Here is a 71,144-nt window from a genome sequence, read left to right on the forward strand (position 1 = left end):
TTCTTGTGTCAAAACCATACACGCTGGAAGGAATTCAACATGTGGAGATGAGTCCTCTGCGTTCTACTGAAATAGTGGGACACCTCCCACAGAGACTCCTACACTGGATTGTATGGATGGAAGTTTCTGTGATGCGTCCTGCATAACCCACCACCCCAAACTGCAGGGACATAGGCAGGCTAAAGCAGGTTTGTAATACTCGTGCTGCATGACTGACCTCGGGGGCCCGCTTAGTGGACATTAGCTGGCCTCCTAGTCAGAACTGGCGCTCTGGTCTGCACACCCAGGACTGTAGATCTTGTCTCGCATCCCCTCCTGCTCCAGGCTGGGTTGGCCCCCCAGAATGGAATGCAGGAGGGGAGGCAAGCACACATGGCCTGGGCTCCTTGAAGATGTGAAGACATGAAAATGTGGAAATGCAGCTCATTCCATACTGCAGGAACACATACATGTTTAACCTCAGACCCCATCACTGGCCCCATAATACAGCCCTGGTGGGGATGGTTGAGGGAGAGGTCTCACCTGAGGGGAGGATGTTATGCCTGGGTGTGTGTCCAGGGGGCTTCCCCAGCTGATGAGGTTGGACTCTGTAAGCACTTAATGCAACTATGTCATATTCTCCTTTACTGCTCACTACTGCCCTCATCTAGGTGCAGATCTCCCTTCTATTCTTTGTTTCTCTTCTGTTAGATTTTTATAAGATCAAGGAAGTGGTTTCTCATCTTTGCAAGTGTTTGGCTGCTTGAATCTCTTCTTCAGAAGATACATGGATGATAAACTCCAACATGAAGACCCAGAGTTTGGTTTTTCTGCTCATTTCTTCAGAAAGTTTTTGTATCCTAGTTAAAGCCACATGTCACTTGGCAGCAGTGGTTTGTGATTAGGGGACTGGCCTTCACTTGAAATCAGACAGTGAAAACACTTGTAGTTCCTGCTGAGCAAAGGATCTCCGGGTGAAGATGGGCAGAGACACTTGTTTTTCCTGTTCCTGATCTTCCCAGGGTCCCACTCCTGATTTGTCACCACTTCACCAAGAGCCCCTGTTCTTGGGAGACACATCTGTGTTCCGTCTTGTCCTCTCCTACTGCCTGCAAACCCTGCTCCCATATATTGGGCCAGGCAAGAAAGCCAGCGGAAGCCAGCAGGACGCAGCCACTGGTACCCCTGCAGGGACACTGTGATCTGAATGCCCTAGGGTCAGCCCTTCTCTTCCCTCCCCTATGTCCAAAGATGACAGACCACACTGCAGACTCCTCAGCAAGGGCAACTTATCTGTCATGGTTTTAATCATAATGATCACAAGTATCTCACTCTTCTAAAACATCACAGTGAACTATCAGAAATTAGGAAGAATTCATTACTGGCCCTGGAAATCATGAAGGACGGCCACCTAAGTAAACGGCTCCTCGTGACCCACTCCTGAGCAGACAGGTTTGTTACAACACCTCACCCTTCAACCCTGGCTGCGAAGGCATAAAGGGAGCAAGTCCTTAGTGGGAAACTGTTAGTTCACAGCCCACAACGTTAAAGTATCACCTTAAAAAAAAAAAAAATCTAGGGCAGCCCGGGTGGCTCAGCGGTTTAGCACCACCTTCGGCCCAGGGTGTGATCCTCGAGTCCCAGGATCGAATCCCGCGTCGGGCTCCTTGCATGGAGCCTGCTTCTCCCTCTGCCTCTGTCTCTGTCTCTCTGTGTTTCTCATGAATAAATAAATAAAATATTAAAAAATAAATAAAAATTTTAAAAAATTAATCTATTATTAGACAAACCGGTTAAACAAAATTGTGACTGTTAATCCCAAAATAAAAAATAAAGGTCACTATCCTTAACAAATGCACATTGAAACAGTGCAAAATGATGAACTTCCAAAGATCTTCTACAATAAGGAGCAGAAAGCTTCATAATCTAAGCACGACACAATAAACACAGAAGATTATGAGAACAAACTATGACGACTCTGATAGCTGCCCTTCGGTCACCGCCCTCCTGCTCCGCTGCGCTCCGGCCTCCCTCCGGGGTCTGCGTCCTTCACAGTCGGAGCGTGCTCCCCCGCCCCCACCTCCTCCCCACGTGCACACGGCCCGTCACCCCCTCCTTGCCCCTCCCCCACGTGCACACGGCCCGTCACCCCCTCTTCGCCCCTCCCCACGTGCACACGGCCCGTCACCCCCTCCTCGCCCCTCCCCACGTGCACACGGTCCGTCACCCCCTCCTCGCCCCTCCCCCACGTGCACACGGCCCGTCACCCCCTCTTCGCACGCACACACCCGACCCTTCCCCGCCCCGCGGCCACCTCCAGGTTCCCACGGACGGAATCCAGATGGTCCCGGAGGAAGTTGCCGGCGGGACCGTAAGCACACCCCGGCAGGGACAGCCAGCCGCATGGCATCCGGGACGCAGGGCAGGAGGCGTCCGGGGAAGCGCTGGTCGTCCCCTCCCAGCGCCGGGCTCAGGGGGAGGACCGGGACGCACCCCCACCGCGAGCGCCGTCCTGCGCTACGAGACCGAAGCCCGCGCTCACAGGCGGGAAGGGCGCCCCCGGAGAGCGCTTCCGGGTCACAGGTCGCGGGGAGGCGGGACCTGAGGAGGGCGGGGCCAGTGCGAGCGGACGCAGCACGTCCTTCCGCCAGGCCGCGACGCTTCCGGTCTGTCCTAGTCCTCGAAGAGTCCGCGCAGGTGCGCCGGGCGGCGTGCGTTCTGCGGGTCCTTCGGCGCCTTGCAGGTTACCGCCGAGAGGAATAAGCGTCGTCAGCGCCGAGATGTTTCCTTCCCAGCCTTGGAAGGGCTTCTTCTGTCACAAAAAGCTTTTTCAGGGGCGCCTGGGAAGTCAGGGTGAAGGGCTGCCTTCCGCTCAGGTCAGGATCCCGGGGCCCTGGGGTCCTGGGGTGGAGTCAGGTCAGGATCCCCGGGTCCTGAGGTCCTGGGATCCTGGGGTCGAGTCAGGTCAGGATCCTGGGATCCTGGGATCCTGGGGTCGAGCCCCACATGGGTGGGGGGGTCCCTTGTTGGCGGGGAGCCTGCTTCTCTCTCTGCCGCCTCCCCCTACACCCCGCCTGGTGGTCACTCTCGCTGGCTCATGCTCTCTCTTAAAAAAATAAGTTAAAACATTTCTTTAAAAACCTTTTTCTCGGTTTCGGCTTAAGTGGCCGACGACCGCGAGGCCGGGGAGGGCGGTGGGCGCACCAGGGTCAGGGAGCCGGGGGAGCAGGTGGGCTGCAGAGGCCGGGGACCAGGGCCTGGCAGTCGCCACACTAGGCCAGGGCGGGGACTCCGCAGAGCCTGACTGGTTTCTGGCCCGCGACTACGCAGGGGTTAGAGACGCCGTCCCGGGCTCTGCACCTATAGTCCTCTTTCCATTTAGTTCATTCTGTTCAGAAGGTGCAGAGATGATTAATAAATTCTGATGTCTTTGGGTTAAATGAGGGTGGCATTCCATAATTAGTTTTTCAATATTTCCAGGCATATTTGTTATGGATGTCTGTTATTTTACATGAATATTTGAAAAATAATAAAACTCCATTTTCGACTTTCAGAGGCCTCAGTAATACCTTTAGCAGGTTTTTTTTTTTTTAAGATTTTATTAATTAGGGCAGCCTGGGTGGCTCAGCGGTTTAGCCCCTCCTTCAGCCAAGGGCCTGATCCTGGAGACTTGGGATCGAGTCCCACATCAGGCTCTCTGCATGGAGCCTGCTTCTCCCTCTACTTGTGTCTCTGTCTCTGTCTCTGTGTCCCCCATGAATAAATAAATAAAATCTTTAAAAAAATATATTTTATTAATTATTTGACAGAGCTCTAGCAGCACAGTGAGAGGAGCAAAAAGAGAGGGAGAAGCAGGCTCTCCACTGAGCGGGGAGCCCATCCCAGGACCCCAGGAGCTCACAAAGACAGATGCTTCACCGGTTGAGCCACCAGGTACTCCCCTATTTACTTTAAAAATTCTTAAGTTTTTGCTGCCTGGATTTTGGCAAGATCAAATCCCAGTCATTCATGCTGCTTTTTTTTTTTTTTTTTAAGATTTACTTATTTACTTACTTGAGAGAGTGCAGTTGTGCAGGGGTGGGGGTCCAGAGGGAAGAGGAGGACTGAGAATCCCCACTGAGCACTAGAGCCCCACCTCAACCAAGAGTTGAATGCTTCACTAACTGTTCCACTCAGGTGCCCATCATGCTTCAATTTCATAGAGTGTCTCTAAATCTGAGCAGTATTCTGACATTTCCATAAGTAATACCAGTTTCTCCCAACTTTTGAGTATTTTTTATATTTTTAAATATATTGGGTTTAAATTGTAGAAAATAACTCTCTCTTAAGCAAAGGAACAGAAACTAGTAGGACTGAAAAAGTGGAGGAGAAATCATCTCCACTGCTGCTCCAGGACTGAGTTCCCTTCTGCTCAGACTAGCAGTAAAGTAGGTGCAGATAAAGGAGTGAGGTCTGCGCATTACTTGATGGTCAAGGAATCTAGGTTTCCAAAACCTCCAATTTAAGTTTCCTTCCCTCTTTTCATTGGAGTCCAGCGATAAGACTTCTGTCGGTGTAAACTTTCCAGCCTCCAGCCACCTCCCTCACATCTCCTGTGTTTGTATTTATACATAGTGTGTGTCTGAGGTAGAAGGGACGTCCCCTCGGCTCTGAGTGTCTGTTTACCTCACTGGAGTTAGAGCCAATAGAAATAGGCCAGTAAAAGGAAATGACAGGGCACTGAAGCATAACTTATTTGCTTTTCTTTGCTGCTATTACAATTAAAAAAGGATTTCCAGGCATTCGTTTGAAGAGCCCCCTGATAAATAAGTATTCCTATTTTCAGGAAAAATTCAGCCCTACCTAAGCACAGTAATGCTCAGATGGCCTCGATGAAGAGGTGGCCTCTCTAAAATGCAATGCAGACACAAAAATGAAAAACAATGCAGTACACAGAAGGGACCCTATGTCCACTTCATTCCGTGAGGGATAAGAATTCCTCCTTGTTAGGACTCTGGTGTCCTCTCATCTTAGGGAACCTCTCATCTCCAGCTTGAGAGGAGAAATCTGTTGAGAACTTGCTGCACGTCAGTTCATAGGTTTGGTTAGGATGGTACAGAAAGGAAGCCCCCATTCCCCGTTGTGAGGACAGGAGCACATGGCGTAGAAGGCCCTGGGGTAGCACCCATGTTACTTTTCAGTATTAAACTCATCTCTCCAAGCTGTGTCTTGAGCACGTGCACAGGTCCTCCAAAATCACTGCATGGGAAGTGAAGAAAACACAGCAATCCTTGGTGAATATGTGAGCAAAATCCATTGGCCAATGGCCCTCACATCCTGACGTAGATACACCCTTAGAGGCCCTGGCCTCACGGGAGACCTCAGTCCTATCTACGGGCAGACCTCCATGCCCCAGGCAGCACAGAGTCACCCCTGAACCCAGACGCTGTGGCTGTGCACGGGGTCCACCAGGCTGCAGCACAGACAGCCAGGGTGTGCGGGGGTCCACAGCACAGCACCTGGCACACAGCACATCCTGGCAAACCTGAGAGCACACAGTACATGCCCAAACAAGCTTGCTCCAATGAATGCACATGTGTTTCTCAAATACTGCCTTGCTCAGACACTATTGACCTATCCGTTTAATAAGAGCCAGCGAAAGAGGTAACCACAGGGGGAGTCAAAGGGGATACCAGTTGTACTGAGAACTGATGGCTGTGAGGCACTAGTGTGTGCTGTGCTCACCCCCATAGGGCATGTGAGGGGCATCTGGGGGCGCCCATGTGAGCACCACCAGTGACTTTTTTTTTTTAATTTTTATTTATTTATGATAGTCACACACACACACACACACACACACAAAGGCAGAGGGAGAAGCAGGCTCCATGCACCGGGAGCCCGACGTGGGATTCGATCCCGGGTCTCTAGGATCGCGCCCTGGGCCAAAGGCGGGCGCTAAACCGCTGCGCCACCCAGGGATCCCACCACCAGTGACTTTGAATGTGAACATTCATGGTTCCATCCCAAACAGCTTGAAACAAAATCTCGTGTCAAGCCCTGGATCTCCAAAACATCTGTAAGCAGGGAAGGGTTTAAGAGCAGTATTTAGCTAAATGGTTCTCAATACTGATTTCCTACTGGGGTCACCTGGAGCTTTGTAAGAAACACAGTCATCCTGGACATCATTTCAAGTGTTTGGAGTGGAGCTGTGCATCATACTGTTCTAACAATGCCTTCCTGCCTCCTAACCCTCTGATCCCTGTTTGCATTTCAAACATGTAGCTTGCTGCTCGCTTTCCACCCCAGAACTCAAATTGCTATTTATGTATGACCCTAAGAGTCTTTAACTCCTTTGGTTGTTGAAAGATTCCAGAAAGGAGAGCAATTTTCTGTGCTTCTCCAGACTGTTTCAATATTCCCAGAAATGAAGAGCTATGCTAGAATAATGAGGCAAGATGCAGAGCAGGAGCCCAGGCCTTGTCCTACACAAAACCAGCCTGTGACCCAAGTGACACAGAGACCAGATCATTTCATGGGCTGTGGAGGATCGGAGGACTGGTCCAACCTTGGGTTCCTTTCCTTTCCCGGTGTTTTTCATGGACCTTTTCTTGCTCTACAGGAGATGCCCTGCACTTAGGGACAAAATCCTGTCGAAAGAAAGAAGCACCAATGAGGTGAGTACTCGACAGGGAGGAAGGAGACCTTATTTGCTCTTCAGAAGGAAATCCTTCCCTTATGGAGCCATACAACTTTTGTGGATGCTAGTGACAGTTTTTCCAAAGTTAGAAAATGTGGACCGCATGAGCATGCTGTGATCTCTTCACCAACAACTCCGAGGTTCTCAAGTTCTGCTGCCCATTACCACCACCTGGACACGGTGTGGCTCAAGGCACAGGCCTCAAAACAAAGAACAGCAGGTAATTGGTATCTTTAAGGTAGGGCCTAGATAATAAAAATTGTGTAAATCTCAACAACTGATTCCAATGTGAGAAAAACAGAGGATCAGTCTGTTTGCAGTACTTTCCACAATTTAATATACATAAGATCCACTTAGGAACAGCATCTATGGGCAGCCCCAGTGGCCCAGCAGCTTAGCGCCGCCTTTGGCCCAGGGTGTGCTCCTGGAGACCCCGGGTCGGGTCCCATGTCAGGCTCCCGGCATGAAGCAGGCTCTCTCCCTCTGCCTATGTCTTTGCCTCTCTCTCTCTCTCTGTATCTGTCACGAATGAATAAATAAAATCTTAAAAGAAAAAAAAAGGAACAGCGTTTATATGCATATCTTGATGCGCTGGGGCTGAGTTGTGCCTAAGATTTGTGTTGTTTCTGTTTTTTTTTTTTTTTTTTAAAGATTTTGTTTATTCATGAGAAACCCACAGAGAGGCAGAGACACAGGCAGAGGGAGAAGCAGGCTCCATGCAGGGAGCCTGATGTGGGATCAATCCCGGGTCTCCAGGATCACGTCCTGGGCCAAAGGTGGCTCTAAACCGCTGAGCCACCCGGGCTGCCCAAGATTCGGGTTTTTAATAAGATACAGGTCCTGGGACCCCTGGCTGGCTCAGCGGTTGAGCATCTGCCTTTGGCTCAGGGCATGATCCTGGAGTCCTGGGATCAAGTCCCTTATCAGGCTTCCCTGGAGGGAGCCTGCTTCTCCCTCTGCCTGTATCTCTGCCTCTCTCTGTGTGTCTCTCATGAATAAATAAATAAAATCTTTTTAAAAAAATTAAATAAATAAGGTACAGATCATACCAACCTCCTTTTTATTCCCAGATAAACTTTGATGAATAAAAATAATTTACAAAATGTCTTCAATGCTTAAAAGTTAAGATACCTGCATAATATGTCAAATTTGGAAGAATTTTATTAATAATGAAATAATTTTTTAAAAAGACATACTTACAACAGCATCTGGCTGGCTCAGTTGGCGAAGCATCTGCCTTCAGCTCAGGTCATGATCCCTGGGTCCTGGGATCAAGCCCCATGTGGGGCTCCCGGCTCATTGAAGAGTCTGCTTCTCTCTCTGCCTCTCCTCCCTGCTCAAGCTCTCTCTCTCTCTCTCTCAAATAAATAAATAAATAAAATCTTAAGAAAAAAAAAAGCCAAAATATACAGGACGATAGACTATTCCCCATGATGATTTTCACTGAAACACTTCAACAGAGCCAAAAACTCTTATCTCTGGAGAGGACACTTTAAAAACTACACACCAGGGATGCCTGGATGGCTCAGTGGTTGAGCGTCCACCTTTGGCTCAGGGTGTGATCCCAGAGCCCCCAGGATCGAGTCCCACATCGGGCTTCCTGCGTGGAACCTGCTTCTTCCTCTGCCTGTGTCCCTGCCTCTCTATCTCTCTGTCTCTCATGAATAAATAAATTAATAAAATCTTTTTTTAAATAAATTAATTAAATAAATTAAAAATAAAAATAAATAAAAACTACACACCACATAGGTGGGTCCTTTCACGGATTTTATCAAAATGTAATCATTTGCAGACCAAATGCAGATTAATAGTATTCTATTTAGATTATAGTTTAAAACCTACTCACACAACTTGACTCATTTTTTAACAAAACTAATTAAAAATAGTTCATATTCCAGTTTAATAAGTTCCTTTCTTTTTTTTAAGATTTTATTTATTTAGGGATCCCTGGGTGGCTCAGCGGTTTGGCGCCTGCCTTTGGCCCAGGGCGCGATCCTGGAGACCCGGGATCGAATCCCACATCGGGCTCCCGGTGCATGGAGCCTGCTTCTCCCTCTGCCTGTGTCTCTGCCTCTCTCTCTCTCTCTGTGACTCTCATAAATAAATAAAAATTAAAAAAAATAAAAATAAAGAAGTGCTCATCATTTTAAAAAAAAAAAAAAGATTTTATTTATTTATTCATGAGAGACATAGGCAGAGGAAGAAGCAGGGTCCTCCCAGGAAGCCTGATGCGGGATGTGATCCCCGGACCAGGATTACACTGAGCCGAAGGCAGATGCTCAACTACCGAGCCACACAAGTGTCCCAATAAGTTCCATTTTAAATACAATTTCAGGGGCAGCCCGGATGGCTCAGCGGTTTAGCGCCGCCTTTAGCCCAGGGCCTGATCCTGGAGCCGCGGGATCGAGTCCCACATGGGGCTCCCTGCATGGAGCCTGCTTCTCTCTCTGCCTGTGTCTCTGCCTCTCTCTCTCTGTGTCTCTCATGAATAAATAAATAAAATTTAAAAAAAAAAAAACTTTAATTATAAATACAATTTCAGGAGCACCCGGGTGGCTTGGTGGTTGAGTGTCTGCCTTCAGCTCAGGTTGTGATCTGGAGACCTGTGATCCAGTTCCAGATGGACTCCCTGCAGGGAGCCTGCTTCTCCATCTGCCTATGTCTCTGCCTCTCTCTCTCTCTCTCTCTGTGTCATTCATGAATAAATAAATAAAATCTTTTTAAAAATACAATTTCAGGGTCAGCCCCAGTGGCTCAGCGGTTTAGCACCGCCTTCAGCCCAGGGTGTGATCCTGGAGACCCAGGGTCAAGTCCCACATCAGGCTCCCTGCATGGAGCCTGCTTCTCCCTCTGCCTGTGTCTCTGCTTCTCTCTCTCCTCTCTGTGTATTCTCATGAATAAATAAATAAAATCTTTAAAAAAAAATACAATTTCAGTTTATATAACTAAATATGTGGTGTCTGCATGTGTCCCCGAAGTGCTGTCTGGGATTCCAGCATCTGCACACATGCCAAGCTGGAGAAGCACTGCAGAACCAGAAACAGCTGCCTCTTACATCTTTGTCCTTGTCGATGCAGCAATAACCTCCAAGTCACATGAGACAAGGATGCATTCACATCCTGCAAGGGGTCTCCCTCCCAGTCATTCTTCTCAGGGGGACACCAGAGGTCTTCACAGAGGACACTAAAGGGGACATAGGGACAGCATCTGGAAAAACTGAGGCGTCTGAAATTGAGGTGTATGCTTCTCAGGTGGATGGAATGAGAGCTGCTATGAATCTGGAGCTTCATCAATCGCCGTCTACTGTGCTGAAGACCATTCTGAAGGATTGGCCTAGAACATGGCTGGATGGTGAAGAATGAGGACCAGTGCAGGTGGAGACGGCATTCAGATGAAGTCTGTGCTCAGAACCTCAGCTGCCATCTTCCTGGTCATGTGGGGTTTTCCTTTGGTCCAAGTCCAGTTGTAATGGATAGAAAGTGGAGAGTTTGAACAGTGTCCAAATCAGGTCTCTGAGGCTCTCCTGGGTGATCTAGAAGGGAAGGAGTCTCAGTTTATTTGGGGGCTTATGGGGAGTCCAGATGGACATCTGGTCAGATCTTTTGCCTGATACCTTGAGGCTGAGCTTAGAATCCTGGCCCAGTGTCCACGCAGCAGGCCATGAGTTCAGGTTTGAGTTTACATCATGACACTAGATTTGTGCCTGATGGATTAGGACATGGCCCAGTCCACATGTTTTAGAGGCAGCCCAGGGAACATCATGGGAACAGACTTCAGGCCCGTTGTCTGCCAAAGTGATAATGAGGGCAGGGTCTGGGCCACAGTGCCTGGACAGTGTCATTGTGTCAGTGACAGCTATTTCCTATCTTCTCTCCAGTCCATGAAGTGAGGTAAAGCTCACTTCAGGTCTTTCAATGGGAGACCCTATAGAGCAGATGGTTCTCATAGGTTTCTTTCCCAGCAGCTGACTTGTGAGAATAGGGTTCAGGGTAGATGTCTTCTTGGTTCTGTAGATAAGCATAGGTCTGTCTGAATGCTGTGGGAGGCCACACCACACACACACACACACACACACACACACACACACACACACACCATACACACGTATGTATATACACATATAGCTGACCCTTGAACAACACAACTTTAAATTGTGTGTGCCCACTTCTGCATGCCTTTTTTTCAATACAGTAGGATACAGTAAAATTTTAAGATTTTATTTATTTATTCATGGGAGATAGAGAGAAAGAGGCAGAGACACAAGCAAAGGGAGAAGGAGGCTCCCTGCAGGGAGCCCTATGCAGGACTTAATCCCAGGACCATGGGATCAGGACCTGAGGCGAAGGCATATGCTCAACCACTGAGCTATACCAGGCAGTTCCTCCCCCTTATGTTTTCTTAATATCAACTCTTTTCTCTAGCTTATTTCATTGTAAAAATACAGTACAAAAATGTGATATTGATTATGTTATCAGTAAGGTATCCAAACAACACAAGGCCATTAGTAGTTCAGTTTTGGGGGGAGTCAAAAGTTATACTTGGATTTCCAGCTGGTGATATAAGTGTTAATTAACTTGACTGAGAATTCTCCACAATGTATATGTACATATATGTACATCAAATCATCATGTATGGGGATGCCTGGGTGGCTAGTGGTTGAGCGTCTGCCTTCAGCTCAGGGTGTGATCCTGGTCCAGGGATCAAGTCCCGAAAACAGGCTCCTTGGGAGGAGCCTTCTTCTCCCTCCACCTACGTCTCTCCCTCTCTCTGTGTGTTTCTCATGAATAAATAAATAGAATCTTAAAAAAAAAAATCATTTTGTATAATTTAAATATATTCCACTGCAATTTTTTTTTAAAGCAAGACCCATCTATTTGCTGTCTACAAGAGACTCATTTTATTTTTTTTAAAGATTTTATTTATTTATTCATGATAGACACAGAGAGAGAGAGGCAGAGACACAGGCAGAGGGAGAAGCAGGCTCCATGCACCGGGAGCCCGACGTGGGATTCGATCCCGGGTCTCCAGGATCGCGCCCTGGGTCAAAGGCAGGCGCCAAACCGCTGTGCCACCCAGGGATCCCTCCACTGCAATTTATTAATTATAACACAACAAAGCTGAAAAAAAGTAAAAAGTTTATTTAAAGTGTTAAAATCTATATGAATATTATGTATACATAAATACATTAATATACATATATACCCACAGACCTACAAGCAACATTAAGACAATGCAGAGATCATCTTAGGAGTGAAAGGCTAAATCAGTACTTCTTTTCTGAATCAATACTTTTTAAGTGAATATAATTCACCATATTATCACAACAGTGAAAACTCAAGAGATGCAGGGAAACAACAAATTTCAATATCCAGTCATCTTGCACACTCCAAAGATACCAGTAAGGGAAGGGAATTCCTTTAATCTGGTAAAATGCATCTACAAAACAAACAAAACAAAACAAACAAGCAAACAAAAACCCTAGAGCTAACAGGATACTTAGTGGTGAAAAGGAAAAAAAAAAAAAAAATGCTTTCCATCCAAGATCTGGAACTTGTCAAGGATGTACCTTCTCACCACACATTTCAGGGCACCCTGGGCTCGGGCCTGGGAAGAATCAGCAGGCTATGAGTGGGGGCCATGAGCCCATGAGCTTGGGGCCATGAGCAGAGGCTGTGAGCAGGCGGGGGGGCTGGTTATGGGCCGACTGTGTCCCTCACGGTTCCAAAGCCCTGGCAGCATCCGATCAGTGTCTGCAGGCTCACAGAGCATCTCCAACGTCACTGCTTTGGTCTGCTCTCCATTTCTGTTCCTCAGCTTGTTCATTGCTGGTATTACTATCAACTTTTACCCTTCTTTATTTTTATATTGTTTTTTTTCTAAGTCATTCTCTTATACTCTTGTCTTTGCTATTTCCTTACTTCTATATGCTTCCTGAAGGAAACAAAGGTGACGGATTTCATCTTTCTTCTACTCTAATGTGTCCACAGAAGTCTATAATTTTACACAAGACATTGATTTAGATGGGTCCCATGGTTCTCTCTTGTCTTCTCAAACCCTGTGCCCCCCAACCATGTCTGTCTCCAGCATCACCATGCCATGTTTTCCTCTGTATATTTCCAATGCCTGTGCCCACAACCCATGTCTGTTGTCATGTGTTTCCAATCACTCTGCCAGTTCTCACCAGGTCTCAGAAATCTACGTTCTTTCTGCCTACATCCTATGCCAGCACAGGGCTCTTCATCCCTTCCGACAAACACATCATGGACCTCATTTCGCCATCTCCCCATGTGCACACCCCATGCAGTTTCTGCTGCCAGGAGCTCACTGGCCTTGTGGAGAGAGACTCAGGTGCCAGGTGTCAGAGCAGCAGACAAAGCATCAAATCACAAATGAAAGCTTTGATCCTATAATCACTCATATGATGGCACAAGCAAGAGCCTTTGCCACAGAAGTCCTGGCTCCCCCTGTTCGACTCCCCATCCCAGGCAGTGTCGTACAGATCACAGATCAGGTGAACACAAGCATGGCATTGGTCTCACTGTTTAGGAAACCCCAAACAAAGGTTATGGCTTCATTTATTTATTCATAGGAGATAGAAAGTGGCAGAGACACAGGCAAAGGGAGAAGCATTTTCAGAGATCCCTGGGCTGGAGAGAGACTGAGAAGCACTAGGGGCACAGTACTCAGTACCATGTCAGAGTTGGAAAAGTGTCTTCCAGGTTTTCCCTTCTCTTCCTATAAGGGGGTCTCAGCAGAAGCATCTGCGGAGGACCTCATCTCAAGATTCAGATGAAGATAAGCGTGTGTTTCAGGAAATGTTGTCCTTCCCTGAGGTTTCTTATGCTGAAATCCAATTGGCTGCTAAGCCTCCAATTCCTGAGTGGCACCATCATTTTATTATGAATGGAGAAATGGGATTCCACAGGAATGTTAGGAGCATTTGTCAACAGTTCAAAATGAAAAAAAAAAAAAAAAACAGTTCAGAATGGGCACAAGAACATAATGTCAAATATTGGCATCAGAAATAGAGACCAAAAAAAAAAGAGAAATAGAGACAGATCTTTGCAATTCAGTGTTACTTAATATATAAATGTAGAATATATATGTGTCTGTGTGTATCCATAGTAGGGATAAATATCTATACTTGATACAGGTATACATATAGCTTATCACTTACCTCCACAGAGATGAGATTCTAAATTGAACAATGTAAGAGAAACAAGTAAAAGAGAGGCTCGACAGCCAAGTCTTTCAGAGTCTACCTTAATTGGAGTGATCCACGTGGAAACCATCAGCCATGGAACAAGAAAGCACAGCATCACTTCATCACTTCTACATTATTACTGACTTTTAAAAAATGCGGAAATAGGGCAGCCTGGATGGCTCAGAGGATTAGCGCCACCTTCAGTCCGGGGCCTGATCCTGGAGACCCGGGATCGAGTCCCATGTTGGGCTCCCTGCATGGAGCCTGCGTCTCTGCCTCTGCCTCTGTGTGTGTGTGTGTGTGTGTCTCATGAATAAATAAATAAAATCTTTTTTAAAAAATAAACACTGGACAAATTTATAATGCAGAACAATCTAGAAAGTGACTGGCCCGCAATCTTCACAACTGCTGAGGTTGTAAAAGTCAAGAAAAGGCTGTGGACCTATTTCAAGTTAAAGATGTCGGAGGAGACTTGACCCTTAGGGTCAGATTCGGTGACCGTGCAGAACAAGACTGGGACGGCTGACCACACCTGAAGAGGGCCTGAGGAGTAGAAGGTGCTAACCCAGCACCGGGAATGCGCTGAGTTTGATGCTTATACCCATTTACACAGAAGAACATCCTAGTTTTTACTAATGATACATCCTAATTCCTTGAAGCTGAGTATGTTACCTGACTTGACTGAAGAGATTACAGATGTGATTGAGTTAATATTTTGAGATGGGAGACTGTAGGGAATTTTATTCAGGTAGATCCTTACACAGGAAACAGGGAAGCAGGAGAGTCACAGGCACAGATGTGATGATGGAGGCAGAGGTTGGAGTGGTGTGACTCCTGGAAGGGATATGTGAGCCAGAGATGTAGGCAACCTCCAGAAGCCAGGAAAGAAAACAGATCGTCTCCTGGAGCCTTCAGAAAGAACGCAGCCCCACTGAGAGTGTGATTTTAGTCCATTAACATTCATGTTGGTTTTACCGTTCTTATTCCAGAACAGAAAGAGAATGAATCTGTGTTCTTGTAAGCCAAATATATGTAAAGGGGGCGGAGGAATTAACAAAAGGAAACACACACACAAAAGCTAGGTTCATACAGTCCAAGAGAGAAGCTCCATTAATGAATTATTTCATAGTATTGCTTTAGTCGATCTTTCCCAGTGGTTTTATAAACACTGAATATAAGGCTGATAATAGATCTTCCCATAGATTGGCCCATATAATACCTGTCAGACAAATTGGACATATGCAAAGAAATGTTAAAGTATTGCACAAAATATAAGTAAATATTCATCAACTTAAGAAATATCATACCATGATCAAGTGACCTTTATGTCAGGATGCAAGTGTGATTCAGATTGAGGATATCCATTAAGACAATCATATCAATAGAAATGTGAAAATTATGTGTTCATGTTCATAGATGCAAAAACTATATTGGAAGAATTCTACAGAAACTTGGGGACTAAAAAAAAAAGAAAAGAAAAAAGAAACTTGGGGGCTGTAAAAAACATTTTAATTATTTAATTGACAGCACACAAGTAAAGCAGCAGGCATAGGGAAAGGGAGAAGCAGACTCCCCGCTAAGCAGGAAACCCGATGCGGGACTCCATCCCAGGACCCTGGGATCATGGCCTGAGCCAAAGGCAGATGTTTATTTTTTTTTCCCAAAGGCAGATGTTTAACTGACTGAGTCACCCTGGTTCCCCAGAAACTTGTTCTAGTCAAAGAAATAAGTAAACTCCACGGAACAGAAACTATGTCTGTACCCAATCTGCATGCTCATTCAGCTAAACACCACCTTGCTGTGTGCACAAGAAAATTTAATGTAGGGTAACTGCTAAAACAGGAAATAAGTGAAAAAAGAAATCACCAGGAAGATAAAAATCTATGAAAATAAGAGAATTCATAATGGAGAAGCTATTTTATGGAAAATCATCAGAAATTCTTAATAGATCAAGTAAGGTCTGCTGGTATGTCAATTGTCCTCCTTTAAAAGGACATGTAGTATTGCTACCAAAATTTCAAAAGTAGTAAGGGACACCTGGGTGGCTGTCAGTGAAGCATCTGCTTTCAGCTCAGACCATGATCTCAGGGTCCTGGGATTGAGCCCCACATCTGGCTCCCTGCTCAGTAGGGGATCTGCTTCTCCTCTCCTGCTGCTCTCCACTTGTGCACGCTCGCTCTCTCGCTCTCTCCAATAAATAAAATCCTTTAAAAAGTTCGTTCTCAGGTTTCAGCACCCCCCCAAAAAAAAATCTTAAAAAAAAAAAAAAAAAAAAAGTCAGTGCAGATGTCTTCCTGCAGTTGGAAGTAATCCTCCCAAACCATGGGACTGTATTATAATAGCTTTCTTGCCTGTAAAAAAAAAAGCAGCCAAGTTTGGGAATTCTGTCGGCCAACACCCCATCAACCTGTTTTCACTCCCTAGTGATGTCTCTCCCCAAGATCATCAGTGTCCACACTAAACAGGTGCTTCAGGTGTGGAAATGCCTGGGGACCTCACCGTTCACAGTAAGGGCTTTTACCCATGTGGAATCCTAGTGCTTATATTCTCTTCTGGTCCCGCAATCCCCTAAACTTTCACAAATACACCTTTGAAGTGAATATTTATTTCCTACTATTATCTCACCTCTACTCACCATGACTTACCAGGAAGCAAAGCCCCAATATTTTGCTTGCACAAAGTTCCATCTTATTTCTCCTAAGCCCAGAAAGGCTTCACTTTTCTTCTGGGTCTCAATCTCCCTCCCTACTAATGTTCAATTGCCCCAGGAGAAAATCTAGTGTGGATGAGGCAATCATCTTCCTGTGGACTCCCCTAGACCCATCCATTGTGCCTTAAAAATTCCTGTTTAAACAGCCTACAGGGGATCCCTGGGTGGCGCAGCGGTTTGGCGCCTGCCTTTGGCCCAGGGCGCGATCCTGGAGATCCGGGATCGAATCCCACATCGGCCTCCTGGTGCATGGAGCCTGCTTCTCCCTCTGCCTGTGTCTCTGCCTCTCTCTCTCTCTCTCTCTCTCTCTCTCTCTCTCTGTGACTATCATAAATAAATAAAAATTTAAAAAAAAATTTAAAAAAAATAAAAAATAAAAAATAAACAGCCTACAGGGGCGCCTGAGTGCTCAGTAATTGAGCATCTGCCTTCAGCTCAGGGTGTGATCCTGAGCTCCTAGGATCAAATCCACCCCCCCCACTCCCCCCACCCCCCGCATTGAGCTCCCCGCAGGGAGCCTGCTTCTCCCTCTGCCTATGTCTCTGCCGCTGGTTCTGCTCTTTGCTGGTTCTGCTCTTTGGGTTGCTCATGAATAAATAAAATCTTTTTTTTTTTAAATATATATATATATTTTAAAAAATAGCCTACATACTGATGTCTTCAAAGACATCTTTTACTTCAAAGATTTGTGTACTTAACCAGGTTTTGCTGTTGCTTTTTATGGGTTGGATCAACAAAATCTACTCACTCATGGCAGGAACTTCAATTCTTTTACTTCACATATCTTCAAGCAAAGAATACTTTAATATTTTTTATGTATGAAACATTTATATCCAAGTTTTAAGAGAAACAGGACTGCTCTGACAACAAATCCTCCTGACAATTTGGAGTCATACTGAATCCTTAGTGCATTCTCAGGGGACCCTGGTTACATTTTCTGGATTTTTTCTATGAATCTTTTTGCTGATATGCTTGTATCAAACACCTAGTGTGCAGATCCTTAGCTCCCTGTATCCTACACCATCTGCCAAGAATAAGCACTGCCAAGCACTGATGGGAGGTCCACACACATCCTATCCCTGTGCCACAAGCCTCTCCCCTCTATGCATGGAGTTTTCATGTTGATGTCAAACTGGGAAATGCCTCATGATCCAAACACACATGCACAGCCAGAGTCCCTCCATACAAGGACCACATGTCTGCATCACCAATTCTATGCGGCTGCAGAGTATACAGTCATATGATCTGCATAGTTGTTTCCCTGTTTTTTCTGGGTTCTTTTGTATAATTTTTTTTTATTGGAGTTTGATTTGCCAACATATAGTCTAACACCCAGTGCTCATCCCATCAAGTGCCCCCCTCAGTGCCCATCACCCAGTCACCCTTCCTTGGTTTTTCTGACTTTGAGGGTGTTGGCCATTATATAGTCAGGGCAGAAGGTCAACGTGTGATCATTAGAACTCGTATGTCACCCGAGAGAATGCATGGTCAGTGTGCCGTGTTTGCTGTGGATGAGTGTGTGTGATGACATGTTTCAGAGGGTGCAGCAGGTGAAAAGCAAGTTATCCCTGGCACCACTGCAGTCAAGGTCCACAGAGCACTCCCGCTGGGGAGCCTAGGAAAAGTGAAGCCAACATGGTGGAGTCAGCCATTTGAGACTTGCAGGGACTCTGGAGAAGGGAAGGCCAGATCCTGACCAGCGAGAAACTACGATCCAGGGTCTAAACAGCCCAGAGAGGTGGGAGCTGTGGGCATCAGAGTTTGGAGAGAACACTGGGGGGCTGAGATACTGAAATATGCAGTGGAAATCCTGTAAGTTTGGGGGTTATGTCTTGAAGGTCTTCTAAGGTAAATGATCATGGGGACAGCAGTTTGAATATCTCTAAGGGATCAGCAATGGGTGTCCCTCAAGGTCAGTCACCAAACAGGTAAGGGATAAAAACAAACATCCTTACATGGTTTGGTTTCAGGAGCACCGTTTACCCCAGTGAACACCACATTCCTCTGATGGGAGAGTGCCGTGCACTCAACAGTCACTGCTCATAGAGAGCACCAGGCAAAATCCCTGCAGGAATCAAAATTTGCTATAGGAGTGTGTGGGTGCCACTATCAGTTAAATGTCTGGTTCTTGGTTTTGGTTCAGGTCATCATCTCAGGGTCGTGGGACTCAGCCCCTGCATCGGACTCTGCACTCAGTGGGAAGTCCGCCTGTGCCTCTCCCTGCCCCTCCACCTGCTCACATGATCTCTCTCTAAAATCAGTAAAATCTTAAAAAGAAAAAAAAAGGTAATAATCTCCCAAAATTTAAAAGACCCGTCATCACTGCCAGCCTAAGAGACCTGACCAACAACTAAGGACATGAATTTTAGAAAATCGTCATTTAGGAAATACATGTGAAAACGTTCCATTTACATCATAGATCCTATTGAAAAACAATTTTCCAGGCAGCCCCGGTGGCACAGCGGTTTAGCGCCGCCTGTAGCCCAGGGTGTGATCCTGGAGGCCTGGGATCGAGTCCCACGTCAGGCTCCATGCAGGGAGCCTGCTTCTCCCTCTGCCCGTGTCTCTGCCTCCCTTGCTCTTTCTCTGTCTCTCATGAATAAATAAAATCTTAAAAAACAAAAACAGCTTTCCAAGTTTGATCAGGGCCAGAACAAGTGTCTACTCTCCCTAGGACCCTTCTTGCCATTTGGAATGGTCTGCTCTATGTCTACTAACATATAGTGGAGTAGCTACACTCTGCAAGGACTCTAAAAAAGTTTAGAAAAATTGGGAAATATGACGGTTTGTAAATGAAGTGACTATGTATGCAGAAAGCCCAACTATATTTACACAAATATAGAGGGATGCTTAGAGGGATGTCTGGGTGGCTCAGGTTGTGATCCCGGGGTCCTGGGATCGAGTCCCACATCAGGCTCCCTGCAAGGAACCTGCTTCTCTCTGCTTAGGTCTCTGCCTCTCTCATGAATAAAATCTTTAAAAAATAAACAGAAAAAAAAGCTGATAAATAGCTATTAAATGTATCGCATTCAGAGAATTCAAGGTCATGTAACTCAATTATACTTGTTAGCAATTAGTCAATGTAATTAAAATATAAGCATTTACAAAAGCATAAAGGTATAAAATCTGAAGATGACTGTAATTAAGTTGTTTGAGCTTCTATGGACTTGGGCCACTTTCTCCTCTACTGGGCGCTAGCACCTCAGAAATGTGAGATCATGGGTCTTCTTGCTGCTCAATTTTACTATAATGGACCCCAAAGTCCTTGTTGCCTCTTCACAAAGCAACAGCCTCTGGCCTAAACTCTCACCTAGGGAAGTCCTCTCCTTTCTGCTCACATCACTCTTCCCCAACCTGGCACCCAAGGAGGTAGATCTGGTGACTTTTCTGCCTCTCAGAATCCTACTGTTGAGGTTTCCTGGGAGTGTGCTCTTCCTGGTTTACTTGCCTCACCCTGCCTTGGCCCTTTTCTCTTGGCCTCTTTATTTCCATGCTCTCACCTTCATTTCCTCAACTGGTCCTGCTGGTAACAAACATCAGCCTTCCTTCACCCATCCCCACCCCTCCACCCTCCCCTAAACTCAACACCAGCACCTGTTCTCCGCAGGGCAGCAGTTCCTGATATCCTTCCTCCCCCCAACCATCAGGTCCCAGTACCCATGAGGTCTGCACTTGGTCCCTAGAGCCCCCTTTCAGCTGTTATTGTCCGGGGATCCTCTCCTTCCCCGCCTCAAATCCCTGACCATCATTTTGTCCCTCTGTGGCCTTGACCCCATGGGCAAGGGAAGAGGGGTGGTGGTGGTCAGAGCCAAGAATCTAGAAGGGTACAGAGATGATCTCCACAAGTTTCGTGGGTGGTATGTTGATGGGCCTTCTGTGGCATGCACAGCATGAGCAGACTCTCTGGAGCTACAAACAAGTCCCTGAAACTGCTGGAGATTCCAGCACCCAGGTCAGCTCCTCCAGAACTCACACTGTAGTGCCTGGCCAAGAGAGGAAGGCAAATATTCTTGTCCACTCTGCCACCCTGAAAACAAGCACTGCAATGAGAGGCAGACAGATGCGCATTTATTTGGGATTAATGATTACAGTTTGGGGAGCACAGACTCAAGCAATAACCAGAAGTGTCCCACCTAAAGAGTGAAAACCATGGGTTTTTATGAGAAATAGGGCAGCTACGTGGCTTGGTTAAGAGAGAAAGCAACTTTCCAATGGTCCTGACAGGTCCTAACATATGCTCAATCCTGGAGAATGTCTCATGTGCACCTGACAAAAGGATGCATTCCGCTGCTGTTGGAGTCTTGAGGATCCATCTGTGAAGTCCATCTGATCTAATGTGTCACTGAAGTCTGTTTTCTTACAGATTTTCTGCCTAAATGATTTATCCATTGATGAAAACGTGTATTAAAGTCCCCCTTCTAAAAAAATAAATAATAAATTCCCCGTTCTATCACTGTATTGCTGTTTCTCTCTTTAGCTATTTATATATTTCATATATATAGGTGTTCCTTTTTTATATATTTAAAAGATTTTGAGAAAAAGCGAGAGCAAGAGTGCAGGAGGGTCAGAGAGAGAGGGAGGAGGCTCCCCACTGAGCAGAAAGCCTAATACAGGGCTCCATCCCAGGACCCCAAGACCATGACCAAAGCCAAAGCCAGGCGCTTAACTCACTAAGTCACCCAGGTGCTACTATATATTGGTGTTCCTATGTTGGATGCAAATATTTACAGATGTTATGTCCTGCTGTTGAACTGGCCCTCCTTATTGTTCTGTTATACCCTTCATCCCAATAATAGCGTTTTAAAATGAAAATTTAAGCGAAAATCAGTCACAAACTATCCATGTATCAATATTTAATTCATCAAGATCTACATACAGGGTTAACAATATGTTGTAATGACACATCATTCTGTGTTGTTTTACAGTTAATATTCAAAGTTATTTCTAGTTGAACCCAATCATAATTATTGCTGTATGGAAAATAGGACCTGACCAACGTAATGGATTTTCTAGCAACAACTTTGCTTCATATGCATTTCTAAGTACTAGTTTAAAAAAAAAAAAAAAAAAAAACCATTATTGTCACAAAATCCTGCATTTAGAATTCCCAGATGTAATAATCCCACGTTTCTTACACTTTTATAATAAGCCATTAGGCAAAACTATAACGTCTAAACTGTTGTTTATGTTGTTCATTCTTGATATGTTTTTCCTAGTTGGGAATTTCTGATGCAAACTCTAACCTTTCATCTGATTTTAGCAATGGCATATATACAGTGTGAGAAAATTGCATGTTGACTAAAGAATTAAAAATCACTGAAGACTTCCATTCATTCTCTATTCTACAGAGTGTGAAACTTCACATGCCTACAAGTTTTTCTACTAATAAAGATTTTTTCCATGCATATTACAATGAATAAGCTCTCCAGCATTAATTTTTGCTATTCTACTAGAGTGACCTCCATCTGTAATTGTGTAATTTCCCATTTTAGGGAGGTTAGATTATTCATAGTGAATTTTCTTCTGCATCCTACATCCGGAGATCATCTAATGTCTCTTCCTCCTTTATTATAAATATAAGGTTCCTCCAAATGGAGTTCACTCATGTTCTGTAATGATAAATTAGAAATGAAAGCACTTCCATAATGAATATGGCCATAGAATTTCCCCCATTTAGGAGTTCTGGGATTGGTTTGAGCTGTGGCTGAAGGCTCTTCTGTGTTCATTTACTGCATTTAGAGTTGAGTTCTTTCGTGTCTTCAAAGGCAAGAGCTTGTAACAAAGGCTTTTCCACATAGAGGACATTTATATGGGTTCTCCCCAGCATGAGTTCTCTCAAGTTCTCTAAGATTAGGGCTCTCAACAAAGGCTTTTCCACATAGAGGACATTTATATGGGTTCTCTCCAGTATGAGTTCTCTCATGTTCTCTAAGGTTAGAACTTGTAACAAAGGCTTTCCCACATAGAGGACATTTATATGGTTTCTCTCCAGTGTGGGTTCTCTCATGTTTTCTAAGACAAGAGCTTGTAACAAAGCCTTTTCCACATAAAGGACATTTATATGGTTTCTCTCCAGTGTGAGTTCTCTCATGTTCTCGAAGACAAGAGCTTGTAACAAAGGCTTTTCCACATAGATGACATTTATATGGTTTCTCTCCAGTGTGAGTTCTCTCATGTTCTCGAAGATTAGAACTTGTAACAAAAGCTTTTTCACATAGAGGACATTTATATGGTTTCTCTCCAGTGTGGGTTCTCTCATGTTCTCTAAGATTGGAGCTTGTAACAAAGGCTTTTCCACATAGGAGACATTTATATGGTTTCTCTCCAGTGTGGGTTCTCTCGTGTTTTTTAAGACAAGAGCTTGTAATAAAGGCTTTCCCACACAGATGACATTTATATGGTTTCTCTCCAGTGTGGGTTCTCTCATGTTGTCTAAAACAAGAGCTTTGAACAAAAGCTTTCCCACATAGATGACATTTATATGGTTTCTCTCCCGTATGGGTTCTCTCATGTTCTCTAAGATTGGAGCTTGTAACAAAGGCTTTTCCACATAGGAGACATTTATATGGTTTCTCTCCAGTATGAGTTCTCTCGTGTTGTTTAAGATAAGAGCTTTGAACAAAGGCTTTTCCACACAGATGACATTCATAAGGCTTCTCTCCAGAATGAATATGCTTATGTCTAGTTAAAGATGAAAAATACCTGAAATGACTCCCACACTGATTACAGACAAATGGATTCTCTCCCGTGTGAGTTATTTTATGGGAACGAAGGTGGGAGTTTCGACTGAAATGTTTTCCACATTCATCACATTTATAGGGTTTCTCTCCCGTGTGAATTCTCTGGTGTATGCAAAGCTTTCTTCTATTATGGAAATATTTCTCACATTCGTTACATTTATAAAGTTTGCCTTCCATATAAGGTTTCTGGTGTCTATATAGGTCATTTCTATGACTGAAAGGTTTTCCACATTCACTCCATTTATAGGGTCTCTGTCCAGTGTGAGTTAAAACATGCTGAGTCAATGTGTAGGGGTGAGTGAAAACTCCATCATACCCAATATGTGCAAAGGGGTCTTCTCCTGAGTGACATTTCTGCTGTTGGGAAAGAGATGACAGACTGTTATAGGACTTCTCCCAAACATTCATCCATTCAACACTCTACATATGAATTTCAAGCTGACCATTCAGTCATCATCTCTAATTAAAACCTTCACCAGGTTACATATATGCACATGGGATATTCACCTCCTGCATTCACAAACATTTTTGCCTTTGTGTATTTTATGGATGGAGGTTTCTGTGATGTGTTCTGCATAACCCACCAGCCCCACCTGCATGGATACAGGCAGGCTAAAGCAGGTTGTGAGACTTGTGCTACATGACTGACCTCGGGAGCCTGCTTAGTGGACATCAGCTGGCTTCCCGGTTAAAATTGGCCCTTCTGGTCTGGACACCCAGGACTATAAGTCTGTCTTGCATTCCCTCCTGCTCCACGCTGGGCTGGCCCCCCAGAATGGAATCTGGGAAGGGAGGCAAGCACACATGATCCAGGTTCCTTAAAGATGTGAAGACATGACAACATGGAAATGCAGCTCATTCCATACTGCAGGAACACATGTTTAACCTCAGACCCCATCACTGGCCCCATAAATACGGCCCTCGTGGGGATGGTCAGGGGGTAAAGTTACACCTGAAAAGAGGACATTCCACCCAGGCCTCTCCAGCTCATAGATGCTTTGTGGACGGTAACTGGGAAACATGATGTCATTCCTAGCACACTGGGGATGCTGTTTAACAGTCTACAGGAGAATAATACTAAAACCCTGTGCTCAGTGCAGGAGGAAAAACTACAGTTAGAAAAGAAAATATCTGATTTATAATCTAGGATGGCCATCCTTCAATGTCAGACTTATGTTCATCCTGACCAAGTTCACACCCACCAGTACATGGCACAAAAAGCAACCACAGAGGTGGCCAAGTCTAAGTAAAAGAGGAGAGGGAAGATGGAACACTACACAAGTGCACGCAGCTACTGCTTCTGCTGGGCCTAAAGTGGGACACTGACACGTGGATGGCAACATCTAGGATGATGATGAGACCAGTACAGACTGGAGCAATGATGGCAAAGAAGCTTGCCCCAGAGAGCCTCAGCCTCTCTGATGGTGGCACCTACAGCATCACCAGGCAGAATATAAGAGTTTTTCTGAGAACTTTGAGAAAAGAATTCCTCATGAAGAAATGTCAAATACAAGATATTGTGCTAAATGAAGTTTAAGAAAAAGGTGGAATACATTGGAATACATCTAAATCCATTGCTATACTCTGTGGCAGTTTCTTTTTTTTTTTTTTCTTTTCTTAAGATTTTATTTATTTACTCATGAGAGACACACAGAGAGAGAAGCAGAGACACAGGCAGAGGGAGAAGCAGGCTCCATCAGGAAGCCTGATTCAGAACTCGATCCCAGATCCCAGGATCACGCTTGAGCCAAAGGCAGATGCTCAACTGCTGAGCCACCCAGGTGTCCCTCTCTGGCAATTTCAAAAGAGATTTTACCCAAAGCTCACAAAACATTACAGACCTTAAGATTGGTAGAAATAATGAAAATGATTCTGTATGTAGAAAAGTAGGGGATAGGGGATCCCTGGGTGGCGCAGCGGTTTAGCGCCTGCCTTTGGCCCAGGGCGCGATCCTGGAGACCTGGGATCGAATCCCACATTGGGCTCCCGGTGCATGGAGCCTGCTTTTCCCTCTGCCTATGTCTCTGCCTCTCTCTCTCTGTGTGACTACCATAATAAATTAAAAAAAAAAAAAAAAAAAAAAAGAGAAAGAGAAAGAGAAGAAAGAAGAAGAAAGAAGAAAGAAGAAAGAAGAAAGAAGAAAGAAGAAAGAAGAAGAAGAAGAAGAAGAAGAAGAAGAAAAGTAGGGGATATATAAAATAGACATAAGGAATGGGAATGTATTTTTGTTGAAGGTAAAAGATGGTAATTTTGTCCTGGATGAGACTAGTTGCTTGGGGAGAAATGGCTTGGGACAAACTCTGAAAGCTAAGTAAATTTGTAGATGGTTTGTGAAGGGAAATCCTTGGAAATGAATTTATGTGTGGTAGGACAGATTAAGATAGAAATGAGTGGATTTTAAAAGTATAAAATTAAAATTCTGTTTTTCCCTCTGTTCAAAAACAAAGTTTCTTGAATTATTGGTCTGTACTTTATAAACAGATGTCTTCTCTGTCTGCTCAGAAAAACCAGTTTCTATGTTTTGGCTTTATCAGGTCTTTAAAGATCTATAATCCAACTTAGACATGTACTTTTAAAACTTTGTAGGGTTTTAAGAAACTTTCCAAGATTTCAATTGTAAATGAAATCTTTTTAACCAAGGAGGCCTTTTATTTTGTATGTTACTTGAAAAACACGGTCAAACAAAAAATAAGCCTCAGGTCATGCTGTCTGGGTAAATGCTCTAACTATTCTAGAGATCTTTTGTAATAAAGTTTTAACAAAGGACAAATAAGCCCATGTTATCTCTGTTGCAATTTGTTGGCAAAAAGATGACTTAAAATAATGGTTAATTTTCTGTCCCAAAGTTTTCATGGATAATTGTTAAGATAGCTTTCAAAGTCTCTGATAACCTGAAACTTCCAGGTTTTGCTTGGATGATAAAATGGGATTGAATTCGTTGGAAATCTAGGTCTTTTCCAAACAGGATAAAGTGCTAAAGTATTGATTACTGAACATAAAGGTTGCACTTTTAACTTCTTGTTGCAGAGAAACTAAGAATATTTGACTCTTTTTTTAAATATGCTTTGTGCTTAATTGACTCATAAATTTGCCATCCAAAGAATTCTGGTATAAGAGTCCACAATTTAGTTACTAGTTTTTACTGAAGACTCCTATGGGAAGATACCTGGCAATGGACCCCAAATACTAAAATTACTGTTTTCAAAATAAATAAATAAATAAAATTACTGTTTTCCACGTAGATCCTCAGTGTGCTCACCTCCACAGAGCAGATCTCCAACAAAGTAGCTGACCCACTAGCCCAAATCACAGCAAATAGAATTGAACCTGTGACTGACACCAGACTGGCACAATGGACGCAGGAGAAAAGCAGACACTTAGGTAAAGCAGGCTATACAGGTGGGCCCAGGACTCTGGCATACTCATCACTCGGGATGCCATAAAAGAAACCACAGTAAAACATCCAACTTGTCAGATTTGGCCAAGCAAGAAATTCCACAACGGTGGGATGGATGCCTGGGTGGCTCAGCAGTTGAGCATCTGCCTTTGGCTCAGGGCGTGACCCCAGGGTCCTGGGATCAAGTCCCACATCGGGCTTCCTGCATGGAGCCTGCTTCTCCCTCTGCCTATGTCTCTGCCTCTCTCTGTGTCTCATGAAATAAAATCTTTAAGAAAAAAAAAAAAAATTTCCACAACAGTAAAAAGGACAGATACAGAAAGGAAGACTCCCTGTCCAAATTTGGCAAATAGATCATATGGGGCCAGTACCCCCTTCCGAGGTTGTCAATATATTTGTATGGCAGTGAACACTTTTTCGGGTATTTAATAGCTTGCCCATTTGTCCCACATCCCCCCAAAAAATACTATCAAAATCTTAGAGACTATTATATTATGACGTCCATATTCAGATCCAGAATGATAATAGCTCCCACTTGATAGGTAGTTTAAAAGCTTTTGCTGCCTCTTCTAATACTGAATGGACTTATCATATTCCCTATTGACCCCAGGTGGCTGACTTGATGAAACAGATAAATGGACTGCTTATATAACAACTTAAAAAATTAGAAGAGGTCTCTTCATCAAAATGGAAGTTATTTAACTGAGGCTAAAATGTTACACAAGAGACATATTGGTCAAAATGAAACTCCATTAGGGTAGATGAAGACCCTTAATTTCCAAGTAAGCAATATGCAAAACCCTTCCAGCACCATTAATATGATAGAATATTCATTCAGGTGCTTGACGACCTTACAAAGCCACATAACTACATCCCCTCTCCCGCTAAGGTAACTGTTCAAGGAGGAGATGCTACAATAACAGTATTGTATTCCTTTAATAGGTTTCCCTCTGTGACTCTGGATGTAAATTTGGATCCCATGCTTTCCCATTGCCTGGACACGCTATCCCTTGGACCCTGAAGACTCAAGCCGAGGCTTCTCTACTGAAGCAGGACAACCACTGATCCTGTCCTGTTGGACCAACTGTTCTTTACATGTAGTACCAATATGCTGGTATCACGATGAAGATGAGATTTACTTCCAAAACATGTATCAGACATTTTCATAACCACAATGACCAAATTTGTCGAGGTAACTGTAATTTCACTGTAGGATTAATGGCCATCACCTTGAATGATGACAGTGAACATATGTGTGTAAAACTGAGAAAACAAACTCCCACTGATGTCAGTTTTAAACAAGAATTTCTGCTTGCGGGCAGCCCAGGTGGCTCAGCAGTTTAACGCCGCCTTCAGCCCAGGGCATGATCCTGGAGACCCAGGATCGAGTCCCAGGTCAGGCTCCCTGCACGGAGCCCGTTTCTCCCTCTGCCTGTGTCTCTGCCTCTCTTGGTGTCTCTCATGAGTAAATAAATTAAATCTTAAAAAAAAAAAAAAAAGCTTAAAAAAAAAAAGGAATCTCTGCTTGTGACAATGCCAATTTTCACTACCAACTGTGAATTAATCAAATCAATACTTCCTATAGTTTATTTGACTAGTTACCCCATTAGGGAGGGATCTAAAGGATGCTTTACTTATAATGAACTTCATCGTACTTATAATACATTGTTGGATTTGCAGATGTGTAAACAGTGCCTTGTGGGTACATTTGGTGTCTTATTATGCATGACAACTCAAAGAACAAATAGATCATATCAACGGAGGTTTCTGTGATGTGTCCTGCATAACCCACCATCCCGACCTCCATGGACACAGGCAGGCTAAAGCGTGTTATGTGTGAGACTCATGCTACATAAGTGACCTCGGGGACCTGCTTAGTGGCCATCAGCTGGCCACCCGGTCAGAACTGGTCCTTCTGGTCTGGATGCCCAGAATAGAATCCAGGAGGGGAGGCAATGGGCTTCTTGAAGATGTGAAGACATGACAACACAAATGCAGCTCACTAAGCACTGCAGGAACACTTGTTTAACCTCAGACCCCATCACTGGCCCCATAAATATGGCCACAGTGAGGATGGTCAGGGGTAAAGTCTCACCTGAGGAGGAGGATGCTCCACCCAGGTCTCTCCATGGAGACTCCAGCCCAGGTGTGTGCAGGGGGCTTCCCCAGCTCATGGGGTTGGATGCTGTAAGCACCCCATCTGACCAAACTCTGTCCTATTCTCCTTTACTGCTCACTACTACCCTTGTCTATGCACAGATTTCCCCTCTCTTCTTTCTGTTTCTATCAGATTTTTATAGTATCAAGGAAGTGTTTTTTCCCTTTGAAACAGGCTGCCATGAATCTTTTGTTTAGAACACCTTGGCAGCATCTTTAACAGAGAGCTAAGTATTTTAAAGATATCATGAATGCAAATATACCAAAGTTATACAATTATTCTTTTAGCAGAGCCACTTGAAGTTCAAATCCAAGCTAATTTTGTCCCCAGATTTAAATTTGAAACCACATTCTGTGACAATATGTAACTATTCTGAATTGTTAACTTATCTCACCCCCAAGCCTTTAACATATAGATAGGAGGCGTGTCCTTGTGAAACTTACTATTATTGTCTTGTAGTTAGATGCATCCTCCCTGCAGATGTCTTCCATAGATATTATTTCTTGCTTTTGATAGCTGTTTTCCAAGCCTGAAATAACTGAAGATAATAAATAAAACTAAGAAATATCTTAAATAGATTAGGGGAATTAATGTGTTGAAAAGCACACAAGACCCATATAAATGTGTTCCAAACACTGACCACTGCATGACCAAATAATGTCAAATTGAGGAATATACTGGTGAATAGACATACATTTTAGAATAATATCAATTAGAGAAAAAAAGTCAATGTTTAATTTAAAGAAAAAAAAATAATGATGGGCTATTGTAGAGAATATGAATATAAAGCATTAGAAAAAGAGAGACCAGAACTCATGACAAAGACCACAATGTGAAATTTTACTTCCATTAAGGACAGGATCATTGCTTCCCTGAAGTCAAATGTAAGTGTAGATACATGAAGAGAAACTGACATGTGACACATAATGACACAATCTGAGGAATGCAGTCCCACTGGCCGCTCGGTTTTCTGAAGCTACCACTCACTCAGGGACCCGTGCACTGACATCCGTGAGATCCCACTCACACATTCACGAGCCATCTTGCACTGAGCATGAGTGTCCAAAGCTCACCTGGACCCCAGCCTTGGGCCAGTCCTCTCTCTTCCTTCCACAGCTCCCCTCCTTGCTCCCACTGGGCAATCATATCTGACTGGAAGAACTGACAGCCTGTATCAGTGGGAGAACAATACGTGAGTTTGTACTTCTGCGTGGAGAACGGTGCATAGCATTCGACAGTACAAGCTACTGTGGACAAACACCAGGAGCACGTAGAAGTGCTGTGGAAGCATCAGGTCACATCAGCAAAGACCTCTGGCGGCTCATACTCCCACCTAAGCCAGAAGGCAGCAGAAGGCTCGGAGTGTGCATCCAGAAGGAAACGTCCTCATAAGGGGGTTAACAGTATTTTCAAAGGAATACAATAAACATAAGCTCCACGAGAATATTCTGTAGTTTTACATGGAAGGTGATACAAGATGTTAGATTTTCTCCTGTGCTCAGGCTTCACCATAATTCCCAGAGCGGAAAATATTTCAGATATTTATTTATTCATTCAAAAAATATTCATTGTATTCCCAAGACTGTTCTGGGTCTTGGATAAAGTACAGTAGAAAGATACACAATTATAGCCAAGAAGCCTAAATTCATATTATTAACATACTTGATGAATTAAAAAAAAACATACTGGATGAAAATGAAGAAAATGACATATTCCATCTAGTCAGAAGTGCTACAGAAGAACAAGTTAGAGTAGAGAGCCATTAGAATGCAGGAAAGCTGTCCTGGACACAGGGTTGATAAACTAAGAAACAGACACGGTGACAGACTCACCTACGGAGACCAGATGAGTGATATTCTCCAGCATTACATCAATGTACAGCTTTCTCTGGGACCTATCCATCAGGGTCCACTCTTCCTGGGTTAAGTCTACAGCTACATCTTTGAAGGTCACAGAGTCCTAAAATATCACAGATACTGGGTTTCAACAGGGCCATATTTAGTAATCCCTGGGGGAGAACTGTCACCATGATAGTCATTATGGCAAAGGGGGAGCTATGTATAGAAAGTTCAAACTCGGGATCCCTGGGTGGCGCAGCGGTTTGGCGCCTGCCTTTGGCCCAGGGCGCGATCCTGGAGACCCGGGATAGAATCCCACATCGGGCTCCCGGTGCGTGGAGCCTGCTTCTCCCTCTGCCTGTGTCTCTGCCTCTCTCTCTCTCTCTCTGTGTGACTATCATGAATAAATTAAAAAAAAAAAATTAAAAAAAAAAAAGAAGGGGATCCCTGGGTGGCGCAGCGGTTTTGCGCCTTCCTTTGGCCCAGGGCGCGATCCTGGAGACCTGGGATCGAGTCCCACGTCGGACTCCCGGTGCATGGAGCCTGCTTCTCCCTCTGCCTGTGTCTCTGCCTCTCTCTCTCTCTGTGTGTGACTATCATAAATAAATAAAAATTAAAAAATAAAAAATAAAAAAAAAAGAAGAAAAGAAAGGTCAAACTCCATTTGTGGTTCAAACTCCCATGCTGGTCTGCCCTGTGTCTTTCAGACACATTCAAACAGAAATACACAGTAAGCACACAATTACTTCATTATACAGTAATCTCAATGTGAAAGAACCTGGCAATTTCCCAATAAACTGGAAATTTTGAATTCCTAGTTAGTGGTTAGTGATTATAACCTAGATTAAACAGTAGCAATGGGCACCTAGCTGGCTCAGTTGGAAGAGCATGTGACTCCTGATCTCAGCGTCAGGAGTTTGAGCCCCACATTTGTAGAAGTTAATGGGGAAAAAAACAACTTAAAAAAATTTATCAATAGTGATGTTGAGATTTTCAAAGAACTAATGTGCAGACACTTTTTTTACAGCAAACACTGAACACATACTCGTGATAGGTCCGTTCATATTAACAGGTAGAGAATCATGAAGCAATGCCCAGCACTCTCCAGGATGACAACAATGACAAAGAACCTACGGTCAGCAGGGTGAGGATCTGTCATCTTACAGAACTCACTTGTTCTTTAGAGTCTATGAAGGCAGACAGGTCCTGCAGGAGAGCGTGGGACTCCTGAGATGGCTCTTCTGAAGGACAGCCCCAGAGTGATCCCTCTGGCAGCGAGCTCTCCATTCTTAACACCAATTCTCGTGGTAGCAGTTCTCTGGATGTTAATCCTGTTTTTCTATTCAAAGGCAATAAAATCCTCTTGGTTAGTTCTGACCTCTCTTGGTCCTTCAAAAATCGTTTCAGGATCTAAATTTTACCACAATTTCTACACACATTCTGCCAAACGCGCAGTTAATTTTTAAAAATTAGGGACGCCTGGGTGGCTCAGCGGCGGAGCGTCTGCCTTCAGCTCAGGGCATGGTCCCGCGGTCCCAGGATCGAGTCCCACATCGGGCTCCCTGACATAGAGCCTGCTTCCCCCTCTGCTTATGTTTCTGCCTGCCTCTCTCAGTGTCTCTCATGAATAAATAAATAAAATTTAAAAAAAAAATTACTCCCTGGGCACTGTTCTTGGGTTTCTAATTTTAACAAAGTTTAATCACAAAGAGGGAACATAGGTAAGAGGGATAAGGTAGTAGAGAAGATTATAGTCATCTCCGTTAGTTTCCAAACTAATTCAAGTATGTATTATTAAAACTTTAGTAAGTATTGAGAGGAAATAATGATTTCTTCTATCTTCTCTTCCGCAGATGTTTCTCAAGTTCTCTGGGCCACGGCACAGCTCCCCTGCAGGTACAGCTGTCCCCTCATGGGCGGACCGTAAACCCCTGCCCCTGCTCATCTGTCACCCCACCACCACATGCCTATGTGCGACGATGATGAATGAGTAAACTATTTCTCAACTAAGTCTATACAATGGAGAGAAAAACTATGCAAATTTCTTTTCTGCAAGGACACTCTTAATAGAGAATGAGATATACTAGTGTCACTGTTGGAAGGGAAAGGATTTCCTGATCAATCCCGGACTACACAGAAGTATCCCTGAGTCCTGAGAATTAAGTAGAGCCTAGATCCTAACATTGCCTGGATACACGGAGAAGTCTCAGGCCAAGAGAAGCCTTCCCGTCCACTGGCAACAGAGGTATTATATCCACAGAAAGATCACATCTCTACTCACCTGCAGTTGCATTCTCAGGAATTCAGCCACCACCTCGCCTCCTCTGGATCTCCCCACTCACGGACAGTCCAAGAAGTTAGGAGGAAAAGCTGGGCAAGGAGAGAGAAGCCAAGAGACTCCAGTCTTACCAGAGACCCTGACCACAAAATCCCGATGCACCTGCATGCAACCTCCCAACCCCCTTTCAGGAACACGCCATGGCCCTCAGACAAGTGGGAGAACTCTCACATCTGCATGGATCTCAAGTGAGAAGGCTTTGACTACCAATGCTAGTAAATAAAATACGAACATTCCTTTCTATTTTCACACAAGGAAATGAAAATCATTGAATTTATAAGTTACCCAGAAACTTTTTTGTAGGGTTATTTAATTCCTTCCCTGAACTGCAAACCTAAAAGTCCCTGCTTAGAAAATGTAGAATGCAGGGGACTCACAGGGAAATATATTTGTTCAATCTAACATTTAGTAAAGTTATAACTAGAATACCATCCTACACTAATCATCAGCACAAACAACACCCCAGCATTTCATAAATCTGTATTTTAAAGTTCTGGTAAACTTTATGGGGGTGCCTTGGTGGCTCAGTCCGTAAAGTTTCTGATTTTGGCTCAGGTCATGATCTCCTGAGTCCAGCCCTGCGTGGGGTTCAGCAGAGTCTGTTTCTCTCTTTTCCTCTTCCTCACCCACCTCCATCTGCACTCTCTTCCAAAAAAATATAATCTTTAAAATAAATAAATAAGGATGCCTGTGTGGCTCAGCAGTTAAGCGTCTGCCTTTGGCTCAGGGCATGATCCTGGGGTCCTGGGATAAAATAGTCCCTTTATTAATTTCACTGCAAGTCACCCACTTGGAAGGCCATCTGTTTGCTAATGAAGCCCTGGCCCATCGGCACCCTCAGGAGGCAGACACGCTTGGGTTCTTCACAGACGGTCACTGTCATTTACTACAGGGGGACCCTGGACAAGTGATTTAGTCTCTTTAAAACAGTTTCTTGGGGGGCACCTGGTGGTTCAGTGGTTGAGCATCTGCCTTTGGCTCAGGTTGTGATCCAGCGGGGGTCCTAAGACCGAGTCCTGCATGGGGCTCCCCACGGGGAGCCTGCTTCTCCCTCTACCTATGTCTCTGCCTCTCTCTGTCTCTCATGAATAAATAAGTAAAACTTTTTAAAAAATAAAAAGGGCAGCCCTGGTGGCGCAGCGGTTTGGCGCCACCTGCAGCCTGGGGTGTGATCCTGGAGACCCCGAATCGAGTCCCACATTGGGCTCCTTGCATGGAGCCTGCTTCTCCCTCTGCCTGTGTCTCTGCCTCTCTCTCTGTGTGTCTATGAATAAGTGGGTAAAATCTTAAATAAAATAAAATAAAATAAAATAAAATAAAATAAAATAAAATAAAATAAAATAAAATAAAAGTTTGGCAAACTTGAATTCTTACCAAATTTGCTAGTACTTAATTGTATAAAAACGGGAAAATGACATTATATCACAAACAAAAGTAGATTTAACTCCCCTCTTTATACCTAGAGTCCAGGAAATTAGTAAGACAAAATTAAAGTTTAAGAAATAGGACTCTCTGCTTGAAAATTTAAGCACATTCACTTACTTAATACTTAGACCCTGCTCATTTTGGTATATTTACTGTTATGGACTAAACCCCCTTGTCCCCTCCAGCCCCAAGCAAATCCATCTGTCAAAACCCTAATTCTCGGGATGATGGTAGGTGGAGAGGTGAGGCCTTTGGGAGCTAATTTGGTTTAGATGAGGTCATGGAGCAGGGCTCCTATGAAGAAACTGGTGTCACTATCAGGGCAACAGAGCACAGCTCTCTCTCTGCCACACTGGCACTGAGGGCCAGGCTTCTGCAAGCCTAGAAATGGCCCATCCCCAAGTCCTCCATCTGCTGACACCTAGGTCTGGGGACTTTCCAGGATTCAGAACTGTGAAAATTTAATGTGTTGTCTAAGCCACCAAGTAAGTCTGTGGTATTTTGTTACAGAAGCCTAAGATAACTAAAACATTTACTTATTTAACAAATGGCATTAAATGCAGTTTCAGAAAGCTTCAGTAATATGATGAAATTACATGGCTAAAGAATGATACAGCTAGTGCTTGATTTTTGGTCTGCTTCCCAAGCTCCGATCTGTAAACATGGTCCTCTTCAGGGGTATAAATGACTCCTAGGTAGAATAGGAGTGCCCCTGTCACATCAAGACACATAGACCATCTAGCAATACCTGCTTTCCCTCCTCTCAGCCTGAGTTCAGAGTCACTCCTCCCACCAGAGTCACTCCTCCCACAGCTGAGTCCACCTGCAGTCTTCCACCCCCATGCCATCCATCACTGTTACTGTCCATTCCAATCCCCATTTACTCCTTTTCCCATGTATCTAGGACAAGAAAATGCAATTGTGTCCCAACTGTCCTAATGCCTGGTTATATGGCTTATACTCAAAGATATCTGAGGTCGGGGTGCCTGAGTGGCTACATCAGTGAAGTGTCTGCCTCTGTTTCAGGTCATGACCCTGGGGTCCTGGAATCAAGCCACACATCAGACTCCTTGCTCAGCAAGAAGCCTGCTTCTCCCTCTCCCCCCCACCTCTGCACTCATGTTCTCTTTCTCTCTCAAATAAATAAATAAATAAATAAATAAATAAAATCTTTAAAAAAAATCAGGTAACAAAGATCCTATTTTGTTTTGCCTTATCTCCCTAATACATCCATTTCTTCCACCCATTTAATGATCAATACCCTGTAACACACAGCAGTCACAGTTCTCAAAATCCAAAATTCGAATAAGTAGTCCTTTTTCTTTCACACCAGTAACGAATTCTCTGACAGCAACTGGGTGTCCTAGGGTTGCGTCCAACTCTGATAGTGTCTTCCTGGAGTCAGCATCAGATCCCACAAGCTTTCCTCTATTTCAGGGTGATGAAATAGCCACAAACCAGCCACAAAGGTAATGCCCCAGCTACCCACACTTCTGCTGAGCACACTGCAAGTCCAGGGCTTCCCATAACCCCTCACATTAGGTTTGGTAATTTTCTAGAATGGCTCACAGAATTTAGGAAAAGCTTTCCTTAGGTTTACTAGCTCAGTATAAAGGACAAAAATGGGGACGCCTGGGTGGCTCAGTAGTTAAGCGTCTGCCTTTGGGTCAGAGTGTGATCCTGGGGACATAGGACCGAGCCCTGCATCGGGCTTCCTGCGTTGAGCCTGCTTTTCCCTCTGCCTACGTCTCTGCCTCTTTCTCTCTCTGTGTCTCTCATGAATAAATAAATAAAATCTTTAAAAAAAAAAAAAAAAAAAGGACAAAAATGAACAGTCAGATGAAGAGATACATGGGGTAAGGGTCCCCTTGGAAGTGGGGTGCATGACCCTCTAAACCTGGTTGTTGAAGAGTTTACAGAGCTCTACCTGCAGCGACCTCTCCCATCCCCAGTGGGACTGGGTGGGACTGATTTCACTTACAAACACAAATTGATTCCAACACTCTCCAGGTCTAATTTCTTCCATGCTTTCTCAGTGACCTTGAAGTAGGACCTTGAGACCTGCCACAATCTTCAGGCCCCGAAATCCTCTAGATGCTGCCCTAGCTCGTCCATGTGGCTTACCGGACTGTGCTCTGCTCCCAGCTCCTGGGCCACAGAAGGTTTTGCTGGTCTCAGCAATTTACACAAGTTGTTACCAGGGTGGGGGAAACAAAATCTCCAAACTTATTCATACCTTCATGGGTATGTATTCTTTTTTTTTTTTGGGGGGGGGGGGTTATTTATGTATTCATGAGAAACACAGAGAGAGAGAGAGAGGGAGAAGCAGGCTCCATACAGGGAGCCTGATGTGGGACTCCATCCCAGGGCTCCAGGATCACACCCTGGGCTTAAGGGAGGCACTCAACCGCTGAGCCACCCAGGCATCCCTCCATGAGTATATATTAAGACTTTGCTCAAATAAATTTTCAAAAAATTAACTAAAATATCTGTATTTTACACAAGAGTTCTCTTAAAGAATAGGATGGATATCCTTTAGGATTATATACACAGGTTTTTCTTTTTAATTTCTTTAAATTGTATCTGCTAAATTAGCCTTTAAACAACACGGAGCTTGACAATTTATCCTTTTTTTCCTCTAGCATAACTAGGTGTCTGGCACAAGCCTTGTTCAGAGTCTCCCACAGCACACACGCCTCTCTGACGAAGAGAGGTCACTGTTGCCTCAAGAACACTGCAGAGTGAGCAGGCTGGTCAAGACAGGAGGATATGAGAGAACCATGGAAACTGAGTAGTCCTCCATTACCTTAAATACTTGCTATAAAAGCAATACTCACAGTTATTATAGGCTTGCTTTTATATTCGATACAAATACACTGAGAAAAAAAAAAAAAAAAGACAAACTTCTTTCTGGAATCAACTGCTTCTGCCTATAATGAAAACATATTGCCTGATCATTTTCTTCAGAAGTAATTTGTTCTTTTATTGAGATAGGTCCTGAGACTTATAAACATTTTTGTATTATTAAAAGATAGTTGAAACACTCTATTTATGGGAAAAATAACACTAACAGTATAATTTACACTTCGAACGTGTAGTATTTTGATGCATGTCAAGTATTAGTCATTAGGATTTCAATCAATCTGACCTAAAGACATCTGTGTTGGATGGGCTTTCTCTTTGCCCAGGGCTAATGGAAGAAGAGAAGAGTCTGCATATAAGTTTCATCTGCCTGGAGATGAGCAGGAGGGCATACTGAGGGCAATGTCCTGGGCCTGGAAGGACAGAGAACTCCTTCCCCTCCAGGTCCTAACTACAGGCACACCTCAACTTAGTGCACTTTGGACACAGTTATCTTTACGTAGGTGTGTGGCAGTGCCATGTTGACAGCTGCCATTTTCCAATACCATTAACTCACTTTGTCATCTATATGTCACATGCTGGTAATTCTCACAATATTTCGAATGTTTTTGTTATTATTACATTTGTTATCATGATCCTTGATGTTACTACTGCCACTGTTTTGGGGTGCCATGAGCTGTGCCCATATAAGATGGCTAACTTGACCAATAAATGTGTTCTGACCACTCCACTACCTGCTGCTCTCCCGTCTCTTGCCCTCTCCTTGGGCCTCTATTCCAGGAGACACAACAATATTGACATCAGGCTAATTAATAACCCTACACTGGCCTCTTAAGTGTTCAAGTGAAGAGTCCTATGTGTCTCTTTATTTTTTTTTTAAGATTTTATTTATTTATTCATAGAGACACACACAAAGAGAGAGGCAGAGACAGGCAGAGGGAGAAACAGGCACCATGCAGGGAGCCTGATGTGGGACCTGATCCCGGGACTCCAGGATCACACCCTGGGCTGCAGGCGGCGCTAAACCGCTGCGCCACCTGGGCTGCCCTATGTGTGTCACTTTAAAGCAAAAGCTAGAAATGATTAAATTTAGTGGAGAAGGGCAGCCCCGGTGACGCAGTAGTTTAGCGCCGCCTGCAGCCCAGGGTGTGATCCTGCAGACCAGGGATCGAGTCCCAGACTGGGCTCCCTGCATGGAGACTGCTTCTCCCTCTGCCTGTGTCTCTGCCTCTCTCTCTCTCTGAATAAGTAAATAAAATCTTTTTAAAAAAAATAGTGAAGGGATCCCTGGGTGGCGCAACGGTTTAGAGCCTGCCTTTGGCCCAGGGTGTGATCCTGGAGACTGAGGATCAAATCCCACATCGGGCTCCCGGTGCATGGAGCCTGCTTCTCCCTCTGCCTATGTCTCTGCCTTTCTCTCTCTCTCTCTCTCTCTATCATAAATAAAAAAAAATAAAAAAAATAAAAAAAATAAAAAAAAAAATAGTGAAGATATATCAAAAAGCAGGCTAAAAGCTAGGCCTCTTGTGCCAAACAGCTGGCCAGGCTATGAATTCAAAGGAAGAGTTTTTAAAGGAAATTAGAAGCGCTAGTCCAGTGAACAGGTGGATGCTAAGAAAGGGAAACAGATTTATTGTTGATATGGAGAAAGTCTGAAGAGTCTGGATGGAACACAACATTCCCCAAGTCAAAACCTCACCCAGAGCAAAGCCCCATCTGAATTCAGTTCTGTGAAGGCTGACAGAGGTGAGGAGGCTATAGAAGAAAAGTCTGAAGCCAGCAGAGGGTGACTGGTGAGGACTGAGGAAAGAAGCCACCTCCATCACATGAAAGCACAAGGTAGGGCAGCCCTGGTATCACAGTGGTTTAGCACTGCCTTCAGCCCAGGACCTGAACCTGAAGACCCAGGATCGAGTCCCATGTCAGGCTCCCTGCATGGAGCCTGCTTCTCCCTCTGCCTATGTCTCTGCCTCACTCTCTCTTTCATGAATAAATAAATAAAATCTTAAAAAAAAAAAAAAAAATGAAAGCACAAGGTGAATGAAGCAGCAGATGCTGATGGAGAAGCTGCAGCAGGTCCTCCAGAAGATCTAGCTCAGAGAATTCAGGAAGGTAGCTACACTCAACTAACAGATCATTAGTGTAGACCAAACAAAGAAGATGCCATCTAGGACTTTCAGATACGTCAACACCTACCTTCAAAGCTTCAAAGGACAGGCTGACTCTCCTGTTAGGAGCTAATGCAGCTGGTGACTCTTAAGTGGAAGCCAATGCCCACCTACCATTCTGAAAATCCTAGAGCCCTTCAGAAGAATGCTATATCTACTCTGCCTGCGCCCTATATATAAATGGAACAATACAGCCTGGGTGACAGTACATCTGCCTACGACATGGTTTACTGAATATTTTAAGTTCAGTGTTGAGACATTTTGCTCAAAAGAAGATTCATTTCAAAATATTACTACTCCTTGACAATGTGCCTGGTCACCCAAGAGCTCTGACGGAGATGGGACAATGAGATGAATGTTGTTTTCATGCCTGCTAATATGGCATCCACTCTGTAGAATGGCAGGGGCAATAGGCCACAGACATATGGATTCAAGACCCAGAACTTGGGAGACCTGGGTGGCTTATCAGTTGAGCATCTGCCTCTGGCTCAGGGTGTGGATCCTGGAGTTCTGGGATTGAGTCCAGCATCGGGCTCCCTGCATGGAGCCTGCTTCTCCCTCTGCTTGTGTCTCTGCCTCCCTCTTTGTGTCTCTCATGAATAAATAAATAGAATCTTAAATGAATAAATGAATAAAATAAGTAATAAATGAATAAATAAGTAAAATCTTTAAAAATACAGATTTAAAAAATAAGTTGTAGGCACAAAGAGCTAAATAAATTGTAAATACAAAGAGCTGAATAAATATTTGTTGTTAGGGAAGAAAAAGTGTTTTAAAAATGTGTTCCGAGGGATGGCTGGGTGCTCAGCGGTTGAGAGTCCGCCTTTGGCTCAGAGCGTGATCCTAGAGTACCACATCCCACCTGGGGCTCCCCACAGGGAGCCTGCTCCTCTGTCTGCCTATGTCTCTATCCCTTTCTCTCTTCTTATGAATGGATAAATAAAAATCTTTAAATATAAAATAAATAAATAATAAAAATTTCTTTAAAAAGTGTTCAGAGAAAAAAAAAAAAAAGTGTTCAGAGAATGCAGGGCTGATAAAGCAACATTTGTGTAGTCTGAAAAGTGCTGCTGGCAGTTATTCATGAAGAGGCCTGGGGAGACCAGTGCAAATGCCCTGGGGTGAGGCAAGCCTGTCAGGAATTAGCAGGTGGTCTGTGTACTGCAGCAGTGAGAGTCCCAGTTAACATCCCTCTGGTGACAATTAACCACCCAGGTTTTAATATTTATTAAATCTCATTTTTGTTCATTGTTCAGCTCTGGCAAACAAGTATTAAAATCCGTTTGTGTATTTTTTTTGGCAAACAAAAGACCATAGGGAAGTTTCTTTGTGAAAGGAAAATGGATGGAAGTGTTAAGATAAAACTGCTGAGACTGGGCTCCTTATATTTACCCCTCTCAGTTATTAAAAGATAAAAATTAAAGATATTTAAATTGAGTGTGAGACAGTTGGCTTCCTACTGCTGGTTCCTTCTGTCCTTAAAGTTAGCAGTCCAGGGAAACTGGGTGTTTATCTGATAGAACATAAGCAGTGTTCATTTCAGAAAACAGTAAGAGAATAACAAGTCCCTACACTGTCCCCTGTTGACACCCACGAGAAAGCCCATGCATAAGGCAAAATTCCCATGATTATATGAAGTAATTTATAACCTCAAAGAGTAATTTCCACATAACAAACACTGCTTATGTAGGGATGGATTTTCTCTTGAAAAAGGGATCCAAGGAAACAGACTCAGAGACACGGTACACAGAGTGTGCTTTACTCAGACACCCACCTTATGGGCTCAAGTTTGTCACAGGGAGATAGGCACCCAATACAGACCCAAGAGGTCTCACTCCATGTGATGGAGACTCCCCTGTACATATTCTTTTTTTTTTTTAAGTTTTTTTTTAAAGATTGTATTTATTTATTCACGAGAGACACAAAGAGAGAGCAAGAGAGGCAGAGACACAGGCAGAGGGAGAAGCAGGCTCCATGCAGGGAGCCTGACGTGGGACTCGATCCCGGGACTCCAGGATCATGCCCAGGCCGAATGCAGGTGCTAAACCGCTGAGCCACTCAGGGATCCCTCCCCTGTCCATATTCTATATAAAACTCAAAGTGGAGGGGCAGCCTGGGTGGCTCAGAGGTCAGAGGCCTCTCTCTCTCTCTCTATCATAAATAAGTAAAAATTAAAAAAAAAAATCAAAGCTTTATTTAAAAAAAACTCAAAGTGGAGGAAGTGGCTGGATGGGTTACACAGGCTACGATCACGTCACTGCTGTGTAAGCAGAGACAGGATGAAGAAAAAGTAAAACGGAGACTGCAAACGTCAGGGCCACCTGACCACCAACGGTGTGAGTCCGGGCTCCTCCTGGGGAGTCCCCGTTCCCGCAGGTCTGAGAGCGAGGAAGATCTGGACACTGGGAGGTGCCCCCGCTCCCTTGTGCACAGGCACTCGAGTGCTGACCGTTCCACTGCCTAAAGTATCTTCCAAATTCTCAATTGATCTCAGTTCAAACATTAACATTAAATTAACTTAGAAATTTTGAGGGCAGCCCGGGTGGCTCAGCGGTTTAGCGCCTGCCTTTGGGCGGGGCGTGATCCTAGAGACCCGCGATCGCGATCGAGTCCCACGTCGGGCTCCCGGCATGGGGCCTGCTTCTCCCTCTGCCTGTGTCTCTCATGAATAAATAAATAAATAAAATCTTAAATAAAAATAACTTAAAAATTCTGAGAAAGCCAGAAGGGTATCTCCTTGGCATCAACAGTTGCAGTTCTGGTATTGACAAATTCCAACCGGCATAAACGTCACACTTTCCAAAGGAAACAGAAAATATGAACTTACGTCTCCATGCAAAAAACTTTATTAAGGGCATAGACGAAGCTCCTAAAATTTGAATACCCAATCTCTGGTTATTGTTTCTCACGCTCAGGCTGCGAACAGGTCCCAGCCAGGCCCCCACGTGGGCGGGACCCCGGCCGCGCGGCCGGAGCAGGCTCCCCTTCCCCCGCCCCGGGCCCCGGCAGGGAGCAGGCGGCCCGCGCCCCCGGGGCACCGCAGGTCCCTCTCCCAACCACCCCCACCCCCACCCCCACCCCCGCTCGGGACCGCAGCTCCGCCAATGAGGCGCCGGCACACTTCAAACGCCCCGTTTCCTCCAATGGACTGGAAGTTCACAGAACCCTTCCCAACTTACCCCTTTTCTCCTTAAAAAACACGCCTGTCCTTTGTTCCCCTCCTCGCCCGCCGTCCCTCCGCAGCCCGTTCGTCCCGGGCCGCACTCGTCTCCGTCCACATAACCCAGTTACCTCGTCCGCTGCACTGGTCTTACTCTTAAGGTCAACAATGGGAAACAATAAGCACCCGTATCGCGTGTCCCCGGAGACTGAAAAATTAATTTTTCATTAACTAAAACCGAAATCCACACGTTTCCCAAGCAGGAGCCGCTCTGCAAGCCTCATCGCCCTAACTCGACAAGAAACACTAAGAAACAAAACAAAACCACTGATCGGAACACGGCGCACTTCTCCGACGGCCCCGGCCGCGGCCGCCCACGCGCCAACTTGCAGCAACCGGAGACTTCGCGACCCGACCCGACCGGCGCGGTGCCCAAGCCCCGGCCGGCCCGGCTGCCCCCGCCGGCCCGACGCGGCCGGATCCCCGGCGGGTGGACCTCGGCGCGCGCGCGGGAGGCCTCGGGGCTCCACGTCTCACCTGGAACCGCCCGGCGCAGCCCCCCGCTGGCAGGCGGCAGCGGCCGGCTCCCCTGGACGCCCAGTCCCGGCGGACCGACGCGAGCCGCCAGCCTGCCGACGCGGGACACACCGAGGGGCCGACCCGGAAAGTCTGCGGCCGCCTCTTCCTGCCTCCGTCCGCACTCTGCCCACGCCCCGCCCCGCGCCGGCCGCGCCCCGGCCCCGGCCCCGCCCCTCGCCGACCGCGCCCCGGCCCCGCCCTGCCCCTGCGCCGACGTCCCGGCGCGGCTGCGCGCGCACTCGCCCCGGCCCCGCCCCGCCCCGCCCCGCCCCTCCGCCGGCGTCCCGGCCCGGCTCAAGCTCGCCCTCCCCAGGCCCCGCCCCCCGCCGACCGCGCCCCAGACCCGCCCCCCCGCCCCCCGCTGACATCCCAGTCCCCGCTCCGAGGTCGCCTCCCCGGGCCCCGCCCCTCCGCCGACGTCCCGTCAGGGCTCCGAGTTCCCTCCTCACGCCCCGCCCCTCTGCTGACGGCCTATCTCCGGCTTCTGCTCACTCCCCCCCCCCGCCCAGACCGCGCCCCACGCTGGCTGCACTGGCCCCGCCCCGGCCGGACCGCGCCCGCGCACTGGCCCAACTCCACCCCACGCCGAGCGCGCTCCCGCACTGGCCCCGCCCCACGCCGACCGCGCCGCGCTCTGGCCCCGCCCCACGCCGACCTCGCCGGCGCTCTGGCCCCGCCCACCCCGACTGCGCCGCGCTCTGGCCCCGCCCCACGCCGACCGCGGCGGCGCACTGGCCCCGCCCACCTCGACGGCTCCGCGCTCTGGCCCCGCCCCACGCCGACCGCGCCGCGCACTGGCCCCGCCCACGCCGACTGCGCCGCGCTCTGGCCCCGCCCCCGACTGCGCCGCGCACTGGCCCCGCCCACCCCGACCGCGGCGGCGCACTGGCCCCGCCCACCCCGATTGCGCCGCGCTCTGGCCCCGCCCCACGCCGACCGCGCCGGCGCACTGGCCCCGCCCCACGCCGCGCTCTGGCCCCGCCCCACGCCGACCGCGCCGCGCTCTGGCCCCGCCCCACGCCGACCGCGGCGGCTCCGGCGCGGCCCCACTCCGCGGCCCGGGCTTCTGCAGGCCCCGCCCCCGGCGGCTCCGCCCCCACGCGCAATTTCCTGGCGCCAGAACTTCTGTTGGCGCGAAGGTCCCCCTGCGGTGGCGGGTGGGCGTTGGTGTTTGTGGTTCCAGGCCGCCCTCCGCAGCCCGGTCCCCGCCCGTCCCGCCCGCGTGGGGCTCCGCGTCGCCCTTACACGCCCGAGGCCGCGCGCTGGGCCCGAACCGGCGTCCGCCCGCTCGGGGCGGCTCCGAGGCCTGCACGCTCGGCCGCCCGCGTTCCGCCCTCCCCGTGTCCTCATTCGGGACGGAGGTCCTGGCCCCGCACGCACAGCCCCTCGGCGCCCCCTCCCCGGCGCCCCCCGCCCCCCCGGGCCTCTGCCGGCCCGGGTCGTCGCCGGCTCCCCGCTGCCCCGGCCCGGCCTCCCGCCCCCCCGCAGCGGCTCCCGGGCCTCCCCGCCGCCGCCGCCGCCCCCGCGGGTCCCGGACACGTCGTGCTCCCCTGTCCGCGCCCCGGCGCCCCCGGCCGTACCTGCGGTGGCGGGGAGGCTCCGCGGGCTCTGGGCAGCTCTGCAGGCAGCCGGCATCTGCGCTGGTCTGCGAGCGGAGTGGGCGGGGAGAGGGGAGCGGAGCCCGGGAGGGAGTGAGAGGAGCAGCTCGGAGGATGCGAAGTGGGAGGTCCTACGGAGTGGGCTCGGCGGCGGCGGGGTCAGCGAGCGCCCGGGCTGGGCCGGACCGCGGGAGGCGGCGGGGGGCAGCTCCCCAGGCACTGCCCCCCGTGAGCGCTGTCCCGAGGCCCCCCGTGCCGGAAGCCCTGTGCTACTCGGCAGCCGCGTGCTGGTGGACCGGGCACCCCGAGGCCTTGTCCGCGCCCCTGCTTCGCCCCCGTGACCTGCAGGCGTGGGGTGGGCCGCACTGTTCAGCCGTCGGGTTTCCTGCCTGGTCTCCCTCCCGAGGACTTAGGACAGGAGTGGTTTGTCGGTGTGTACCTCACGCAGATGGGCATCCCACCCAGGCCGGCCCAGAAACCTTCCCAGAAGATTCCCGTTGGGGCAGGGGGGACGGAGTGGCACAGACCCCTCCAGCCTGCCCCGGAGGACGCTCTGGCCCTGGGGCCCTCCGAGTGTGAGTGTCCGAGCTCGGATGGAGTTCACTGGTGGTCCCTGGTGGTCCGTGGTAACGAAAGTGCTTCCTGCTCGATTTAAACTTTTTTTTTTTTTTTTCCTGGCTCCGATGGGCCAAAATGCCCGGCTGTCGTTTTCACACGTTTCCCATTTCCCACTAGGAAAAGGAGCTAAAATAGAGGATGCAGGTGCTCTAATGGACCTGGAAAGACAAAGTGAGAGTGAAGGGCAATGAGCAAGTGTCCTATTTTGGTATTCAGCCTTTACCATAGTACCTACAGCACAATATCCGTGTTTCCTCTCCAAATATTCCTTCACAGAGTGCAACTTCAGTGAGCTTTCAGTATTTTTAGAATGGAAATAAAAAGATGAAATAGATAAGGCTTCTTTTCAAGAAGTAACCTGTGAAGTGATTCATATATGATATATATATCATAATGATGTATATGATACATGAAAGACCAACGGGACAAAGGTTTTTGTTGTTGTTGTTATTTTTGTTTTTAAAGATTTTATTTATTCATGAGAGGCAGGGACATAGGCAGAGGGAGAAGCAGGCTCCTCACAGGGAGCTGGATGTGGAACTTGATCCCAGCACCCAGAGATCAGGCCCTGAGCCGAAGGTAGACACTCAACTGCTGAGCATCCCAACAGGACAAAGTTTTCATGTTCATGATGTGTAATGAGTCATGGAAACATTCATATCTTATGTAGCATCATGCATCAGAAACATATTCAGGGGAGCAGGAACTCACTTTGATAGGGCTCATGATTTTTGTCAAGGAGGTCAAGTGAGGCATGGAAAGAATCGAATTTAACATAAAAAACTACTTGCATGGATTTTGTTTACCTGAGATATGGTTTCCAGGTGACACGTTATATGTTTAGTATGCATCTTGTTTACATCAAGGACATCCTAAAAATAATAATAATAATAATAATAATAATAATAATAATAATAATAAATAAATAAAGAAGGACATCCTAGAATACATGTTCATATGTATTTCTTGTATAATCCAACTCCTGTCCTAGGAGCAATATTTTGTTATTATTTATATGTATCTATTGTTCCAAAATGCTGAAAATAGAAATTAGCATAATATGAGAGGGCACTCATCTGGAAAACAACCTGTCAGGCAGTTCTTTGGTTCCTATAGGGGTGTGTGTGTGTGTGTGTGTGTGTGTGTGTTTCCCAGGGAAGCTGGACTTGGGATCCATCTTTGCCTCTGTCCAGAGCCCTGCCTACAGCAAACAGGAGGCCGCAGCCCTGTCTCAGTGCCGACTTGCCTTGCACTTTCTGCTAGCCACCCTCATGTTTGGGGCTGTTGACGGACCATGAGACCAGTGCCTAGGCATCCTCCTCAGTGTCCACAGCCAGAGGCGGGTGACTTGGGGGTGGCGTGAATGGCTCCCAGGTTCTGAGATGTACTTAGGAAATTTTGTACAGGTGCCAGTAGGTGGATACTTCTCTCAAGACCCCAACCTGCCCCCGTGGATTTTGTGCCCCAAGGGTCTTAGGAAATCTGAAGTGACTGGAGGTCTGAGGATGCCCTCCCAGTACCTTTAGGCAGCCATGAGCCCCCACTGGACTCCAAGTACCTTAGAGTATTTTCCAGGAGCTCAGACAGGACAAGATTCCCCCTTTTAAGTCTGGGCATCTGGACAGGGCATTGAAAATTTCCAGGCACTCCCCAGGAGAAATGACCTCCAGTGAGGGAGCACCTATGTGTTTGTGTTGAGAGTACTTGGTCACCCTATCCAGTAAATCAGATCCTGATTGGCTGGACAAACATGATTTAATGTTTTATGACAACAGCGGTGTTTGATAATCGCAGCAATAATTACAATAATGCTGATGAGGGACGCCTGGGTGGCTCAGTGGTTGAGCGTCTGCCTTCTGCCCAGGGCATGATCCTGGAGTCCTGGGATCCAGTCCCACATCAAGCTCCTTCCCTGGAGCCTGCTTCCCCCTTTGCCCATGGCTCTGCCTCTCTCTGTGTGTCTCTCATGAATAAATAAATAAAATCTAAAAAAAAAAAAAAAATGCTGATGAACATCAGTAATATTGAAGACATTCTTTATGATGATGACGATAATAAAAACCATCAGAAGGGTCCTCCGAAGATGGGAGAGTAAAATACAGGCCTCCCAGAGCGAATGACAAAGTGCCCACATCAGGACGTCTTGAGGTGGAATATGCTCCTGGGGAGGACACCGTGAAGGTGGTGAGATGACTACAAAGGATTTAGACCCTCATATAAATTCAGCAGCCCTGGGGTTTGAGAGGATTGGCTCAGATTCTGAAAGAAGTTCTACTGTGGGTGAAGTGTTCTCAAACAGCATCAGAGAAAATCTTGAAGAATCCATGGATGTGGCAAACTTTACCGTTGTCTTACTTTAAAGATTTATTGATTTATTTTGAAGAGAAAGAGAGAGAGTGAGCTGGCAGGGGAGGGATCAGGAGTTGAGTGCAGTGTCCAGCGCGGGGCTCCATCTCAAGACCCTGAGATCACAACCTGAGGGGAGCCCCGAAACCTAGTCGGATGCTTCACTGACTGAGCCAGCAAGGCCTCCCTGTTGTCTTAAGAAACTGCCTCGGGATCCCTGGGTGGCGCAGCGGTTTGGCGCCTGCCTTTGGCCCAGGGCACGATCCTGGAGACCCGGGATTGAATCCCACGTCGGGCTCTCGGTGCATGGAGCCTGCTTCTCCCTCTGCCTCTCTCTCTCTCTCTGTGACTATCATAAATAAATAAAAATAAAAAAAAAAAAGAAAGAAAGAAACTGCCTCAATCACCGCACCTTTAGCAACCACCACTCTGCTGGTTTGGTGGCCCTCAGCATGGAGGCAAGACCCTCCACCAGCAAAGGGGCTAACCAAAGGCTCACATGAGGGTGAGCATTTTTTAGTAATGAAGTATTTTTTTAAAGATCTTATTTATTTATTCATGAGAGAGAGAGAGAAGAAGAGACACAGGCAGAGGGAGAACCAGGCTCCATGCAGGGAGCCTGAAGTGGGACTTGATCTTGGGATTCCAGGATCATACCCCGGGCCCAAGGCAGGTGCTAAACCGCTGAGCCACCCAGGGATCCCCTGAAGTATTTTTTAATGAAAGGCAGTCACATTGGCTTTTTTAGACATAATGCTATTGTACACTTAATAGGCTACAGTATAGTATGAATATAACTCTTATACGTGTCAGAAAACAAAACAAAAAAAACTATATTAGAGTCACTTTACTGCAGTATTTGCTTTGTTGCAGTGGTCTGGGGCCCAACTGCAGTATCTCTGAGGAATCCCTGGTGATGTGGGAAATGAGGCAGAAGAGAAAATAAATGTCCTCACTTCCTACAACCCACCGACAAAGCCATGAGACAAGCAGTGACTTCTCTGGGAGCTCAACTCCCTAGGTGGGGATACTCTGCTGAGGGCAACAGGCAGTCCTAGCCAGACCCCAGGCTCTTGTGAGTCTATTTTAACATATAAAAATCCCTTTGGAAACTTCCTTTATCTCTACCCTCCAAGATACGAGTTGGCAATCATCGCCCAAGGATATAGCCCACTGATGTACATCCAAAGAGTCTCATGACTCAGGTTTTATTAGATGGTAACAAATGACCTTCCCCAACAATAGCTAGCCCCCTCAAGGTCCTGGAAACATTGCTTCCAAAATTCCTTAGAGACTCATGCTCTCCCTGACCCCCCCACCCAGCTTAAAGACACATAATCACCAGCCCTCACAACCCCAGGGCAGGTCTTTCTACCCACAGTTTCTGTCCCTGTGCTTTAATAAAACCACCTTTTTGGGACACCTGGATGGCTCAGTGGTTGAGCATCTGCCTTCCGCTAAGGATCCAGGATCGAGTTCCGCATCAGGTCCTAGCAGGGAGCCTGCTTCTCCCTTTGCCTGTGTCTCTGCCTCTCTCTTTCTGTGTCTCTCATGAATAAATAAATAAAATCATTAAAAAACAAAAACAAAAGCACCTTTTTGGGATGCCTGGCTGGCTCAGAGGTTGAGCATCTGCCTTTGGCTCAGGGCGTGATCCCAGATTCCCAGGATAGAGTCCTGCATTGGGCTCTCTGCATGGAGCCTGCTTCTCCTCCCTCTTCCTATGTCTCTGCCTCTCTGTGTGTGTCTCTTGTGAATAAATAAATTAATTATTTTTTTTTATTTTTTTTTAATTTTTATTTATTTATGATAGTCACAGAGAGAGAGAGAGGGGCAGAGACACAGGCAGAAGGAGAAGCAGGCTCCATGCACCGGGAGCCCCATGTGGGATTCGATCCCGGGTCTCCAGGATCGTGCCCCAGGCCAAAGGCAGGCGCCAAACCGCTGCGCCACCCAGGGATCCCTAAATTAATTATTTAAAATAATAATAATAATAATAATAATAAAACCACCTTTTTGAACCAAAGGCATCTTTCTCGGCTTTCAACTTTGAACCCTAGTGTCTTTCCTATGTCACTGGTACCTCCAAAGTGAAGGAAAAGGAGCAAAAAGGGAAAGCAAATCAGGAGTATAGCAAGTGTGCAGCTGAGGGTTCCTGGGAGGACGCTGGCTGAGAGCATGCTGGGAACCCAGCTGCTGTCCAGCTGGCAATAGGGCAGCAGCTACCCTACTGGGCTCAGGACTCCTGACCCACACCCACATCCCTGCAGTGCAGCAGCTAGTCTGCCATGAACTTTAAACCCCCAACAGTATGTCATCCCTCAATACCATGCTACCCAATCTGCTCAACTCAGGCCCAGGAGGTCCTGATCCCTGCTTGCAAATGCCCACCCAAAGACACTGGGGAGGGCACTGACCTCAGTGATCCAAAGCCAGAGGGGGAACACGGGCCAATCTTTGTCCAGGAGCAACCTCTGCTCTTCACATCTTCCTTCACCAGCACCTACCCACCACCCTGTATGTCCCTACTCACCTTGCATCAGTTTGCTGTGGGGAAATCTGTATTATCTGTCCCTGAAACCCATACAGAATATTACAGTGTGATACCATAGCTTGAAGCTTCCATCCAACGAATGGCCATCCCAAAACCTGCATGGAAGTCATCCATTAATTCCACACCAACATGGCATCTTGGTACAGATTACAGTGTGAAAAACAGACCAAGTCCCTCCCGCCTTCTTGGAGCTTACACAAACGAATGTGGCTACATTCTGGCACACAGGGATATCAGAAAAGGATGTCAGATTTTTTTTTAAAGATTTTATTATTTATTCATGAGAATACACAGAGAGGAGACAGAGAGAGGCAGAGGGACAGGCGGAGGGAGAAGCAGGCTCCATGCAGGAAGCCCGATGCGGGACTCGATCCGGGGTCTCCAGGGTCACGTCCTGGGATGAAGGCAGGAGCTAAACCGGTGAGCCACCCGGGCTGCCCAAGGATGTCAGATTTTTATATATAATTTTTATACATCCAAAATAGACTTCTTCTGGCATTTTTCAAAATTGAAGAACATAAGACATCCAGAAGGCAAGATCTGGCACACTAGGATGCTGACTTGCATCATTATTTCCAGAGCCAACTCTTTCATTACTAAGAGCATTATTGTAGGTAGCCTCCACCCAGCTTCTACCTCTACTCACTCAACACGTTTTTCAAGTCTTTTATTGATGTATTCATTTTGACATCATGTGTCTTATGCTCAGAACAGAGCTGACTTCAGAAGGAAGACCTCAGCAGTTCTAGAAACTTTTGCCTAGCAGTGTTCTGTATTTGATTTTCGTTGGGTTAAGAATTCCTGTGCACCTCTTACCTATGTCCCCTCACAACTAAAACTTCTCTGATTTACATCAGTGGAACAGCACTTGAGTGACTGTGCCACATCCACCCACGTTTGTTGTACAAAGTGCATGAATTATTATTATTATTATTATTATTATTATTATTATTTTGAGAGAGAGAGAGAGCAAGTGTGCTTGCAGGCAGGGTGCAATGGGGAGGAGCAGAGAGGGAAGGAGAGAATCTTAACCAGGCTCCTGGGAACCCTGGGTGGCGCAGTGGTTTAGTGCCTGCCTTTGGCCCAGGGCGCGATCCGGGAGACCCAGGATCGAATCCCATGTCGGGCTCCCAGGGAATGGAGCCTGCGTCTCCCTCTGCCTATGTCCCTGCCTCTCTCTCTCTCTCTCTGTGTGACTATCATAAGTAAAAAAAAAATTAAAAAAAAAAAAAACAAAAAACCAGGCTCCTCATTTAGTGCTCAGCACAGAGCCTGCCACAAGGCTTGAACTCAGGACCCTGAGATTGTGACCTGAGCTGCAATCGAGTCAGAGGCATACCCGACTGAGCCACCCAGCCGCCTTTCTATCTTGATGATTTTTGTCTTTTTTTTCCCCGAAAGATGTATGTATGTATGTATGTATGTATGTATTCATGAGAGACACAGAGACACAGACAGAGGGAGAAGCAGGCTCCCGGCGAGGGAGCCCGATGCGGGACTTGATCCCCAGACGGAGATCATGACCTGACTAAGGCAGACGCTCAACCACTGAGCCACCCAGGCGTCCTGATTTTTGTCTTTGATTCACTGGGGAAATCATATGACCTGGCTTATCAAAAGTGTTGATTCAGCAGATAGCCAACTCTGGATAAGCATTCAAAGATCCTTCCTGGTTATTGAAAGGAATGTATCTTAGGGCAAAGACTTTGCCTTTACTTAGTTTGCACACTACTAATACTATTACTGATGATAACTGTAAATCTAAGGAGATGTGAGATTCGACGAACAGACTTCTTGAAGTGTAGTTACTAATGTCTGGGCTCAGGGTGTATTTTAGATTTAGGCTCCTAGGGTTACACAAAGAAAATTGTCCCCTAGGCAAAAATGACAGACTGGATGGAATAGAAACCCAAACAAGAGGAGGGCATGAATGAGCTTGGCAAGTGCACAGAACCCTAGAGGACAGGCCCGACGGGTGGAGGCAGATGCTCCAACCCTGGTCTCAGACTGCCCATCATGTGACGACCAGCAGATTGCAGAGCTTTGGCTGATGGAGGGGCTGGGTGCCCTGTGAGAAAGGCAGGAGTCAGATCTGCACGGCATGCAGAAGCCGTGCCTGGGACATACGTTAAGAAAGGAGCACACTGGGATCCCTGGGTGGCGCAGCGGTTTGGCGCCTGCCTTTGGCCCAGGGCGCGATCCTGGAGACCCGGGATCGGGTCCCACATCGGGCTCCCGGTACATGGAGCCTGCTTCTCCCTCTGCCTGTGTCTCTGCCTCTCTCTCTCTCTCTGTAACTATCATAAATAAATAAAAATTAAAAAAAAAAAAAGAAAGGAGCACACTCCCCTCTTAGCATCCCGCTGCCCTTCTTATTATTTTTAATTTAAATTCCATTTGGTTAACATATACTGTATTATTAGTGCCAGGGGTAGAGGTCTGTGATTCATCAGTTGCCTATAACACCCAGTGCTCATCCCATTATGTGCTCTCCTTCATGCCCATCCCCCAGTTATCCCCCCACACCCGGCAGCGACCCTCAGTTTGTTTCTAAAGTTCAGTGTTGGGATTCCTGGGTGGCTCAGTGGTTTAGCTCCTGCCTCCGGCCCAGGGCATGATCCTGGAGTCCCAGGATCGAGTTCCATGTCGGGCTCCCTGCATGGAGTCAGCTTCTCCCTCTGCCTGTGTCTCTCATGAATAAATAAAATCTTTAAAAAAAAATAAAGTTCAGCATCTCTCATGGTTTGTCACCCTCTCTGTTTCCATCTAATGTTTCCTTCCATTCTGCTTGCCCTTCTGCCATCTATTCCACTCAGACTCCTGGAGCCCAGAGGTCTCTATTACATATCAAGGCCCAAGGCCCAGGAGTGTTGGAATGAGAACTCCCCTGAGCTCCAGGGGACCCGACGCAGTGGAGGGTGACAAAGGCCTGCAGACCCCTCTCAGGGAGCCCAGAAGGACTTAGAAAACTAGGGGCGGGCAAGCTGCCCTCACCTTCCAGCACAGCTGTGGTCTTTCTTGGGACAAGAGGACTCAATGTTTCCAGAAGCTCAGATGGGCTGATGATCCCGTTTTGTGCCTCAATTTTTTTAAGATTTTATTTATTTATTTATAGAGACACACACACACACACACACACACACACACACACACACACACACAGAGGGGCAGAGGCACAGGCAGAGGGAGAAGCAGGGTCCATGCAGGGAGCCTCACATGGGACTCGATCCAGGGTCCCCAGGATCAAACCCTGGGCTCCAGGCGGCGCTAAACTGCTGCACCACCGGGGCTGCCCTTGTGCCTCAATTTTTGACAGCGATAGTTGCTGGGCTCTGAGCACACCCAGAAGATTTTAAGGACACTCGTGCAGGCACTAAAGTTTTCTCCAGCCTTTCCATGAAGTCATGATGTTTTCTGAGCCCCCTAGTTGACTTAGATAGGTATTTGGTGACTTTTTGGCTAAGGGTAGTCTCTGGGTATTCCAGGTCAGCAGAAGAGGGTGCAGGGCCCTCAAGGGAACAGGCGAATTTTTCTAGAGTCACAGGCAAACCAAAGGCATCCTTCCTGAGTCTTCCCTGCCAGCACCAGGGGTGGCATGCCTCCTGATGGCACCTCCCAATATTTGAGGAGCCATCCTACCAGACAGGCCTGAGCAGTTGTATATGGGTGGATATAGGTCATTTGAGGAATCTTCTGCTGTGACAGCATTGATAAAATACTTGGCCTTAAAAAAAAAAAAAAATACTTGGCCTTTCTCGTATTTTGTTACATTGAGATATAATGCACATACCAAATACTTATTTATTTATTTATTTATTTATTTATTTATTTATTTATTTATCTTTTAATATCTTATTTATTTATTCATGAGAGGCACAGAAAGAGAGGCAGAGATATAGGCAGAGGGAGAAGCAGACTCCTCGCAGGGAGTCCGGTGCGGGACTTGATCCCTGAACTGGGATCACGCCCTGGTGGAAGGCAAATGCTCAACCACTGAGCCACCCAGGTGTCCCCCAAATACCCCTTTAAAGTATACATTTCTGGGATTCCAGGGTGGCTCAGCGTATTTAGCGCCTGCCTTCAGTCCAGGGCATGATACTGGAGTTCTGGGATCAGGTCCCATGTCAGGCTCCCTGCATGGAGCCTGCTCCTCCTTCTGCCTGTGTCTCTGCCTCTGTGTGTGTGTGTGTGTGTGTGTGTCTCATGAATAGAATCTTAAAAAAAAAAGTGTACATTTCAATTGTTCTAGTTTACTCACAAGGTCATGCAGTTGTTACCACCACCCAATTCCAGAATGTTCTCATTACCTTCAAAAGGAGTCCCCTTACCCATTAGTGGTCACTCTCAATTGACCCATAACATTTTCTTCCTCCATACATTTGTCCATTCTGGACAGTTCATAGGAATAGAACCATACAATATTGGCCTTTTGTGACGGGCTTCTTTCACATCGCATAACATATTCAAGGCTTACCCATGTGGTAGCTTGTATCTGTACATCAAGCCATTTTATTGCCAAATAACATTCCAGTCTACGAGTAGACCACATTTAGCCTTTGTGCTCATCAGTCGAAGGACCCTTGAGCTATTTCCACTTTTCTACCATCAGGAAGAATGCAGCTGTAAACATTTGTTTATACGTGTTTGTGTGGACTTATGTTTTCATTCGTTCTGGGTGTGCACTTGGGGGTGGAATTGCTGGGCCCCACGGTAGCTCCATGGTTAAGTTTCTGAGGAACTGTCAAACTTATTTCCCGATCAGCTGCACCATTTTGCCTTCCCCCTAGACTGTACAGATTCCAGTTTCTCCACATCCTCACCAACGCTTGTTATTTTCTGTCTTAAAAAAAAAAAAAAAAAAAGTCACCTAGCATTTGTGTTGTGTCCCCCAGTTGTTGAATAACCGCTTGATTGGGACAGAATTCACAGAGTATCTACTTGGAGTGCTCAGTGGCATTGAGATGCTATCCCTGGTGCCCATCTGGGAGAGGACACACCCAGACTTAACAACAAATCCAGGTCGGGCCCCAGGGAGATGACACTTAGAAGAAGATACAACCGGTCTAAGTGGAGCATTGGTGAAGTTACCCACAGGCTTCCAGCCGCCCTGACATTGATCTTGCCAATCCTCCAGTTTCTACTCATCTGATTTCTTTACTTCTGTATTCTTGCCTTCAGACTCAGATTTAGATAATGAATCAGTTGTGCAACACAATTAGTCAAAACCTAGGAAAGGAAGCACAAACCCTAGAGTGTTTCCAAATTTAGTTGAACTTCTATGTCATCATAATGTCGATATTGCTAAGATTGTAGCTAATGATAAAAAGGGACCTGTGTTTTATTTGTGCAATAAAATCCAAAAGGAATTTTTATTTTTATTTATTATTCTTTAAAGATTTTTTTTTTTTTATTCTTTAAAGATTTTTAAACTTTATTTGAGAGAGAGAGATAGCAAGAGAGAGCATGAGCAGAGGGGACAGGTTGAAGCAGACTACCCCCCTGAGCAGGATCCTAACTTGAGATTCATCCCAGGACCCTGGAATCAAATCCAAATCCAAGACAGATGCCGGCTGAGCCGCCTAGGCTCCCCTTTATCAGTTTTTGTTATAAAGTGGCCCATTGCCTCTTGTATTTTCCCATAGAATTGCAAATATATTTTTATTGTAGAAATTATCACTGGTACTATAATTTTTTGTGTGTCCCCACTAATCTTTGAAGTCTTTGAAGGAGGATAGATGTGTTTTTTGTATTTTTGTTTTCGTTTTATAAATGTCTTATTCCACATCCCCGGGAGCACACGCAGCTACTAGTACAAAGGATATTTTCATTGAATGTTTCTTTTTTGGTTGGTTAAATGAATAAGACAGATACAGGAGCTAGTTCAAGAAGACCTCATATTTAAGGACTCACATATTTGAATGTGAACATTATTTGCAAAGTTGCATCCCTCTTTCAGCTGCTGGAGAAGAGTGGGAACTGAAAGGGTTGCATATAAACATTCGAGTTATTTTGAGTAAAAACTATCAATAAATTGGAAATAATATCTGTTGTGTTTTAATAAATGAGAATTTGTTTTTGTTTTTTTAAAGATCTTATTTATTCATCCATGACAGACAGAGAGAGAGAGAGAGAGAGAGAGAGAGAGAGGAGAGAGAGAGATAGAGAGGCAGAGACAGAGGGAGAAGCAGGCTCCATGCGGACAGCCCAAAGGGGGACTTGATCCCAGCAACATGGGATCACGCCCTGAGACAAAGGCAGATGCCCAACCACTGAGCCACCCAGGGGTCCCAATAAATGAAAAATTGAATGTTAATGCAATTCATGGGGATCCCTGGGTGGCGCAGCGGTTTGGCACCTGCCTTTGGCCCAGGGCGCGATCCTGGAGACCCGGGATCGAATCCCACATCGGGCTCCCGGTGCATGGAGCCTGCTTCTCCCTCTGCCTGTGATTCTGTCTCTCTCTCTCTCTGTGACTATCATAAATAAATAAAAATTAAAAAAAAAATTTAATGCAATTCATTAGGGTTGATTATTTTCTCGATCTCAGGACTGTATAAGTGAATTAAATATACATACATTTTGCGTTGACTGAGGAAGAACATTCTTGTAAAAACATTAGGAATCTTGGGACGCCTCTCTCTCTGCCTCTCTGTGTCTCTCATGAATAAATAAATAAATGAAATTTTAAAAAGTAAATCACAATTATGATCTGCAATTCCATTTTGTTGCCCAAACTCCATTATTCTTTCTAAATGTAATTAGCACATATTAATAAAGAAGTTTGATGTGGGATCGTGGAGCGCTATGGTCAAGAAAGACTTCTTGAGACGTCTTTGGTGCAAAGAGGTGGTTTTATGAAAGCCCAGGGACAGGACCTGAGGGCAAAGAGCTTCATTCGAACCTGTGAGGAGTGACTGATTATATAGGGTCTTTTGTCCTATGGAGATGAAGGTGATGTTAGGGCTGCAGGAAATTGAGTCTATAGGTTCTTGGAGGTCTGGTTATGATTAGGATTGTGTTTTTCTTGTAAACCATTAGACAGTTTCAAAGTACTGTGGAGTTTCATGTCCTGCTTTACAATTGATGTGATTTGATGTGGGATCCAGGAGCGAGGGGTCAAGAAAGAATGGAGATGATTTCAGTGCCAAAAAGGTGGTTTTCATGAAGGAGAAGGCAGGCTGAGGACAGAGTATAAGCTGACACCCTCAACCCTCCCTCCCTCCAGGGGGGATGTGTGTGACATTCCTCAGGCATTCCTGGCTGCCCTAAAATTAAGGGAAGGAAAAACAAATGGCTGAGTGATTAGAGATCACCGTCCTGCAGGACAGAATCTCCTCTACTGGACCAGTCTTAGTGATTTACAAGGAGTAAGTGTTCTTATCAATAGCCTGACTTCCAGAGACCCATAGATTCAATGTCCTGGAGCCCTAAGATCACAGAAGATGTGGGGGAGACAGAAGCAGAAGGAAATGCAAATAAAATTAAATGTCCTTAAAACCTGCAGCTCCTTCCTTGACAAAGACTTGAGACCGGCAGAGTAGAACCTTCCTCCAGGAAGCTCCCAACTGCCTTCACTTAGATGCCTCGCTGGAGGGACAAACAGCCTCAGCCTGACAATAGGCAGGCCTCCGGTGTCTCCTAGGTCCTCCTTAACATATGAAAGCCTTCTGGAAACCTCCCTTTGTCCTCACCGCTCCCCCCCCTCCACCCTCCAGCTCCCACGGAGATCATCAGCCACCCTCACAACCTCGGGCCAGCAGCTCTTCCTGCCCACGGGTCCTGCTCCACCCCCCGCCCCAACCAGGCTTTAATAAAACCACCTTTTTGCACCAAAGACCTTTGAAGAATTTCCTTGGCTGTCAGCTCCAGACCCCAACACCCCAAAACCACATCAGTTTTATTAAAAACTGATTATGTACCATGGAGTGGGGGGAAGGTAAACACAGGGGAAGTTTCCAAAAGGGCTTTTGTATGCAAAAGACGACTCACAGGGTCCTGGGGGCCTGGTTATTGTCAGTCTGAGGCCGTTGGTCCCGCCAGCGCTGCATTAACGGTAAGACAGCTGGGAGCTTCCTGGAGAAGGATCTTCTCAGCCCACCTCTCAGACTTGGCAGCGGGCTGCAGGTTATAAGGACTTGGATCTACCTTCCTTCTGCTTTGTGCTACACATCACCACCAGAAGAATTTTCACAGAAATTAAACGTACTAATGTAGTGAATCTCAAAAAAGGAAGTGCACACTGCGGAAATCAAAACCATTTTGGCCTTTTTTAAAAACGCAAATTACCAGCGTGGTATGTTATTTTGAACAAAGAGGAAATAGTTACTACAATTCTCCAGGGAGAAATTCTGGTAATATATGAAGTTCTGTGCTGTTTAGGCCTGTCCCTCTCCTTACAGCAAAGGAGAGAGAGTGACTTCTGAAAACAGGCTAGATGCACCTAAAACTGTTACAAAACTTAAGAATATTCTTTCTGAATCTGAAACAACAAAGAAAAGATATTGGAAATACTTCTGTTTTGGGTACAAATTCAATTTTGGAATTTCAAATGTTAGTACACGTTTTTTCAGCTACTTTAGGAGCTGTAAGACCATGAATCCGTAAGAACCAGGAGAAGCAAATACACAGACGCCCCATTTCTCTTTCACATGTTGAAAAAGCCTTCAATCCAGCAAATTCGAGGATAAATGGGCTTTATTAACGGGTTTGTGGATTGGCGCAGCGTCCAGCCCAGCAAGCAGAGGGGAGCTCTCCCGAGCTAAACCAGAGAAAGGTTTTAGAAGGCAGAGCCCAGGGATTAAAGAGACAAGGAATTCATTAGCAAGGAATGCATTGTTAGGCGAAGTTGCCTCCAGGGGAGGCTGGGGTCCTTCGGAACCTCCTAGGACCGGCCCGGAAATTCCACCTTCACGGGTAAAGGTTACATTCCTGAGCGCGGCGGACTCGGACGGCGCCGACCTCTCCTCGCGCGGGTGCAGGTCCCGCTCCGCTGGCCTCCGGCCTCCCCCCTCCTCCCTGCCCCGCTCCCTCCTCCCTCCTCCCCCGGCCCCCGCCCCGTAGCCCTCCCGCCCTCCCGGGACGGGCCCTCCTCCCGGTCACCGCAGGGATCCCCCGCCCCCTAACCCTTCCCGCCAGGCCCTCCTCCCGGTCCCTGCAGGGAACCCCCTCCTCGCACCCCCGGGCCCCGTCCCCCGGACCCCTAACCCTCCTACCACAGACCGCAGGGATCCCCCCGCCCCCGACCCCTAACCCTTCCCGCCAGGCCCTCCTCTCGGTCCCTGCAGGGAACCCCCTCCTCGCACCCCCGGGCCCCCCACCCCGGCCCGAACCCCCAACCCTCCTGCCACAGAACGCAGGGATTCCCCCCTCCCCCACCCCGGGTCCCCGTCCCCCCACCCCCTGCACAGACCCCTAACCCTCCAGCCACAGACCCTCCCCCGCCCCACCCCGCCCCCTAACCCTCCCCGCCACGGGGTGTCCTCCCGCCCCCACCCCCGGTCCCCGTCCCCCCACCCCCTGCACAGACCCCTAACCCTCCTGCCACAGACCGCAGGGATCCCCCCTACCCCGACCCCTTCCCGCTAGACCCTCCTCCCAGTCCCTGCAGGGAGCCCCCTCCCTGCACCCCCGGTCCCCCCACCCCTGCACAGACCCCCCCGCCCCCTAACCCTCCCCGCCACGGGGTGTCCGCCCGCCCCCAGCCCCGGGACCCCTAACCCTCCAGCCGCGGACCTCCCTCCCCTCCCCGCCCCGCCCCAACCCTTCCCGCCCGACCCTCCTCCCAGCCCCCGCGGGGTCGCCCCGCCCCGCGCCTCCGGCCCCCGGAGCGGTGGGCGGGAGGAGCCCCTACCCGGCCGGTGGGAGCGCAGGCGGTGACCCCCGCGGGGACGCCCCTGAGCGAGGCTGCGCGCTCCCCGCCCGAGCTCGGCCCCCGGGGGCCCCGCACGCCCCCCCCTTCGCCGCACCGCCGCGGAGGGCGCATGCGCTGCCCTCGGCCCCGGAGGTGGGGGTGGGGGTGGGAGCGCGGGGTGCAGCGCAGGAGCTCGGAGCCCCCCCACCCCCCGCTCGGGGTTGCCTGGCGCCCCCTCCTGGCCGCGGGGAGCGTGAAGGGCCGCCAGCGCCCCGTGCTCCCACCGCCGCGCCTGGGGACACCAAGAATCCAAGTATAAAGTCGATTTATAGGGGCCAGCTGCTTTCCCACACGTTCGTAATTAACGATTGAATTTGAACGTTGAAAAACGCCATTTTTGATGTCCCCTTGACCTCCCCCAAATTGAAGTCCTTAGTTATGAACCTAAGAACATCTGTAAAAATCTGCATTCAGAAGCATCATAAACCTGCTGAAAGATCGCAAACAAAATCTGAATTAACACGGACAAGTAGGGGGACGCCTGGGTGGCCCAATGGTTTAGCGCCTGCCTTCGGCCCAGGGCGTGATCCTGGAGGCCTGGGGTCGAGTCCCGGGGTCGAGTCCCACGAGTCCCGAGTCCCACGTCGGGCTCCCTGCATGGAGCCTGCTCCTCCCTCTGCCTCTGTGTGTGTGTGTGTGTGTGTGTGTGTGTGTGTGTGTCACATGAATAAAATAAAATCTTAAAAAAATATATAAGATAAAATACAGAGATGTTTGTTTTTCATGACCCACAGACTCCATATTCTTAAATTGACAATTCTTCCTAATTTGATGTGCAGATTCAGCTTAACCCCAACCAACATGCAAGCAAAGCTAGTTGCTAAACCTAGAATACACAACATATGACTGAGGAATAAAGCTAGAAAACTTGGGGATCCCCGGGTGACTCAGTGGTTTAGCGCCTGCCTTCAGCCCAGGGCCTGCCTGATCCTGGAGTCCTGGGATCGAGTCCCACATCGGGCTCCTTGCATGGAGCCTGCTTCTCCCTCTGCCTGTGTCTCTCATGAATAAATAAATAAAATCTTAAAAAAAAAAAAAAAAGCTAGAAACCTCACACACCCACATTGCAAGGCTTACATAAATACAGTGAATAAAATAAAGTTACAGCAATGGAGTGAGTGATCTGCAACAAGGTGAGTCTCCCACCTCTCCTCACTGTCTCTGCCTCTCTCTCTGTGTCTCTCATGAATAAATAAATAAAATCTTTTAAAAAAAGATTATCTAGTCCTTACTCAATGGAGATATCAATAGATAGTTAAAATACTTAGGTTCCCTGCTTGGCTTTCAATAAAGGACCAAGCGTACAAGTCCCCAGCAGCAACCCAGTAGGGACCCCTCTCACTTCTGAGAGCTTTCTCTGTATCCTCACTTAATAAACTTCTATCCCTTTACTCACTCTCCTTTGTTTGCGAGATTCATTCTTTGACTCCATGAGACGAAAATCAAGCTCTCCCATATAAAAATGAAAAATGTGTGCTCTGTACATGTCAATATAAATTTGTTGAAACTCATACACTATACAATGCCAACAGTGAACCATATAGTAATAACATGGATTCTGGGCGATAACACTATGTCACCATAGGTTCATAGTTTCAACAGATGTACGATCCATTGGTAACAGAAGAAGCTGTGTTTGTGTGGGGCAAGGGGTGTACAGAAAATCTCACACCGTTCTCGGAGGGGAGGGGCAGGATGGGGCTAGAAGGGACTGGAAGCAGTATGGGAGTCAGGGTCTGGAGAGAGGTGTTGGGAGCAGTTCCTGCAGTGGGTGCAGTCTGTGCTGGTGACAATATCACCTGGGTATATTACCAGACGAGAGGACCCAGGCATGGGCTGTATACACTACGTGAGCTAAGAAGGTCAGTGATCACATGGCATCTGCCACAGAGCAAATAAAAGGTTGGCAAGACGATAGCCTCAAAATTACTGCTCAGAAAGCACTCTTCTGTACAACCTTGGGCTGAACTTGCTGGAAAAGGCCATCTTATGCATCTTCCCTAAGGAAAAAAAATGCAATCAATAACATTCTGAAAGACTAGTGCAATAAAATCAGATTATGCAAAAGACAAGATATAGCTCTTTTTTTGACATGCAGAGTGACTTGAAAACAATGCAGTATTTGAGGAATCTTTTTTTTGAGTTTATTTATTAAAAAAAAAGTTTATTTATTTATTCATGACAAACACACACACAGAGAGGCAGAGACACAGGCAGAGGGAGAAGCAGGCTCCATGCAGGTAGCCCGATGTGGGACTTGATCCAGGGTCTCCAGGATCACACCCTGGGCTGAAGGCAGCTGCCCTGCATACATGAATGTAAAGTCTTTGCTTTAATTCATCTTTTGCTTTTTCATCTTTCACTACTCTCCAATACAATATGCAGAGGCTGCCCTCTGGACTGATGTTATTTACTGAACCATCTACACATTACATCTGTTGGGAAGGGAACTTAACGCTGCTGAGTCATGATTTACCTGCAAGATGCCCCGGGCTGCCTAGTTACCTTTCTCCCCAGCACTTCTCAAACTCAACTATATTCCTGACTCCACAGGATCTCATTTTGCTTGCCAGTGATTTCCATCCCCCTCCTGGAGATTTGCCAGTGTTGGACTTAGCAGGGGAGGTGAAGCAGCGACTCCTTTACAGGGTGCCATGCATGTGGTAATTCAATGACAAGCAGCCCACATGGGGTTTTAGGGCACAGAAACTCAGCTCGCAGTCTGCCCACCGTTGCTGCCATTCTTGGGGCTCTGGACCCCTTCCTTTGGGCGGGGACCCTTTCCTCTGGGCTCCTTTCTTTCTTTCTTTTTAAAAAAGATTTTATTTATTTATTTGAAAGACACACACACACAAAGAAAGAGCAAGCACGAATAGGGTGAGGGTAGAGGGAGAAGCAGACTCTTGCTGAGCAGGGTGCCTGATAGGGGACTCGATCCTGGAACTCCAGGATCATGACCTGAGTTGACTAACTGAGCCACCCATGCACCCTGGGCTCCTTTCTCTTGTCCTGCAGTAGAGCCTCAGTCCTTCTGGGCTGACAGCACATGAAGGAGAAAACACTATGGATATATCAATGTCCAGCAAACATTGAGCTTCTGGGGGAAAGGTTTCTGGTTGCTTCTGCTGTAATTCCTCAGGTCAGGCAGGTGTGCAGAGAGGACTCCAGGGGCCATGCCATCCCTCCCAACCAACCCTCCCAACGTCGCCCTTCAGGTGTCACCCTCCCCAAGGGTCCTGTCAAAGCCTGGCCTCTCCACTCTTTGGCCCACGCCCTGTGACCCCCATTGCCCACCCTCCAGGGGCTCTTCTGGCCTCTGGGACCCTCTGTCCTCTCCCACAAAGCTCGGGTCTCTAAGCTACTTGCCCTTATATGTAATTCATGGATTTCCTTCCACCTCATTAGTAGCCAAGGACTGGACACATTTCAGGCCCACCCTGCAAGCTCCCTTCCTGATTCCCAGCGGCTGGAGGGGGCTCTCCTCGCTGACAGGCCATTGGTGGTGACCCTACAGTGCTCTGCTGCCCCTTTCTCTGACTGGGGACACTATCACCCCTCCTGTCACTGACCCCATGATTCCCAGGGCTCCCAGGGCCTCCTGGGCCGACACCCAGCTTCTGTTTTAAACACCACACTGTTTACAGGGCCCCCCTCCTGCTTGGGGGTCGCTTCCCATCTTGCCCCATCTGCTCCTTCGCAGGCCTGGAAGTGCTGTTCACACGGCTTCACTGTTCCCTGGTTCTTGGGTCATTCCTGCGTCCATGCACGAGGGTCAAATCCCTGGGAGAACAGCACATGTCCTCCTGGGTCCCCACAATGGTTGTCTGTACCTGGTCTCCCTTTCTGTCGCTTGGTTCCTTCAGAATCCACGGAATCAGGCTGCCCAGTCCCGTAGAATGGGTGTGGACGAAGTCACGGTGACCACCTCTGACCCAGATGGGACCTCGTGGGCACCTGGTCGTCCTTCTTCACCACGAAGACAGCCAGCATCTGACTGGGGCCGGCTCTCCATCGTGTGCTGAAACCCCTTGTTTCCCTGGTCTTGGGAACACCCTTGTGTCCACAGGGCTCTCTGGGGCAGCCCAGAGAGGACCATGTCCTCCTGACCCTGGATCTGTGGGCCCCACCACCTGCCAGTCTGAGAACCTGGGAGGCCTGGGTGGTCGTGTGCAGGCCAGAGGCCTCGTTCTCCCAGTTTTGGTCCATGAAGGAATTGCAAGGACTCTACGGTCCACCTGGCCCTGCCTCCACCAGCCCAGGACATGGGCTCTCACTGGGTGCACACCTGTCCTGATCTCCCGCTCCACCTTCCAGTGTGTGTGACCGTATAGTGCCGCCCTTCAAGCACTAGGTCCCACCATGTCTCCCCTTTCCTCAAAACCCTCCATGGCTTCCATCTCAGAACAAAAAGCACAGCCCCTGGGAGCCAGGCTGGCCCTCTAGGACCTGTAGCCCTATGACCTCTGGGGTCTAACCCCACCCCCTACCCTGCCCTCCCATGCTTCCAGCACAGGGAATGCATTCAGGACACCTTCCCATGCCTCCCCTCTGCCTGGAGAACTGCAATCCCAGAGACCCTCAGGTTCTGCGCCCACTCCCCTGGCTGTGCAGGCCCCTGAGGGTGCCCCCCTCGCCCCTTCCCTTTGCTATGAGCATTTATCATCTCCTGATACACTGCACACTTGTCTGTCCACGATGTGTCTCCTGACCTCAGCCTGGCCCACACGCTCTTCCTGTGCCAGATGACAGCTTGCTTGCAGGTCTTGTGACCTGTGATCCTGGGCACATGATGAGGGTGGGGAGGAAGACAGGAGAGAAAAGCAGGACAAAGAAAAAATGGAGCTGGCCTCTGCTGTGGGATGCCAAGCACTCAGCCTCCCTAGGACCCTCGGCAGAGCCTAAAGGGCTCCCTGAAGCCACTGGCTGGGAAGGAAGAGAGGCTGGCACTAGTTCACAGCCTGCACTTCCAGGGGGCAGGAGTGGGTGCGGGGGTGTGGGAGGGCCACTCCCAGATGTGGCAAACTGGGGGATCCCTGGGTGGCGCAGCGGTTTGGCGCCTGCCTTTGGCCCAGGGCGCGATCCTGGAGACCTGGGATCGAATCCCACATCAGGCTCCTGGTGCATGGAGCCTGCTTCTCCCTCTGCCTATGTCTCTGCCTCTCTCTCTCTCTCTCCGTGACTATCATAAATAAATAAAAAATTAAAAAAAAAAAGATTTTTAAAAAAGATGTGGCAAACTGGGAGGCCACGTCTAAGGGCACTCGATGGGCGTCCGGCTCATAGAGAGACAAATTCACCCATCCCTGCTGTTTCCTTCTACTCTGGCCTTCAGTGGGTGGGTTGATGCCAGACCCTGTCCCAGTCACTGAACCCTGAGGCTGGTGTCCTTGTCCATGTCTGCAGAAGGCTAAATTCAGAGTACAGTCGATGTTCTCTTATTACGTGCTGCGCTGTCTATAGCAGTCCAGAAAAGAGGGCGGCCGCCGAGCTCTGGAAATGCAGCTGGTCTGAACCCAGAAGAACTGTCAGCATAGAATATGCAGTAGAACCCAAAGACTTGGTAAACAAAGAAAAAATAATGAATGTAAAACATCTTACTAATAATGTTGAGATTGGGGAGCTTGGGTGGCTCAGTTGGTTAAGTGTCTGCCTTCAGCTCAGGTCATAATCTCAGGGTTCTGGTATGGAACCCCACAGTCGGGCTCCCTGCTTAGTGGGGAGTCTGCTTCTCCCTCTCTCTCTGACCCTCCCCCTGCTTGTGTGTGCTCTCTCTCAAATGAATAAATAAAAATCTCTGAAAAACTTTTAAAAAGTAATGTTGAGATTGAGTAGATGTTGAAAGAATAATATTTTGGATCTATGCCTTATATAAAATATGTCATAAAATCAGGTCACCCTTTTCTTTCTGCTTTTTTACTGTACTTCCAGAAAATTTTAAATTGCATATATTTCTATCGGACAATGTTGATCCAGGGCAGAGTGCATTTGGCTCTACGTTTTTGACACTTGGGCAGACAGCCCTCTCTCTGGGGAAGACTAGGTCAAGCCACCCAATAGATGCCAGTAGCATCCCTCTCTCCAACAGGACCACCAGAATATCTGCAAACATCACCCAAGTGCCCAGGTCCCCTGCCCTGTGTGTGTGAGGGCAGCTGATTTCCCATTCTGTGCACAGGAGGAAATGTCATAGCGAGACTGGTAGGAAGTCAGATCTGTCCTTGTCTTGTTTGGAGCACAGAGTGCGATGAGGCACCATTGCGGGTGGAGGAGTGAGCTTTTCTGGAATTCTTCAGTCCTTGCTATGTGCTCGTGATAACTGAGCCCAGGTGAGCCCGATGCCTGGTCCATCAGCAGGACCAGGGTGATGCCTGCACACAGGACTGGGCGTGCTGAGCACTTGCTGAGGGCCCTGTGTGCACTGTTCCCCCTGCACCAACATCATGAGCCCCACTACCTAGGCAGGGACAGCACTTCCTCAGCAATGACAGCTCTTCCTCTTTTCACCATAGATGCAGGCAGTTTTGAAAGTTTTGAAGTGATTACCCTCTCAGCACCATACTCAAGCTTTCTCCTTACCCCAGGAGGGAATCCCAGATACTTTCCCCTGATTCAGAAGCTGAGAAGAAAAGCCCTGATACCTTAGAAAAAGGCTCCTTTTGTTTCCCTCCAAAGATTTTTCTTTTTTTCTTTTTTTTAAGATTTTATATATCCATTCATGAGAGACACACAGAGAGAGGCAGAGACACAGGCAGAGGGAGAAGCAGGCTCCATGCAAGGAGCCCGATGTGGGACTTGATCCTGGGACTCCGGGATCATGACCTGAGCTAAAGGCAGACACTCAACCATTGAGCCACCCAGGCGTCCCAAAGATTTTTCTTTTAAAATTTTTAAAAAGATTTTTAAAAATTTATTCATGAGAGACACACAGAGAAAGGCAGAGACATAGGCAGAGGGAGAAGCAGGCTCCCTGCAGGGAGCATGATGTGGGACTTTATCCCAGGACGCCAGGATCACACTCTGAGCCAAAGGCAGATGCTCAACCACTGAGCCACCTGGGCATCCCAGCAAAGGTGCTTTTGTTAAGGAGTCTGATCTTAAAAAGTGAACTCCTCTCTCTGAAGCAGGAAACCTTGGTTCTTGTCTCATGGAGTCAAAGAATGAATCTCACGGACAAAGGAGAGTAAGTAAAGCAATAGAAGTTTATTAAATGAGGATACAGAAAGAGCTATCAAGAGTGAGGGGATCCTGACAGGGATGCCATGGGGGTTTTGTAGGGTTGGTCCTTTATTGAAAGCCAACCAAGGAACCTAAATCCTTTTACCATCTCTATTGACATCACCATTGAGTAAGAACTAGTGATGACATCCTCAATGGCTTACTTCCTTTTCAGGGTCTTTGTTGGTCACAAGTAGCTGTTAAAACAAGACCCCCGCCTCTGGCACCTGGGACTGGATGATCTGGTTTATTTATCTCTGGTTTACTTTCATCTGCACATTTTTGGGATTTTTGTGAGCCTGATTCTGTGGCCTGCCTGTCCCTTACTCATTTCCACTCATTTACCAGTTTAACAGGCACATTATGGGCTCAGGAGAAACTTTAAAATTTGTGGTGGGAATAGGAGCATTAATAACTATTAATATACCTTTTAGATGTTGTCTACTTTGCACTTTCAGGGGAATCAATTTTGAAAATCATGGGAAGTATTCATGACTACAGCTCAAGTAGGGAGAGAACAGGGAACTGGAGGAGCCTTGGAGGTCTTTTTTTTTTAAAGATTTATTTATTTATTTATTTATTTATTTATTTATTTATTTATTCAGAGAGAGAGAGAGAGAGAGAGAGAGGCAGAGGGAGAAGCAGGCTCCATGCAGGGAGCCTGATGTGGGACTCCATCCCAGGACTGCTGAGCCATCGGGGCTGCCCTGGAGTTTCTTTCTTTCTTTTTTTTTTTATTTTTTTTTAAACTTTTATTTATTTATTTATTTATGATAGTCATACAGAGAGAGAGAGAGGCAAAGACACAACAGGTAGAGGGAGAAGCAGGCTCCATGCACCGGGAGCCTGATGTGGGATTCGATCCCAGGTCTCCAGGATCGTGCCCTGGGCCAAAGGCAGGCGCCAAACCGCTGCGCCACCCAGGGATCCCTGGAGTTTCTATTACAAATGGAGCACTAGGGATTCCTGGGTGGCTCAGCGGTTGAGCGTCTGCCTTTGGCCCAGGGCATGATCCTGGAGACCTAGGATAGAGTCCCACCCCGGGGCCAAGTCCCACATCAGGCTCCCTGCAGGGAGCCTGCTTCTCCCTCTGCCTGTGTCTCTGCCTCTCTCTCTCTGTGTTTCTCATGAATAAACAAATAAAATCTTAAAAAAAAAAAAAAAAACCCTAAAGAAAGACCAAATGCAGCCCCATATCCTTCATGACAAATCTCAACAAAAGCTTTCTAACCACATCTGTCCAGAGATCACAAATGATCTTTCCAGGTCTGCCTAGGTCTTGGTAACAGGAGCCCAATGCTTTGGGGGAATCCGTAGAAAAAGGCAGGGCTCCCTAATGTCCATGGTTAACATTTCCATTCTGAGCACCTGATGTGAAAATTGCTTGAAGAGGACAACCCAGCTAGTGAAGAATGAATACCCCACCCCGCCCAGTCCACAGAAAAATAGAAAGACAGGGCAACTCTTTGCTACAGAGACAGAGTGAGTGTGTGTGTGTGTGTGTGTGTGTTTTCAATGAAATTCCTCATATTGCCTACTCTGTATTTCTTCACCTAATTTCTTAAGGAGATGGAGCCCTAAGGTTTCAAAATATTTTCTTGTAAATCTCTTGTGTTTAATTCATTTTATTCTTTAATGTCATAGTATGAGGGGATCCCTGGGTGGCTCAGCAGTTCAGCGCCTGCCTTTGGCCCAGGGCGTGATCCTGGAGTCCGGGGATCAAGTCCCACATTGGGCTCCCTGCATGGAGCCTGCTTCTCCCTCTGCCTGTGTCTCTGTCTCTCTCTCTTTCTCTCTCTCTTTGTGTCTGTCATGAATAAATAAATTTAAAAAAAACTTTAATGTCATAGTATGAAGTGCAGTATAGGAAATGAAACTATTACTTATAATCTCTCCCAAGCAGTGGTGAACACAGTAGAGCAACTCTTGATCCTCACAGATGAGGGTTAAGGACACAAGAACCCATGATCAAAGATCCCCAAATCTTCAAGGAAACAGATCTGATGGTGACAAACAATTGTTGGTCGTTAAGGCCGAGTAAGTCTTCCCCAGAGCGCTGGATGACAGACCCAGGATTCAAACTCAGGTCTAGTTTCCACCTCTGTGCATGTTTCTTCCTGCTCCTGAAATCCCTTTGCCTCTGCCCCACAGAGCTCAGGGACTGGATCCTGAATGTGGTGTGGGGGTCGCTTGATGGGACCCCCGGCCCTCTGCACAGAGCCTTGTACCTTCTGGGATGAGCTTGGCCCTCCCCAAAGCATGTGTTCCTATGCTCACCACTCCCTCAGATCCCTCCCTGGGGCTGAGCCTGTGGCCAGGACCAGGGCAGGTCCCCCCTGGCTGAGGGGAAGGAAGAAATACTCCAGAGCCCACGGAGAGCCACACAGGGGCAGAGGCGGCACAGGGAGGGCTGCCTGTGGGAGCCCCCAGCTCCTCTACAGGTACATCCCTGATGCTCGCCCCAGAAACAATGTAATCCAAACAAGCAGGACAGACTCAGAACTAGTAAGCTGAAGTGTGCAGACTACCTGAGGGCTTGAGATAATTCAGTTGTGGGAAAATGTCTATGCTCAGCTCCTTTTCAAAGGCAGGAGCTTCTTAGGTGTCAGCTGGGGGTCCCCAAGGCAAGTGCCCCCCAGGTTAAATAAGGGTTAGATTCATTCTGCAAGCAGACTCCAGCCTTTCCCCAACATTTAAATCTTTCTCCAGCCCTTGGATAAGAAGGGGTCATGGCAGGAAGAGAGTCTGGAAGGCCAGTCAGTCCAGATGGCGGTCAGGCCAGCAAGGGAAGCAGATCTGCTGCTGTTTACACAGCAAATTACATTTTCGAGTCATGTATCATAGCAGATTATGCCTGAAAAAAATCATTCTTTCCAGGCCAGTGAGCAGTTTCAAGGATTATTCAGTCAGAAGGGACTCCTGACCGTCCTGGGCTCAAGGTCAGGACAACAGAACTTCCTCCTGCAGGTGTGCACATTCCAGTCTTGGGGAGCTGCAGCTGGTGACCCGCACCCCCCACGCTGCTCAGGCTGCTGTACCCTGCCATTTATAGCTAGCCACCTTTTTCTGCCAAGGGCAGCAAGCTTTTCCTTAAAGCAAACAGCATGCACATAGACCAGTGATTTTTTTTTGTTGTTGTTAACTTGAAATAACTGCAGGAGTTTTGGGCTTGGTTTTTCTACAGTTTTGATAGTTCCAGCAAGCAGCTGGGTCTGGTGAGCAAACACACATGTGACTGATCCATGAAAACTAAATATATTCCCAAGTGAAGACTCCCTTCGGATCCAATATTGCCAGGATTCAGAAGAGAGGTTGTCTCCTGCCAGCCAGCCACAGTCAGGAGGAGGGAGAGCATGCTCTTAGATCACGGATCTGGCTGCTAGGAGGTGCCAGGGGGAGTGACCCACGGGCTTTTGGGGTGTTTGCTTCTCAGCTCCTGTTGCACCGATGTGACTCAGTGGGCCTCTGTCCACAGCAGCACACCTCCCCTTTCTCATGTTGTTGACAAATGGACTCAGAGGCTCAGGGAAGGCTGCCTGGTATCTGCCCCTGATGCACTTTCTAAAGGCTTGCACACACGAAAAATCCACCGGAGAATCTGTCCTTGGCTTATGGAGGCTTTGCACACTTGTTCTCCAAAAAAAGGAAAAAAAAAAAAGGAAAAAAAAA

At 47.1% G+C, this 71,144-nt stretch overlaps 1 protein-coding gene and 2 long non-coding RNA genes across 12 annotated transcripts; 1 reads left to right on the forward strand and 2 right to left on the reverse strand.

Moving 5' to 3' along the window:
* Positions 1–2,581: 2,581 nt before the first annotated feature.
* Positions 2,582–33,403, forward strand: LOC144296101 (uncharacterized). Of its 7 annotated transcripts, XR_013363229.1 has the most exons (5): positions 2,582–2,855; positions 3,789–3,912; positions 6,578–6,632; positions 27,649–27,898; positions 32,556–33,403. It is a non-coding gene; the product is annotated as an uncharacterized LOC144296101 (long non-coding RNA). The 7 variants fall into 7 exon arrangements; XR_013363231.1 differs by lacking the exons at positions 6,578–6,632; positions 27,649–27,898; positions 32,556–33,403 and adding exons at positions 9,907–10,051; positions 13,841–14,151 and having other exon boundaries at positions 2,587–2,855; XR_013363233.1 differs by lacking the exons at positions 6,578–6,632; positions 27,649–27,898; positions 32,556–33,403 and adding exons at positions 9,907–10,029; positions 13,841–14,151 and having other exon boundaries at positions 2,588–2,855.
* On the reverse strand, positions 21,408–44,971 carry LOC144296100 (uncharacterized). Its single transcript, XM_077868966.1, has 7 exons — positions 44,815–44,971; positions 32,984–33,072; positions 31,876–32,041; positions 30,697–30,823; positions 29,938–30,033; positions 29,308–29,402; positions 21,408–23,666 (listed from the first exon to the last, which is right to left on the reverse strand). Exons 3-7 carry the CDS (start codon positions 31,987–31,989, stop codon positions 22,329–22,331), a joined length of 1,770 nt encoding a protein of 589 aa, XP_077725092.1. The 5' UTR covers positions 31,990–32,041; positions 32,984–33,072; positions 44,815–44,971; the 3' UTR covers positions 21,408–22,328.
* Positions 44,972–53,381: 8,410 nt separating this feature from the next.
* On the reverse strand, positions 53,382–59,359 carry LOC144296102 (uncharacterized). Of its 4 annotated transcripts, none has more exons than XR_013363237.1 (4): positions 58,340–59,359; positions 56,927–56,999; positions 55,443–55,576; positions 53,382–55,190 (listed from the first exon to the last, which is right to left on the reverse strand). It is a non-coding gene; the product is annotated as an uncharacterized LOC144296102 (long non-coding RNA). The 4 variants fall into 4 exon arrangements; XR_013363235.1 differs by having other exon boundaries at positions 55,439–55,576; positions 56,927–57,005; XR_013363234.1 differs by having other exon boundaries at positions 54,155–55,190; positions 55,439–55,576.
* Positions 59,360–71,144: the final 11,785 nt, after the last annotated feature.

Source organism: Canis aureus, chromosome 24 (genome assembly GCF_053574225.1).
Source record: "Canis aureus isolate CA01 chromosome 24, VMU_Caureus_v.1.0, whole genome shotgun sequence".
Lineage (NCBI taxonomy): Eukaryota > Metazoa > Chordata > Mammalia > Carnivora > Canidae > Canis > Canis aureus.

Excerpts from the sequence above, each read along its gene's own strand:
- LOC144296100 (XM_077868966.1), bottom strand. The coding sequence starts at position 31,989 with ATGGAGAGCTCGCTGCCAGAGGGATCACTCTGGGGCTGTCCTTCAGAA. Across the intron at positions 30,824-31,875 it reads TCATAGACTCTAAAGAACAA|GACTCTGTGACCTTCAAAGA; the intron begins GTGAGTTCTGTA and ends GTGATATTTTAG. Across the intron at positions 30,034-30,696 it reads CACTCATCTGGTCTCCGTAG|GCTGTCAGTTCTTCCAGTCA; the intron begins GTGAGTCTGTCA and ends CCACTGATACAG.